Source organism: Trifolium pratense, linkage group LG5 (assembly GCF_020283565.1).
Source record: "Trifolium pratense cultivar HEN17-A07 linkage group LG5, ARS_RC_1.1, whole genome shotgun sequence".
Classification (NCBI taxonomy): domain Eukaryota; kingdom Viridiplantae; phylum Streptophyta; class Magnoliopsida; order Fabales; family Fabaceae; genus Trifolium; species Trifolium pratense.
In genome coordinates, this window is record NC_060063.1 from 50934087 (window position 1) to 51006175 (window position 72089).

Sequence of the window (72089 nt, forward strand, 5' to 3'; positions counted from 1 at the left end):
CTTCCCGAGATTTTCAAAAGAGCTTATGCACAATGCATAAAAGTTTAATCATTCTCAATGATGAGTACACTCACGCCTCCACTAAATAATCTTAAAGATACTCATTGAACAAGCAACAATATGTGCAAAACTTCAAAGAGGAATTGTGGGAAGTTTGCAACAACAAAAGAATTCAAAGTTGATTGACCAAAGAAGATATTATCTTCTCATAAAGAAAAGAAATATTATCAACTCTTATGAAACATTGTTCTCATCATGAACATGTTTATTTACCTCAAGAGCATTCATATCAGTTCAGCACAATTACAAGAATCAACTTTGAAGAAGAAATCATTTCAAAGGTTGAATTATAAGTCAGTAGAACGTTCTCAGAACGGTCTCCCAAGTTTGCGTGTTCAAGGATAATCACTTTTCATAAGTCAACTTGGTACAAGATAAGAATGAACTTTTATATGAGAGTTATTCCAAGGATCATAGCAGTGGAATAAATCATATAAGGCAACGAATGAATTATGACTAGAGAACATTCTCTTGTTGTCATATTCAAGGAGTTACATGAACATATCTCTTGCCAAGGTTTATGATTCCTGTTGGAACAAAATTGATTTAAAAATGTTTGCCCCTAAATCTATTAAGGTTTTGATGATAACAAAGTATTAATAAACAATTGGAAGGACTAAAAATTTAATTCAAGTGTGCAGATATTAGCTTAAGATAAGCTCTGAATGAAGCTCAGAAGATATACATTCAGAAGTTCATAAGGCGCTCAGAAGATGTTGAACTTCAGAGGTTACAACCTTCAGATGATGAAGTCAGAACTTGTTAAGGTCTAAGCTTCATCAAACCCTGAAGATATTCTTGAAGTCTGTGAAGATTCTCTCTTGTAAGTCAACTCTTCTACCAATGAAGAAAAGGACCTTTCAAGCTTGATCAGAACAGCTACTCTCTTTTTGTCTGTCCACTCTTGAGAACGTGGGTCATCAGACTTGTTAGCTGAATAAGGAAAGTCTTCTCTGCACATGGTCAAAGTGTATGAAACTCTTACTCAGTTTTAGAAACAACCAACTGCATCAAGACAAGCTGCTTGAAGACAAAAGGTTATCTACTTCAACGGTCATCTTTATGCAACGACTCTTTTTCTGGTTATATATATACTAGAAGAATCAAGTTGCACATAACAAGAATAACAATCTCACACGCGCTTGAACAAACTTTGAATTCTGTATACAAGCTCTGAACCTCTGAACTAGTGTTTTTGCATTTGTAGTTCAAATACTTTGTATTCATCGTATTTGCTCTTTTATGTTCTATTAAGAGCAGTTGTATACTTTCATCTACTTTATTATCTCTGATACTTGAGATAACTTAAGCTTCTGTGCTTAAGTGTGAAGTCTTAAGCTTGTGTGCTTGAGCATTGTTGTGAAGTCGCTTGCTTGTGTGCTTGAGCATTGTTGTGAAGTCTTAAGCTTGTGTGCTTGAGCATTGTTGTGAAGTCTCTTGCTTGTGTGCTTGAGCATTTGTAATCTTGTGTGATTATAGTGAAATCCCTTGGAAGTGCAAGAGGACTGGACTACTCTCGTTTTGTGAGAGGAACCAGTATAAATTGTTTGTGTGCTATCTCTCTCTCTTATCTTATTATTTTGTGTTACTTATCCGCTGCTAATTTAGTTGAGTTAAGAACTTGGGAAAAGTTTTAACTTGGCTAAAACACAATTCAACCCCCCCCCTTCTTGTGTTTTCACACCTTCAATTAGTATCTAGAGCACTGGTCTGTTACTTTCACCTAACAGTGAGACAGTAAAGATCTTGTGAGAACACTATGTCTGGAGGAGACGATAGTAGCACTAGAACAACCGGTGAAGCCGGTGATGCCAGTGGTGCTGGTGGTGGTCCTAGAAATGCTTTTTGTTTTGACTACTTGAGTAATGAATCACATGAACATAGTGGCAATAGAAAAGCCCCTATATTCAATGGTGATGCATCATTATTTGAGTGGTGGAAGGAAAGACTGTATAGCAATATTACTGCTATTGATCATGAGTTGTGGGATTTGGTTGAGCTGGGAGTAACTTTTGAAAACTTAAATGAACACGGAAGATTGTCCATTGAGCACAGAAAGTTACTCTCACCAGCTAACTTAAAAATCTACACTAAGCATCATAGAGTAAAGGACATTGTTGTTGGTGCTATAAGACATGAAGATTATGTCAGAATAGAAAACAAGTCCACTGCTAAATCTATCTTTGATTCTATGTGTGCTAGCTATGATGGTAATGAAAAGGTTCAAGAGGCTAAGGCTAGTCTCTTGATAAGGCAATATGAACTATTCACTATGCAACAAGATGAAAGCATTGAGACTATGTTTACAAGGTTTCAAATCCTTGTATCTGGTCTTAAAGCTCTTAAGAGGAGTTATTCCACCTATGACCATGTTCAGAAGATTCTGAGGAGTCTTCCTATTGCTTGGAGACCTAAGGTCACTGCAATAGAAGAAGCTCAAAATCTCAAGACTCTGAGTCTTGAGGCTCTGATAAGCAATCTCAGAAGCCATGAGATGGTTCTGAATGCTGATTCAGAAGCTAAGAAGAAGTCCAAGTCTGTGGCTTTACAGTCAACTAGGACTCCTTCTAAAGTTCTTAAGACTCAGCTTCTTGACATTGAAGAGGAATCTTCTGCAGATGGTCAAGAGGAGGAAATGGGTGAAGATGAGTTTGCTTTATTTACCAAGTTTCAGCAATGGAACAGGTTTAACAAAAGAAATTTCAGAGGAAACAGCTCCAGAAATTTTGTCAGCAAAAAGGATGATCAGAAGAACTGCTTCAACTGTAAGAAGCCAGGACACTTTATTGCTGACTGTCCAGAAATGTCTGCCAAAGACAAAAGCAAAAGATACAGCTCAAAGAAGCAACAATTTAAGAGCAAATTGAAAAAGAGTCTGATGGCTACTTTTGAAGAGCTATCATCTGAGGAAGAAGTTGAGGAAGAGGAAGAGGCAAATCTAGCCCTAATGGCTTCAACTGACTCAGATGCAGACTCAGAGGATGAATCAGAATCAGATTCAGAAGTTACAGATGAGGTATTTTCTGACTGTTCTAAATCTCAACTTATAACTGCACTTAACAAGGTCATTGAGAAACATCTCAGAGTGTTAAGTAAACAAAAAGTTTTACAAGAAAAGCTTAACACTCTGACTGAACAGACAGACCATTTTCAAGGTTTATATCAAGAAACTCTGAATAGAGTGAATGATTTTGAAAAAGGTTGTGCTGTATGTCACAAACCTATTGATGAGCAGGAAATAGCTCTTCAACAGTTTGTGCATCTCAAACTTGGGAAGAGCAAAGCTGCTAATAGAATTTATAATGTTTTGAGACATAGAGGAGAAGGACTTGGCTATGAATATGGTAGAACATATTCAAAGCTGAAGACCGTTGCCAAAAAGGTTGGAAAATCTTGGGTTTATTATGTTGTTCCACCAAGTGAAGAGGGAAAGAATCCTGGTACTTTGGAAAATGAGGATGATGATCTGAGAAAGTTAGAAGCTGACAGCTCAGAGGAACCAAGTTCTTCAGGATCTGGAAAGAAAAGTTCAGAAGATAGAAGTTATTCAGAACCTGAGAATATTATTTCAGATGTTCTGAAAACCTCAAAATCTGAGACTTCAAATTCTGGAACCAAAGAAACTTCAGTACCTGAGGCAAGTCAATCTAAAGACTCAGAAGTTTTTAAAAGAAAAATTTCAAACTCCAAACCTCAGATGCAATATAGGACTCAGATTATTTATGATTCTAGAGTCAGTAGATATAACCAATCAGAACAAAGGATTGGTGATAAATACAAACCCTGGAATCATAAACAATCCAAATCCTGGAATAATAACAGATCTCAAACAAAGAAAAAGTTTCAAAAAGGTTATTATTCCAAACCAAGATCTTTCTCTAACACTCAACAACATAGTAAGCATTTGTGGACTAACAAGCGTGGACCCAGAAGATGGGTACCAAAAGCTGAAATAATGTACCATTCAGATTTACCAACTAGGAAAGGATATGTCCTACCTAGAGCATGGAAACAAGTCATATGCAAAGGAAGAAGGGCTTATGTCCTAGACAAATGGCTGACAGTTTCTCAAGTTAACAATCAGAACTTGGGAAGTGAAGAGGAAGAATACTGGGATGACTTTATCATTAACTGTGATGAAGAATTCTACCGCAATGATTAAAGTTGTTTCTCATACAGCCTACAACTCAAGGAAGTATCATGAATCATTCATGGTACCTGGATAGTGGATGTTCAAGGCATATGACTGGTGACAAACAACTATTTTCTAAGCTGACTCTGAAAGAGGGAGGCTCTGTTGGCTTTGGAGGCAATCAAAAAGGAAAGATAATAGGTACAGGTACAGTAGGTAATTCTTCCCTATCTATTAATGATGTTTGGTTAGTAGATGGACTCAAACATAACCTATTGAGCATAAGTCAATTTTGCGACAATGGTTATGTAGTTGTCTTTAATAAGGAATCATGTACTGTAACTAAACAATCTGATAACTCCATTGTATTCAAAGGTCTGAGAAAGAACAATGTTTATAAAATAAATCTGTCTGATTTGAATGAACAAAAAGTTGTGTGTCTTCTGACCTTGAGTGAAGAAAAATGGATCTGGCATAAGAGGTTAGGTGTAACACCCCGTTTTTCAAAGCATAAAAAGGGGTATTATTTTTTTTTTTAAAAAAAAAACAACACGCTTAAATAAAATGGCGCGCGTGAACGCCCGCAGCTATCTCGGCAATTCATCCTTCAATAGAAAATAAATATAACATCAACACATTATATTACAGGGCTTCCTCGAAGCAAAGTGTGTACCTGAATAATTTACATACAGCGGATACATTAAGTTCATCAACCAAAAGACATGAGTTATGAACCGAATATATCACAAGGCCAAAAGGCACTAAACATGTCTGAGTATAAATGTATAAGACATACAGTCATCCAAAATACAACTAGGCCCTAAGCCTAACCAAAAATGTAGCCTAACAAGCGCTACTCTCTACTCTCCGGGATAGTCCACGAAGTCCTCGCCATCCACACGACCCACAGTCTCGCTTGGCTCTCCGTCATCTAAGGTGGGAGATAACCCGTTCATTTATCCCATACAAAGCAAGGGTCACCAACTGGAAACAAGTATAAAAATACCAAATACACATACCAAATGCCAAGTACCAAAACGGAAAGCGAGTAAACGTCAAACATATTCTCAACACCAAGAATAATAAATAAAGTGCACACATAGCCTAATGCAAAACCTCTAATGAATGAACGTGATAACCGTCACTGGTTACCACTGTGAAATAACCGTCACTGGTTAAGTCACATGCATGAATTCCGGAATTTAACCTCACCGCAGCGAGTCGTAGGGTCACTCCTACTAAAAGGGTGCAGTCGTCACTGACAAACACCGACTCAATAAATCCCGTAGGATTAGGTGGTCCCATCTGACACACCCCGTGCAGTCGTCACTGACTTACACGACTATGAATGCATGAGCATATTATTTTCTTTTCACATACATAGGGCAGTCTTCACTGACTTACCCCGTGCAGTCGTCACTGACATACACGTTCACATATGCTCCTGCAAACAGTTACATATTCACATAACATGTAATATTCCACAACAACACGCCAACATACATATTCACATAATATGTAAAACAACAAAACAAGTATTCATCACGATCTCATATCGAGAATACATCACACGAATCATACCAAGCACTCACCAATTAGTGCACAAACAACAAACATACACTCATGTTATCGACGGAAGTAAGGCATAAATAGAAAGGTGCCCTTACCTCGGCAAGCTTCCAAACAAATACGTTCTCGCACTATTCTACGCTTTCTCGCTTCCTTAAGTGAAGTGATTCCTTGCAAGTTCTTATGATCCAACAAGCCTTGAATGGAAGGATTTGGTGAAGAAATGAGAATTTGGTGATGAATAGAAAATGGGGGAGTGGTTCACGGTTTGGAGAGGAAGAGAAAGGATGAAAAATCTGATTTTTCTAAGTCTCCAAAGTGCCTAAACCTCCTTACTAACAAATGGTCTTGGTAACTCTTGGCCATTGGATCAAAAGCACTTTCTCTAGATCAAATCCTAGCCATCCATTTTACTTTAACAAATATCTAGATATTTTCTCTCACGCCCCACAGCTCTCGCGCGCCGCGACGAACAAAACTCGTAAAAACAGAAAACTTACGGAACGGAAGTCCGTCTCAAAATAATTCCAAAACTTATCGCCGAATCTTTTTCCGCGACTGTAATTTTCTTCCACACTCTCGAAAATTATTCTCAGGACATATCCTAACTCGCGCAGATGTATAAAACTTCCACCCAAAATTCTACTGAATTCAGAAACCGTAAAATTTTACGTCAGCGGGTAAAATTTCTACTCGTTTTTCCAAAAGCGAGAATAATCCAAAACTCGTCATTCTGAATTTGCATAAACCTTCTCATACATAAAAGAGGATTACAGCCCAAAAGTCTGTGCCTTTTCAGCGCACGAGTACAAAACAGACTTAAACTCAGCAAAAATGCCGCTATTACAACGATACTTACAAAACGACTTAAACAAAAACCCTAAAACTTTTATCCAATATTTATTTTCCTTACACAAAATAAACTATGAAATTACGGGTCTTACATTACTACCCTCCAAAAAGAAGTTTCGTCCTCGAAACTTAAACGTCGTTGAATAACTCTGGATATTGCTCTTTTATTTTGCTTTCAAGTTCCCATGTCGCATCTCCGGTAGCTTCGTTCCAAATTACCTTAACCAAAGGTATTTCTTTTGTCCTCAAAAGCTTCATCTTCCTATCCGCAATCTTGATCGGCGGAACCTCAAATGACAAGTTCTCTTTCAAGTGGATATCGTCCGGTTTGATCACATGTGAGGGGTCGGGAGTATATTTTCTCAACTGAGAAACATGGAACACATCATGAATCCGAGATAGTACCGGTGGTAACGCGATACGATAAGCTACTTTTCCTATCCTTTCCGTAATTTGATACGGTCCAATAAACTTCGGAGTTAATTTCTTAGCTTTCAAAACTCTTCCAATTCCACAGAATTTTCCACATCCAACATATAAGGATTAAGGTAGCTACGGTATGGTTGGTTGAAGACACACATTAACGAAACGAGTTAATACACTACTAACTAGCAAACAAGACTCACTACTACCCACTAACGATTCGCTAAACCGACGCGACTCTAATCTTAACTGACTGACCTCAGACTGTTAACTCACGTACACACTTTCCCTTTGAAGATCTACTGCCGAGCTCTGATACCAAAATGTAACACCCCGTTTTTCAAAGCATAAAAAGGGGTATTATTTTTTTTTTAAAAAAAAAAAACAACACGCTTTAATAAAATGGCGCGCGTGAACGCCCGCAGCTATCTCGGCAATTCATCCTTCAATAGAAAATAAATATAACATCAACACATTATATTACAGGGCTTCCTCGAAGCAAAGTGTGTACCTGAATAATTTACATACAGCGGATACATTAAGTTCATCAACCAAAAGACATGAGTTATGAACCGAATATATCACAAGGCCAAAAGGCACTAAACATGTCTGAGTATAAATGTATAAGACATACAGTCATCCAAAATACAACTAGGCCCTAAGCCTAACCAAAAATGTAGCCTAACAAGCGCTACTCTCTACTCTCCGGGATAGTCCACGAAGTCCTCGCCATCCACACGACCCACAGTCTCGCTTGGCTCTCCGTCATCTAAGGTGGGAGATAACCCGTTCATTTATCACATACAAAGCAAGGGTCACCAACTGGAAACAAGTATAAAAATACCAAATACACATACCAAATGCCAAGTACCAAAACGGAAAGCGAGTAAACGTCAAACATATTCTCAACACCAAGAATAATAAATAAAGTGCACACATAGCCTAATGCAAAACCTCTAATGAATGAACGTGATAACCGTCACTGGTTACCACTGTGAAATAACCGTCACTGGTTAAGTCACATGCATGAATTCCGGAATTTAACCTCACCGCAGCGAGTCGTAGGGTCACTCCTACTAAAAGGGTGCAGTCGTCACTGACAAACACCGACTCAATAAATCCCGTAGGATTAGGTGGTCCCATCTGACACACCCCGTGCAGTCGTCACTGACTTACACGACTATGAATGCATGAGCATATTATTTTCTTTTCACATACATAGGGCAGTCTTCACTGACTTACCCCGTGCAGTCGTCACTGACATACACGTTCACATATGCTCCTGCAAACAGTTACATATTCACATAACATGTAATATTCCACAACAACACGCCAACATACATATTCACATAATATGTAAAACAACAAAACAAGTATTCATCACGATCTCATATCGAGAATACATCACACGAATCATACCAAGCACTCACCAATTAGTGCACAAACAACAAACATACACTCATGTTATCGACGGAAGTAAGGCATAAATAGAAAGGTGCCCTTACCTCGGCAAGCTTCCAAACAAATACGTTCTCGCACTATTCTACGCTTTCTCGCTTCCTTAAGTGAAGTGATTCCTTGCAAGTTCTTATGATCCAACAAGCCTTGAATGGAAGGATTTGGTGAAGAAATGAGAATTTGGTGATGAATAGAAAATGGGGGAGTGGTTCACGGTTTGGAGAGGAAGAGAAAGGATGAAAAATCTGATTTTTCTAAGTCTCCAAAGTGCCTAAACCTCCTTACTAACAAATGGTCTTGGTAACTCTTGGCCATTGGATCAAAAGCACTTTCTCTAGATCAAATCCTAGCCATCCATTTTACTTTAACAAATATCTAGATATTTTCTCTCACGCCCCACAGCTCTCGCGCGCCGCGACGAACAAAACTCGTAAAAACAGAAAACTTACGGAACGGAAGTCCGTCTCAAAATAATTCCAAAACTTATCGCCGAATCTTTTTCCGCGACTGTAATTTTCTTCCACACTCTCGAAAATTATTCTCAGGACATATCCTAACTCGCGCAGATGTATAAAACTTCCACCCAAAATTCTACTGAATTCAGAAACCGTAAAATTTTACGTCAGCGGGTAAAATTTCTACTCGTTTTTCCAAAAGCGAGAATAATCCAAAACTCGTCATTCTGAATTTGCATAAACCTTCTCATACATAAAAGAGGATTACAGCCCAAAAGTCTGTGCCTTTTCAGCGCACGAGTACAAAACAGACTTAAACTCAGCAAAAATGCCGCTATTACAACGATACTTACAAAACGACTTAAACAAAAACCCTAAAACTTTTATCCAATATTTATTTTCCTTACACAAAATAAACTATGAAATTACGGGTCTTACATTAGGCCATGCTAACTGGAGGTTAATCTCTAAGCTTAGCAAGCTTGACCTTGTCAGAGGTTTACCTAAAATTAAATATCACTCAAACACTGTTTCTTGTCAAAAAGGAAAGATTACAAAATCATCTTTTATACCTAAAAACATTGTTTCTACCTCAAGACCATTGGAACTTCTTCACATTGATCTGTTTGGGCCAGTTAACACTGCCTCTATCAATGGAAAGAAGTATGGATTAGTTATTGTTGATGATTACAATAGATGGACTTGGGTAAAATTCCTAAGAACAAAAGATGAAGCTTATGATGAGTTTAGCATCTTCTGCAAACAAATTCAAAATGAAAAAGGCTACACTATTTTAAAAGTTAGAAGTGATCATGGTGGAGAATTTGAAAATGAACCTTTTGAAAATTTCTGTGAAAAATATGGCATTCTGCATGAATTCTCTTCTCCTAGAACTCCTCAACAAAATGGGGTTGTAGAAAGGAAGAATAGAACTCTGCAAGAAATGGCCAGAACCATGATGCATGAAACTAATGTAGCAAAGTTTTTATGGGCAGAAGCTGTAAACACAGCATGTTATGTTCAAAATAGAATCTATATCAGATCTAAGTTGAACAAAACTGCTTATGAATTGTTCAAAGGAAGAAAACCTGACATTTCTTATTTTCTTCAGTTTGGATGTACTTGTTACATTTTAAACAACAAAGTCCATCTAAAGAAATTTGATGCTAGAGGCTATAAGGGTATCTTTATAGGATACTCTGAACGCTCAAAAGCATACAGACTGTATATTTCTGAAACACACACTGTGGAAGAAACTATGCATGTCAAGTTTGATGACAAAGAGCCTGACCAAGTGTAAGAGCTTGTGGAAGGTTTGTCTAGATTTCAGGTATCAGAGGATCAGTATTCAGATATTCCAAACTACTCAGAACATCCATTCTCTGAAGAACCTCTGAACATGACAGTTCCTACAGACTCTGAGCAACAAAGAACTGAAGCAGCTACTGAACCTGCTGTTGATGAGTCTGAAGATGATGAACCCCCTAGAAACGCTTTCAAATACAAATCATCACATCCAGAGGAACTGATCTTAGGCAATAAGGATAGTCCAAGGAAGACAAGATCTCAACTGAGAAATGAGGAATCTTTAGTTGGTCTTATCTCAATGATGGAACCTTCAAAGGTTGATGAAGCTCTGAAAGATGATGCTTGGATAGTAGCAATGCAAGAAGAGCTGAATCAATTTCAAAGGAATGATGTATGGACTCTAGTGCCTAAACCTTCACACAAGAACATTATTGGAACAAAATGGGTATTCAGAAACAAGCTGAATGAACAAGGTGAAGTGGTAAGAAACAAGGCTAGATTGGTTGCACAAGGCTATAGTCAGCAAGAGGGGATTGACTATACTGAAACCTTTGCACCAGTTGCTAGACTTGAAGCTATCAGGTTACTTCTATCTTATGCTGTTAATCATGGAATAACCTTGTATCAGATGGATGTTAAAAGTGCCTTCTTAAATGGTTTTATTTCTGAAGAAGTGTATGTTAAGCAACCTCCTGGTTTTGAAGATATCTCAAACCCAGAACATGTTTTCAGATTGAAGAAATCACTATATGGTCTGAAACAAGCTCCAAGAGCTTGGTATGATAGACTCAGTAATTTCCTTCTTGAAAAGGGTTTTGAGAAAGGGAAGGTTGACTGCACACTCTTTAGAAAAACAACCAAAGAAGATATTTTGATCATTCAAATTTATGTTGATGATATTATTTTTGGTTCAACTAATGCTTCCTTGTGCAAGAATTTCTCTAAGATAATGCAGGATGAATTTGAAATGAGCATGATGGGAGAATTGAAGTTCTTTCTTGGAATACAAATCAATCAGAAGAAGGAAGGAACTTATGTTCATCAATCAAAATATACCAAAGAACTTCTGAAGAAGTTCAACCTAGATGATTGCAAGATAATGAACACTCCTATGCATTCAACTACCAACATGAGCAAGACAGAAGATGAAGGAAAAGTAGACCAAAAGGTCTACAGAGGTATGATTGGTTCCTTACTCTATTTGACAGCCTCTAGGCCAGATATTTTATTCAGTGTTTGCTTATGTGCAAGATTCCAGTCAGACCCTAGGGAATCTCATCTTACTGCTGTAAAGAGAATCTTTAGGTATCTGAAAGGAACAACTAATCTTGGACTTCTCTATAAGAAATCCAATGATTATGTGCTAAATGGATTTTGTGATGCTGACTATGCCGGAGATAAAATTGAAAGAAAATCCACAAGTGGCAATTGTCAATTTGTTGGTGAAAACCTTATCTCCTGGGCTAGTAAAAGACAAACTACTATAGCTTTGTCTACAGCAGAAGCAGAATACATTTCAGCAGCTAAGTGTTGCACACAACTACTCTGGTTAAAATATCAGCTAGACGATTATCAGGTAAGCAGTCACAATATTCCTTTATATTGTGATAACACTGCAGCCATTCATTTATCTAAAAATCCTATCCTACACTCTAGAGCCAAACATATTGAAATTAAACACCATTTTATCAGAGATTATGTTCAGAGAGGCATTATAGATATTAAGTTTGTTGATACTGAAAATCAATGGGCTGACATATTTACTAAAGCCTTACCTGTTGAAAGATTTGATTTTATAAAGAAACATTTGAACATGTTTTCAATCTCTGAATAAAAAATTTTTTTTGGCAATTAAAGTGTAAGAGGTTATGTATGTCAGAACTTATGATTCAGAACATCTGAAACACAAGCTCTGAAATACTTAACTCTGATAGATTATTTTAAAACTCAGAGGCTCTGAACTATTTAAGTGGAAAACGTTTAGTATTCGCTGCTGAACAGTTGTCCATTAAAATAGCAGTTACCAAGTAAACTTCTGCGCGTGGTCTACGTGTGTCAGGTAGTGGGTGGTTAATGATGACTTTTAGTATTCAAACTTTTGTCAATAAGCGTAACTTCCCAAATTTGCCATTTTTGTGTTAACTGTATGCATTTAAATAAACTTACACAATACACTTGCACACTTTTCACTTTCACAACCTACACTTTCTTTTCTCTCTAAACCTCCAACAAAAATCTTCTTTCTCTCTCATTAGTTCCTACCCTTACCTAAACTCCATCATGGCTGGTTCTTCTTCTTCTTCAACAAAGATCCCTCCGTTCATGTTCAAACATCTTCAGATTGTTGGGAACGAGATGGAATTCCCAGAATCTCAACTTACGTTACTTCCTGAGAAGATGGTCGACTTTGATAGCTTGAAGGAAAATGGGTTTGATGTGAAGCCGTATTTCTCTGCTCAAGGATGGAATAAGTACTTCGACATGTTGAATGGTCCTATCTACCCAGATCTTTTGAAGAAATTCTGGATGAAAGCAAGAGTCTTCACTAAGCATGAAGCTAAGCAAGAAGAACTTGCAGCTATTGAAAGAGATCCTAGTCTAAAAGGAAAAACTAGGAAGGAGATGGGTTTATTGGAGTTCACCGGTACACAGATTAGGTCTAACATCTGTGGTATCAATCTCACTTTCTCTCCAATTCACTTTAATGCTTTGCTGGGTTTGAATAACTCTGGGTTAGTGCTGGATGATTTTGAAAAGGATACAAGATTCAGAGAAGAACTTCTGCACAGGATGTGCACTGATATGAAGCTGAAGGGAAAGGTTAAAGGTCTGACAGAAGAATGTAGGGTTTTATTCAAGATTATTCTATCATCTATCAGTCCAAGAGTTGGTGGTACTGATACTATCTCATGGCCTCATCGTCATCTGATATACTTCCTTCTGACTGAGAGGAAAGTCAATTTGGGTAAATATTTCTTTGAGAGGATTTGTGAAGCCATCTTCTTAAGCAAGTCTCAGAGGAAAACAACAATTGTTTATCCTAGACTGCTTTCAGATCTTCTCTTCCAAGGTCACATCATTCAGAATCTGAAGAAATTCTATCCAGAACTTGTGACTCAGAAGTTCTCTCCAGAAGTTCTGAATGCAAGCTTTCTGACTAAGATGCATCTCATAAACACCAAGCTGGTTCAACCCAAACAAGAGTTTAAAGTAAGTCTTGAAGATCGTCTGTATGTGAATGGTTATCCCATTATTTCTGAGCTAGATGCTGAAGAGGTTATTCAAGATTATCTAAAGGTTCTTCAAGGTGAAGGTTATAATGTTGATAGGAGTATGGTTCCAAAGGCTCCAGTAAACATGTATAAGCCTAAGAGGAAACTCAAGAGGAAAGCTGATTCTCAAGAAGATCAAGTTAAGCCAGATCTTCTTGCTCAGAAGAAGATCAAGGTTGAGCAATCTATGGCTGAGCAAAGAACCAAGAAGAAACATGAGGATGTTGCTAACAAGGCTGTTGAAGCATCATCTAAGAAGCCAATTATTATTGAGGAGGATAGCTCATCAGATGAGACTCAATCTGATGATGAAACTGAGTCTGATGAAGAAACTCTGAATGCCAGGCTGCAAAAGAAACAAGTTCCTGATCCCAAAGGTAAGACTCCTAAATACATCTTTAATGAAGCTGAAATTGGAGTAGGTTTTACCAAACCTCTTCGAACTATCCATCCCAATCCCTTTGATATTTCATCTTCTGATAACCCCTTATCTGAACTTGAAAAACATCTTAGCCCAGACCCTCTAAATAATCAACCTTTTTCTCATGAAACCAGCAAATCTTCATCACATCCTAAACACAAATCACCTGAACCCCAACCACAAACAGAATCACCTGACATTCCATCATCTGAACCTCAACCAGATATTCCTACTAATGAAAAAAACTCTCCCACCAAACAACCCTCTCCTAACAAATCTCCTGAACCAACTTCTGAACACAAATCTCCTGAACCTACCTCTGACCATCAATCTCCTGAATCAACTGCTGAACCTAATCCTAACCCAAGTGCTGAACATGGTTCTCCTGAACGCATTCACACTTGTGCTCCTAAACCTTCAGAGGCAGATGTTGTTATCATTGACAACCCTGCTAATGAATTAACAAAACACTCTCCCATTCCTAATATCTCACCCTCACCCTCTGACCTATTTGGTAAACTCTCCAATCAGCTTTATGATGATCTACTTAGGTTGTCACATATTAAGGACAGGTTCTTGGTTTGTCCCTCTGATGTGGATATGGAAGTATCACTTCTCAAGGCCAAGATTTGCAATGCTGTGGATGCAGTTGGGGAGGAGATCAAGTCTGTTATTGGAAAAAGGGATATGGAAGTAGTTCATCTGATGAAGGAAAGTTTAGCACAAGCTGGTTTGAAAAGGTTAACTATGTACAGTCATGAAGAGAATGAGCGTGCTAAGTTTGCTGCTGTGTCTGCTGCTGTTATGCGTCTGACTGCTTTTAAGGATTGCTGGGTTGATTCCAAACTTTTCAAGAGTCTTGAAGATCAGAGGATTGAAGATGAACGTTTGGCTGAAGCTGCTGCAAGGATTGCCCAACTAGCTGATGAACTGAACCAAGAGGATGCTCCGGATGCTGATGTTCTTATGATTGATTATCAAGAGGATGGTGAACCCTCCTCTGATAAAGAAAAAGCTCCTATGGATTCAGATCAACTAAGGGTTCTTCAGGATGCATTGAGACAACAACAAGAAGCTCTTGAGAGACACCGATCAAATCATCAGAACTTAGAGTCCAAGGTGGATAAGCTTGACTCCAAAGTGGACTCCTTGAACGACAAATTTGACATCCTCTTAGCTTTTCTTCAAAAACCCTAGGATTCTATGCACCGTTATGTTATTAATGTTTTATTTAACCTTGGCATCTTCTGAACAATTCTCGTTGGATTTTAACTTCGTTATTTGGTTTATTATTGTTTTTTGTGTGAATGTTTTAACTTTATTTTTTTCAAAGATAAACAAGCAAATAAGAACACAAGCAAAATTTTAAAAGAAATTTTTTATTAATGATCTGAAAATGCTGAAGTACATTGGTAAAAAGAAAAAGACGACCTAATCCTAGTCAGAAGGATAATACTCAGAAGATATCTCAGATTTCTCCTCAGCATCCTCTGATGAAATTTCTATAGGATCTGGGTTCTGCTCTTCTTCTTCTTCGTCTTGTTCTTCTTCTGGAACATAGCCAGCCAAGAATTCAGCATAGTCAGCGTCAACTTCATCTTTCTCAGCTTCAGAGTCTGATGAGATGATTATAATTTCAGCATCTTGTGGCTTCTTATTGTCTTCTATATTATTTTCTTCTTCTTCTCGTTCTTCCTCCTTTCTTTTGCGAATCTCAGCGATACGAGCACTAACTCTTTTCATTCTTCTTGATTCTTCTTGATATAGTTGTTTATATTTTGTTGTGAAGACTGTTTGTTAACAAAGTTCACCTTTTATAGCCTTATGGCGCGTTGGTTTTCGTTTTTTGAAATAAATTCAAAAAAGGGGGAGTAAAGTTCACCTTTTATAGACTGTCTTGGTTATCTAAATTTTTTTATTTTTTGATAATGACAAAAGGGGGAGTAGTTACGCATTAATTGATAAGTTGATTTTTGATAATAACAACCACTTTTGTTTGTTAAGTTATTAAAAGTTATCTTTTAATTGTTTTACGTATTTCAAGGCGGAGATTAAGTATTTTAAAACTGAAAACAAAATTCATAAGTAAGGATAAGTTAAAAGTGCAATTTTAACTTAGCCTTATGAGACTCAGGGGGGGAGCTTGAAAACCTCTAACTCTGAAGAAAGATATGAAATTTGTTTACTCTAAACTACTTAAATCTTATACTAAATTAAAATATCATGGATAAAACTTAAAGCTTAGGCTTTATGGAGTATCAATCTTAGGGGGAGCTTGCAAACCTCATAAACCTAAGAGAAACATGATAAGTTAATTTAATAACAATTGTCAATTAATACTTATGTTTGTCATCATCAAAAAGGGGGAGATTGTTGGAACAAAATTGATTTAAAAATGTTTGCCCCTAAATCTATTAAGGTTTTGATGATAACAAAGTATTAATAAACAATTGGAAGGACTAAAAATTTAATTCAAGTGTGCAGATATTAGCTTAAGATAAGCTCTGAATGAAGCTCAGAAGATATACATTCAGAAGTTCATAAGGCGCTCAGAAGATGTTGAACTTCAGAGGTTACAACCTTCAGATGATGAAGTCAGAACTTCTTAAGGTCTAAGCTTCATCAAACCCTGAAGATATTCTTGAAGTCTGTGAAGATTCTCTCTTGCAAGTCAACTCTTCTACCAATGAAGAAAAGGACCTTTCAAGCTTGATCAGAACAGCTACTCTCTTTTTGTCTGTCCACTCTTGAGAACGTGGGTCATCAGACTTGTTAGCTGAATAAGGAAAGTCTTCTCTGCACATGGTCAAAGTGTCTGAAACTCTTACTCAGTTTTAGAAACAACCAACTACATCAAGACAAGCTGCTTGAAGACAAAAGGTTATCTACTTCAACGGTCATCTTTATGCAACGACTCTTTTTCTGGTTATATATATACTAGAAGAATCAAGTTGCACATAACAAGAATAACAATCTCACACGCGCTTGAACAAACTCTGAATTCTGTATACAAGCTCTGAACCTCTGAACTAGTGTTTTTGCACTTGTAGTTCAAATACTTTGTATTCATCGTATTTGCTCTTTTATGTTCTATTAAGAGCAGTTGTATACTTTCATCTACTTTATTATCTCTGATACTTGAGAAAACTTAAGCTTGTGTGCTTAAGTGTGAAGTCTTAAGCTTGTGTGCTTAAGCATTGTTGTGAAGTCTCTTGTTTGTGTGCTTGAGCATTGTTGTGAAGTCTTAAGCTTGTGTGCTTGAGCATTGTTGTGAAGTCTCTTGCTTGTGTGCTTGAGCATTTGTAATCTTGTGTGATTATAGTGAAATCCCTTGGAAGTGCAAGGGGATTGGACTACTCTCGTTTTGTGAGAGGAACCAGTATAAATTGTTTGTGTGCTATCTCTCTCTCTTATCTTATTATTTTGTGTTACTTATCCGCTGCTAATTTAGTTGAGTTAAGAACTTGGGAAAAGTTTTAACTTGGCTAAAACACAATTCAACCCCCCCTTCTTGTGTTTTCACACCTTCAATTCCCTCATGGACAACTGGTGTTGTTATTTAGACCAATGAAAATGCAGCAACAAAGAGTACATACAGCTTGCAAGGAAGCTTCACATCTGATCCAAGTACAAGAGTATGACAAGGGTGGCTACATTCTTCCATAAAAGAATAATTCCTTTACTATTCATGTGTCCTTTAAAGGACAAGTGAACAGTTGTTACTCTATGCCTTTGTTGAGTTTTTACAGCTGTTTGACAACTTGCAACAGCTCATTAATTCGTTGGACCTTATCCACACCACTTCAGAGAATGGTCTCCAACATCCTGGAGAATGATCTCCCAGGTTTTTGCACTTATGTGGCAATCTTATCCAAAGGCATTTCAATTTGATTTCCACACATGGAGAATATGTTTGCAACGGATATATACTCAGAAACAACTCATTGACAGTTGGCTAAAGAATATTTCTGCCATCAAGTACAATGTGACAGTCAGAGACCATCGGAAGAATGATCTCCTGAAGCATCTAAAGGACAGATTCACATGGACTGTTTTGTTTCTCTCACAACAGCTATTTCTATACTCTCAACGGTTATAATTGATGTTCAAACTACAGAGGGACATCTCCATCTATAAATAGCATGGTTGGTTGCACAAGAAGAGAAAGAGTTCAAGCTACAAATCATCAATACTTGTTTTTGTCAACAAGTCATAAAACTCTTCTTTTATCACTCACACTCAAAGATATTCATTCTCATCTATACTTCTGGTATATTGAGTGTTTTTATTTGCTTCTCAAACTAACCTTTGAGTTTCAACAAAGCAAATATCTCAAGAGACCACTTTGCTACACAACTCACTTTTAAGTGGTTGTATCTTTGTCTCTTCTTTTTCACTCATACTCCAAGCTCTCTAGAAAAATAGGATCTATATTTCATGAGTATTTTGAGTGTAATTCATTTGTAAGCTTCACAACCGGTTAGGTGTGATTAAAAGCTTAGATCCAAGAAACCATTGATAAATCATTAGGATTTTCTCAAGTCAATTGGGTATAATTGATTGAGGTTACCTTGTAAAGGCAGATCAACTGGATATAGCTGGATACTTTGTGATCTTGGTTTTAGATCATAAAGGGTCTTTGATCTGGGCTTAGATCAAAGGGAAGTTTCTGTAATCTGGATCTAGATTATAGTGGAAAACTCACAGGCGTGGGGACTGGACTGGCCCAGGATTCGGGTGAACCAGTATAAATTTTGTGTGTGAATCTCTCTTACCTTTAACTATTTATTTTCTGTAAACACACATCACACAAACCACTTAATTTACATTCACTTTGAATTCTCACACAACAGAGAACATTCTCCAAACATAGCAGAGAACGTTCTCCGAACACAGCAGAGAACATTCTCTGAACAAGCTGTTTTATGTTTAACTAACATTTATCCAAGTATACACTTGAGATCAATTCTGTAGTGCAGGATTAAATTTTTAAAAGGGTCACAATTCAACCCCCCCCCCCCCCCCTTTCTTGTGACTATTTCTTCCACTTCATACACTACCCTACACTATACTACACCATAGGGATGAACTCAAATAGAAATTGGATAGTGTCTTCTCAAATTGACAAGTGACTTGTTCTTACCCATATGAACATAGCCTTGCGAATTTTTACAATCTATGTTGGGTTACCATCACTTTCAATTTTTGTATTGAACATAAATTCATCCCTCTCGATGTATATATCATCCGCTAGTTTCTTGCTCAGTGGGATTATCTCAGGATCCTTTATATATATCACTCAACAGCTGTTTCACAAAATTATACATTGACTTAGACGTCTCTTAGTTAGTATCTCATTTATTTCCGAATATACATCCATGATATATTATCATAGGTTTACTTAGATAAATTCTAAGCAACAATATTCTCACAAAAGGAGAAATTCAATCTATATTTAGATTTATTGGTACCAGTCTACTTGAGAATTTCCAAGTGACAACACCCCCACATTTGGTAGAATTAATTTTCCAAGCCAATTATTTATCCAAGTCTACTTGAAAGAATTCCAAGCAACAAACCCCCACATTGGAGAAATTAATTCACACAAATATTTTTCATATCAACAAATTTCACTAAACATCATTGTATTATTTTAATACAATGGATAATCCACAATATACCATATTATAGTTTATGGTATTTCTCAAATATTTCATGAGTCACAATCATATTCAAGTCTACTTAGAATATTTTTAAACGACATCTTTTCTATCACATATTCAAGTCATGAAATTTCTCAGTAAAATATCTCCTCAATTTGCTTTCAAGTTCCAACACCTATACAAATTTACATCTCCGATGGCAACAAATACTAGTGCATCACTTGAATAACAATTAGCGAACAATATAAACAGTGAACTACCAAGTGCCATAAAGATATATAAACTTTTACATCAATTTATATTGACTCGAACATACACTAGAAAAACTTATCCATAGGCTTCTCAATTATAAGTACAAATTAAATTTTTAGAATATGGGATAAGCCCCCACATCAAAAACCATTTTACACAAATTAAAGTGCATATATCAATAAATTTTATACCCACAAATTATTATTTTTCCAGCTATACAAGTCATAGATCAATTTTACATAATTAATAATTAACTCAATTAATCAAGTTATATTGAGACTAGACAATATTACAAATTCCTACACATGCACTTCTGCTGAGATTCTAAGTCATGGACACCAAAACTCTTCCATTATCATGATCGAATAACAAATAAATTTGTACACTATATATTAACATGATATATAAATGTGGTGAATTCTAGCATAGGAGACCTTGGCATGTCTCCTACCAGTGGGAGACCAAAATACCTGCTATAGAAGGTGGAACCGGTAATAGCAATATATTTTTTATTATTTTACTATTTAGTTTTAGACATAATAAATAATGTTTCTAAATATTTGGCAAATTGATTTATTTATTCATTAAAAACAATACTTTATTAATAGAAATTAGAAGTGAAATTATTCACTTTTTACCGAGACTTATCATCGATAGAACACGATTGTTCTTTGAACTTTGAAGAGAAACCATTGACACCGACGAATTCAATTTGAAGAGCAGATCGAACTCTAATCAACGAAGAAGAGCAAGCCCACCTGCAGATTTAATCGTAAGTATATTGTTAGTTGCTTGCAGAAGTATGATTTTAACTTTAGGGAACAAAATTATGCAATAGACGATTATGTGTATCTGTATGTGTATGTAAAACAATTGGAAGATGTTTATGTCATCTGGTTGGGTTAAATCTTCATCTTTATGTTTTGAAACGTTTAGGATTGGAGACAATGGAAGGAGAATTAAGCTGTGAAAATCCAGAGGTTACCAACTTGGATCTCGAAACGGTAAGTTGTAGTTCTAGGGTTATTTTCTAGTTTGAATGTCAATTAAATCATTGTGGTTTTTCGCTAAAATTATACTATAACACAGGACGATGTAAGTGACGGTAGTAACATGTCAAGTCCTGAACATGATAGCAATTCAAATGAATATGGAAGTGAACATGATGCTGGAAGTTATACTGCTGAAGAAGACACTATTGTTATAAGAGACATGGCAGATATAAAGAAAATATCTGTAGAAAATTTTCATTTAACTGATATATCAAAATACGAATTTGTGAGCTTGGATGTGGCCTACAAGTTTTATTGTTGGTTTGCTAAAATGTTTGGGTTCTCTGTTAGCAAAGGCCATGTGATTAGAAATCGGGAGAGCCATGTTTTATAGCAAACATTTTTATGTTCCCGTGAAGGATTTAGACATTCGCAGGGTTTAAATCGCTGAGGCAGAATATATAGCAGCTGGTAGTAGTTGTTCACAATTATTATGGATGAGACAAATGTTAAAGGAGTACAGTGTTGAGCAAGATGTCATGACACTTTACTGTGATAATCTGAGTGCTATAAATATCTCTAAAAATCCTATTCAGCATAGTAGGACTAAGCACATTGATATACGACATCATTTTATAAGAGAACTTGTGGAAGAAAAAATTGTCACACTTGAACACATTGCATCTGAAGAATAGTTAGCAGACATTTTTACAAAGGCTTTGGACGCAAATCAATTTGAAAAATTAAGGGGCAAGTTAGGAATTTGCCTATTTGAAAATCAATAGCGGTTACTGCAAGGAGAGTGTACAGCAGTTAATTTCTCTTCCCTCCTACACTCTCTGCACGCTTACATAGGGAAATCATTACAAAATTTATTCTATTTCCATAACCACTTCATCTACACGCCTTCAACCGCTCAACTTCCTTCATTCTCTCCAAACACCAACGAAACTTCATCTCTCACATTCTTCCCTCATCGTCCTAATTTCACCATTATCAATTCAAACTGTACTATGTCGAACTCTGCAAAATCTACTCCAATCAAGATCGACGCTACTCAGCCTACAATGGGAGGAGATTCTATCGTCGTGAACGCCATTCTTATTTCAAGTATACCACCTATAAGTCCTGCGAAAAAGGTGAAGAGAACTTCGAAGAAGGAGAAGACATCGCAAGTAAGCCTCAACTCTTCATCTCCCTCTGCTTCGATTAAGAAAACGAAGAAGAAGAGCAAGAAATCGAAATCTGAATCGAGGAGAAGTTTTACAATGTCTGAACTGCATGTTGATCCACTTCCATCGAGTGGTGTTGCTACTCCTGTCATTAATCCTGCAGAAGACAATGTTGACGCATCTGGTAAGAATCCTCTTAATCTAGGCCTTGATGTTCCCAATTCTGTTGAAACCCTAGATGTAGAGAACCCTGATGTGTCTGAAAATTTGGGGAAAAGTGTTCCTAAATCCCCTATTACTGTTGATGTTACTATTGGTGCATCCACTAAGACCAATGATGGTGTTGGTGATGAGCCTCTCAAGAAAATAGGTCCTGAGACTCATGCTGCGTCAAGTGTTGTGACACCTGACGCTGAGCCAAATGTTGTGCCAGATGTTACCACATCTTTGGCACCAGAAAATCTTGTGGACTACTCTGAGTCTGATGAGAGTCCTAAACCTAAGTCTGCTGATGAATAGATTGCTACTGATAAGGATGTTAATGAAGATCCTGATGTTATGATTATGAATGAGACAACTGTAAGTGATAAGTCTCTTCCAACAAATTTTGAGGCTAGTGTGGCTAGGAGAACTAGAAGCAGGGCTGGAAAAGGTGTAGAAACTGCTAACACACCTGTCCAAACACCCAAACCAACTAGGGCTACAAAAAGTACTGGTAAAAAGCCCCTGTATGGTCCTCCAAAACCTGTGAGTAAGGTGGTTCCTAGAACTGAGGAGAAACAAAAAGTTAAGAAAAGGAAAGCTCCACCAACTAGTGACTATGAGTTTGAGCCAGAGACAGATGTTGCTGCATCTGGCAGCACATCCAGGAAGAATATAGGAAGAAAGAAAGTCCCTCAATCTGTTCCCTATGCCCCTTTGGATAATGTGTCATTCCATCTGGAGAATGGGTCTGCTAGATAGAAGTTTGTGTATCACAGGAGGTTGGCTCTAGAAAGGAATCTGAAAGAAGATATCCTTCAATGCCAAAGTGTTGTTGAAGGTATTGACTATGCAGGTTTGATGAAGACTGTCTGTGGTTTGGACAAGTGCTATGACAGGCTTGTCAAAGAATTTTTGATCAATGTGGCTGAAAACTATGATGATCCAGCAAGTCCTGAGTATAGGCAAGTTTTTGTTCGTGGGAAGTGTGTCAAATTCTCACCAACTGTGATTAATCAATATCTGCAAAGGAATACTGAAGAGGTGGCTGATCTGAAGGTTACAGACAATGAGTTCTGCAAGGTTATCACAGGTGGCAAGATAAAGATTTGGCCTAGCAAAGCTAAGTTGGCTGCAACTTCTCTCTCTCCATTATATGCTATTCTAAATAGGGTTGCTGCACACAATTGGGTGAAAACAACCCACTCAGGTGATGTGGCCAGAGGTTTAGGCAAATTCATTTATGTTGTGGGTACTAAAGCAAAATTTGATTATGGGTCCTATTTCTTTCATGAAACATTAAGCCATGCTATGACCTATATTGTTGAAAAGCTGGTAGCCTTTCCCACTTTACTGTGTAATGTCATCCTTGAGCAGCATCCAGATATTCTGAGGAGCACTGATGTTCCTTGTACAAGAAAAGGAAAGCTGACCATTGAACAAAGGCTGCTTGAAGGGACAAATGTTGCAGTAGGTGTTGGCTCATCTGTCCAGGCTGGGGTACTCTCTAGGAAGCAGATGATTGCTGACTTAACTGAGGCTAGCAGAGCACTTGAGGCCATAAAATTGAAGATAGATCGTGTGATTGAGGCCCTCAAGGCTGAGGAAGCTGCTGAGATTGCTGAGGGTGAGCTTGATGGACAAGAAGGAATTGAAACTAATGGCTCTGTGGATGGTACTGAGGATATGATGGAGGACTCTGATGAAAGTTCTTCTATCTGATTTCTGATGTTTTTCTTATGTTTTTCTGATGTACTTTTGGTATTTCTCTTTTGTTGCTTCTGGATTTCTAGCACATGTGTGTGCATTATGGTCTGTAATATGTGCACTCTGATATTTCTCTTGTCTGCTACTCTATGTTTTTCTATGCCTGGTGTTTGCCAAAATTATGGCTAAAAAGGGGGAGTAGTGTGCGTGTGTGACAAGTGTGTGGACAGATGTTCTTACATCTGGTGACTGTTTCTGCGCTATTGATCTATGCTCGTATTGAGGGGGAGTGTGAGTAATATGCATGTGTTGAGGGGGAGTAGTATATTCTTTCTCTATCGGATGTTCGTATGCATGAATTCAGGGGGAGTGTGAGTGATAATATCTCTTGATCGCCTCAATGTGTTTGATGACAAGTGTTGTGCCAAATGTGATAATGAGTCCACTATCCACTATGACTGAGAATTTATTTTTCTCAGATGTTTATGGGAATTTATTTTTCCCTGATGTTCTTATGATGGATGGATGCACTTTAACTATTAGGAGTTTATTTCTCGTATTTCTTTGCATCTACTATGGGAGTTTATTTCTCCCTTGTGTTGTTCCATGAGGCTAGTTGTTTTTATTCCGCTGTTGCATTGCCTCTGATGCTACTTAATTCTCTTGGAAGTAGTTTTATTATGTGTTACTTTCTTTCCTAGTTGTGTGATCATGTTGACTCGAAGGAAAGGTAATACTGTATCTCTCTATATACTGGTCTAATATTGTTTTAGCCAAAATTTGCCAAAGGGGGAGATTGTTGGGTTTTTGTATGTTTGCTACATTTTGCAAAAACATCCTTTAGTCAAGTGTTGAGACATATGTGCCTATACCAAGTGTTGTGACAAATGTGGGTACACTTTGGAACAACACCTGTCTGTCTGTCTGTGCGCGCCAGCTAGCAGTTTTTATTTTCTACTCAATCTTTTGAAGATTTGATTGAAGAATTGTTTCAAGGTTTCTTACAGAGGAAGGCGCACGTGTTTAATGTGTTTCAGGAGGTAGCCAAACCCTAGTTATATTTTCTAAAGGAATTATATTTTTGGAAAATATATTTTTGTGTTTCAAAAATATATCAGCTGCTGCCGGAATTCTAGAAGCCCTAATTTTATCTTGAAGCCCAAGTCGTTCTACTACTATAAATACGAAGGCAAGCATATGGTTTCAAGCATCTAAAATCGTGTTCTTACAAAGCGTGTGTTTTAGGGATTTTAGAGTGTTAATTGTGAGCCTTTCTTGTATCTCATTGATGCAAGCTTAGGACCTGTGTTTATTGAGTTGTAAGTGTGAACTTCTCCTAAGTTTTGAATTACGAAGATTGTTCTAGTGTGTTGTGTGATTTGCTCGCAAGCTTTTAAGCAAGAGTGAATCCTAGTTTCTTAGGAGTGTGTCTCCACCGTTTGTAATCGTTGAAGTTAATAACAACGCTGAGTGTGTTGTTAAGGTGGGAATTGGGACGGGGTCTCATATCTAGGAGTTCCTAGGTAGAAGTGTCATTGGGTAGTGATTAAGTGAGAAGTTGTAAATGGGTGAGTTTAGCTTCGAAGTAATACTGCTGATAGTGGACTTCATTCCTGGATTGGTATCCCCCAGAGTAGGCTGTTAGGCTGAACTGGGTTAACAACTCTTGTGTGTCATTTACTTTATTGTCTTTATTGTTTTATGTTTTGTGCTCTGTTTATAGACAAGTGTTGGTGCACTTTTAGCAACACCTGTCTAATACAGACAAGTGTTGATACACCTTGATCAACACCTGTCCACTGTGTGCCAGGAATTTCAGGAGATAACAAAAATCATTGAGAAAGGAAACACTAGAGAAAGGAATTAGGCAGTTCAAATGCAGAGTAAGTATCATAAAATTAGATCCAGATCCACAAAACATGATAACAGGGAATCAAATCCACCAATTTGAAATCGAAAACTATAAAACAGCAGTAACCAACAGTAGCCAGCAGTAACAGTAAATGCACAATTGCAGAAGATGTGGAAATTAAACTGAGTATTGAGTATAATAGTGATACATAAATGCACTTACACCACCCATATACGTAGAATAGAGACGCGTAAATCTTGTGTTTTCAGACACAACTCTATAATATCTCTGGTTGCGAGAGAAAAAAATGCATCCCCTTCCAACTTGAACTTCACATCTTCCTTCCGCGACATTATCTTTAACAACAATTTTTCAGCACATGTGTTATCGGGTTCTGACCTTTTAGATGGAAGGACATCTTTCTTTTTTCCTTCATCATCCTTAACAATTAAAATAAAATATTAGACAACATAAGATAACAATTATATAGCAGTAACTATAGCAGTAACCAGCAGTAGCAGTAACCAGAAAATGGATAAAATAACTAATACCTTATTAGCAACAAGGCGCAAAAGTCTTTTTGGCCATTGAATGAAATTGTTGAGGGCTTCACCAACTTTTGTCACCTCATCCGTGGGCCTGGGGACAGGAACATTTGGATCTAGCACCTGTGTTATAGCCACCCTTGCCATATCATTATCTAACAGCTAATTATGTATGGTAGGTCCCAAGTTGTACACATTTGCATATGCCACTATGTGATGTTTATTATCAACATATAGTTCACACTCATCAGGGATATCGTCCTCATCCTCATCCACTGGTATATGCCGCACCGCGGAACAACTACCATTTGTGCTTACAAGTATATCAGGAGAGCAGGTTGGGAAGTTTGGGTATTGTTGAGAAAAAACAGGCATAGATGATATATCCCGCATCAATTGCTCTCTAATCTCCTTTGTAAGCTCGATTTTAATGGCCTCCACTTGTGGCCTTTCACTTAATTTCATAAATCATAACAACTTGATAATCAGGGTCCTATATGCTCCTACAGTGCTATTGTATATGTATAATTGATCCTAAAATTAAACCATCATTCTCTTTCTAATTCTAGTTCTAGTTAGAATAATTCTGATTCCTAATTAGAATAACTAGTAAAAAGTGTAAAACCCTAAATTTCAACCAAGCAGTCCAGAATCAAGTTCCAAGTTCCAATTAAACAACATAACCTTAAATTATTACAGATTGACCAATCAATCCCAAATTGAAAACAATATGAAAAACACGATCATCTCAATCTGAACAACATAAATATAACTTATTCATAATACCACCAAAGAACTATGTATAAATATAAAACACAACTATATATAAGTACAAAACAAAAACAAAACTACACAAATTACCTAAATCGAACTAATATACAACATCTAAAACACCACCACACAAGAAACAACTACACACCACCGGCCACTGAATGCGAACATGGCGGTGGTAGCGGCGAAGAGAATTTCAAGCTCACGAGAAATTAATGAAGAATGAAGACAAGACCTAAATCGAAATTGAACTAAACGAAAGGGGAAATTGGAATGAGAATCATTGAAGAATGAAGAGAAGACCAAAATCGAAATTGAACTTCAACTAACCTTGTAATTTGAAGACCAAAAGTGGTGGGTGAATCGTCGTTTGCGATGGAATCTGCTCTGTTCGTGTGAGAAGAAAGAAAGTGTGATGGAAGCTGCGATGGAAGCTGCTTTGGTCGATTTGAAGCTGCGATGGAAGGCGATGGATTTGAAGCCGCGATGTTAGGGTTCGTGAAGAGAGAATGTGAAAAAGTCTATCTGTGTTCGTGATAGAGAGAAAGTGAAGAAAGTTGATGTTAGGGTTTTCTGGTGAATGAAAAAAAACAAGAGGGAAATCAATTTTGCTAAATGAAAATAAAGGGGGGAAAGGAATTTTCTTTCGCAGAGAAGAGAGGGAAGCAATTTTTATTTTTTTTTTATAATAAATAATTCTTTTAAATCAGTCTACCTGATTTAGTATTTATTCACTTAAGAAGAAAACTGTCGGGTCCTAAATTCTGAAGGATTTAAATCAGGTGGATAGCACCTGATTTAAAATGTGTGATTTAAAATGTGTTTTTTCCACTAGTGTCACGTCCATACGACCCCTACTGGTGGAGATACGCAATCTCCGGCATCTGAATCAAGACACTACTATGACGATTCCTATGAGTTCCTTGGTCAATCTGTAAGTGAAATGTTATATTAAGTCAAATAATTTATGTTCTTTATTGTATACATGTTGAGTGTATATTGAAATCTTTTTTAAACATTGTTCCTACGAGTTACCGTTTTATTTTATTTTTTGTCGAACTGCGTAAACTTGTAATAATATAATGCATCTTCGTTTGATCCAGGACTTGTCAATGGTCCGGCGACTCTGCAGTGTTGTTCTTTATGTTCGTTGTCTTATACAGTTATTATGTTGCAAAATGAACATTTTAGTATGTTTTCGTATTTAATTAGTTATGTGTTCTGATGTAATATTTTAAGTATCTGTTCGTATTTGGTGTGTTGTTGTAGTAGTTTTAATTTTGGTTGAATGGACAAGTGATTTTGTGCTGTGAAATTTTAAGGGCCTCGATGGTCCGTTGTTAATGTGAACTTTGATGGGTTGGTTATTACGTGGAATCTGTTTGTGGAAATTTTGCATAAAACCACACATTCAACATTTGATAGTGTTCGATGGATATATAAATTTGGTAAAACTCTTATATGGGCACATCTATTACTTTGGGTCATGAGGCAGCCCACGAGGATCCAGTTGAAGAAAGACCCAAAAGAAAAGTCAAACTTCCTAAGAGATTGGAAGTTTGTGACTTCACTTGAGACTTGAGACATGTACCCCTAAATAAAGGAGTGTTTAAGGAATAACTTGTTAGTGTTGTTTGTTTGTTAGCTATGTCAGTGCTGGCCTATATATGTAATGATGCTCACCATGATTGAGAGATCAATGAAATAAAATCCTTTTTCGTATGTTATTTGCCTTTTCCGTTTGATTGAAATTAGTTTTAGCTGTTATCTCTTACAAGAAGTGCATTTCAGTTGCAAAAAACTTTGCGTGCCTAAAATTGAATTTCTTTCGAGGTGTCAATGTTGGTTCGGATTTGATGGTGTTTGGCCTAATTCTATTAGGGCTCTGTATACGCTGAGAGACTTTCATAGGTCTTTGTAGATGTAGATGTTTTTGGACGAGAAAAATAGTATAGAGTGGGGAAGCATTCAGATGGAATAGGATAGGAGAGAAACGGGAAAGTCAAAAATGAATTTGGTGTGACGAGTGCATGATAAGACGGCGTTGGAGTAAGTAATCTAGTCTTCAAAACATGAAATTTACTGATATTGTGACATTCGAAACGTTACAATAACAACTACTTCAAATACTTGTTCATCTAATAATACAACAAAGAAGCTACAAACTGTCCATTACACGTAAACAACCATGTTATAGAAAAAAAGGCAGCAAAAAACTGAGTAAACAAGGTAATTATAACAGGAAACACAGACAACGAAATAAAGAGCAAAACACCCCCCAACAAAGTTCATTACAGATCCAACCCATTAAACACTACTTAATACACCCACTTCAAAAATAAACAACATAACCATCAAAACACTACAAAAGGCATTAACCTCTTGTGAATGGGCAAGCAAATTTCCATTTAAAATTGATTATGGTGTGTCATCTGTATGCATATTCCAATAGTCAGCTGCTTTCATCTCCAACACCCGACGGAGACCATTGTGGGGACCCGTTAACAACCTCAACGCGATTTTCATCCTCACAGTCCGATCGTCAAGCTATAATGTTTACAAACAAAATATTATTACAATAAAGAGAAGTTTCATATTTAGATTTAATTAAAAAAAATAAAGAATAAATATTACCACTCCTGTCATTTGCTCGTTGAACGATTGTTCCATGTTCAACCATTCCGCCACCCACAACCCAGAATTTTCGCTTCAAAAGTTATAATATAGTGTAAGTTTAGTAAATTATACAAATTATATCATGTACGAGGTATTAAGCAGTTTACAAAATCAAAACCATATACCTATTGCCAACATTTGGTATCCCCCTAGGCTCAACAATCTCCCATTTTTCAAAGTCCGACCACAAACAAAATGACGTGTCCGCTTTGCATATGAGCAAAAGCAGACTTGAAAGAACAATCGCCTACGAATTTTGTAAAGACATAATTTTAACAAACAATTTAGTATACAAACACCGGCAAAAGTTGCTTAATAATTTACGGTCATTTCATCAACTTACAATTTTCCTAATTTGTTGGCGCCTGCCCTCAATTTTGTCATCAACCAAGAATGAATCAAGATAGAATATCTTACTTTTTTCAAGATGAATTACCATCATAAACCAATGGCCACATGAATCCTCCATAGGAATATATATCTATAGCAAGGTTTATCGATGTTAGAACTACAAATATTTACTTATGTAATATTTACTTATGTAGTATTACTTCTAGAACTCAATAATTATCTGGTTTATACAAAAATGTAGTTAGTTACCAGCTTGAGGGTTTGTATACAAGGCAAGTATATTTCTCGATACTTTGCTTGTAATTCTTCAGGACCACAACCCATCAAAGCGTGTCTCTATCGATAGAAAAAATATGGCAGTATTATTAACATAAATTTCGAATGTTTGACACTGAACAAATAATGGATGAAATCAGTTTTACTATACCGCAAATGTTGGAGGTAAACACCAGAAATTTGGAGACACCGCATTAGCTTGATTCCATGTAAGCTTCCTGACCATCATGTTTATGATCTACAAATACATTATATCGAAAATTTAGTTAGACTATGTCCTATTGTTATTGATCAAAATCGCAAATATAACATGACGATAAAATAACTATATTATTTACCGGCATTCCCACATATCCTCCGGGAGCAAAATGTTGGAAATCAGATCTCTTTCCAATAAAATCATGGCCAATTGAAACCACATCTTCATCCCTATAATTTTTTATAAAAACATGAATAACTTAATATATATAGGGTTCATGTTAAATTTTTAAAGATTCAAAGTGAAATGTATTCAAGTTTTCTTGTTGACGAAGCACATACGTTTTGTCATCATCATCTTTAAATATGTAAGCAATCAACTTCGCCTGGTGCTCTTTAAGTCTCATTTCACCGGTGGGTCGAAACTTGCATTTCAAAAGCTATAAGTGAAAGCAAAATTTATTAGTAACATATAACATACATAAAAAAATAGTTTATGCAGTAAAAATAACATTTTTCATATGCAAATAGTAATGTGCAAAAGAATAAGTTTGACATATTGGACATACTTTTGGCAATGTAGCCTTATTTGGGTTGAACTTGTAATTTCTTGGAGGTTTTTTGGCAGATTCAATGTTCGGCTTTGGCGGGGGCGCGTTACGTTTTGCATTAAACCCTGGCCTAGGTGTGTCACACCGTCTTCATTTTCCATAATTTGGCGACGGAGAAGGGAAATTTAGTTTCTTGTTACACATTGTTGGATCATTCCTATCATCCTGCACAATAATAACAAGTTTAGACACAGTTTGGTCCATAAAATTCATAAAATGAAATATGTACGATTTTAACCTTAGATTTTCTGTAGCTACAGCTACCAGTTACGAATCTAGAACCAGTGAATTCATCAACACCTCTTGCACCAGCATCAGAATCAAATACCAAAGTTGTTGGACCCTTATATCTGTTTTTTGGTTTGTTACAATGCATATCATGTTCATATGGTCTCACAACATTGCTGAGATTATCAGTCTCGAGCCTTTCATCATTGTAGGATATAAAAATTGTTGAAATATCATTCATGAATGCACTACAAAAAAAATTGTTATTTGCAACACATAGATAGCAACAGTTTTGTAGAACTATTGCTAATATAAAAACAAAAAAATAACAGCAACAGTTTTGGTAAACTGTCGGTGTGGTTTTAGTGAACCGGCAGTTTATTTTGGTTTACCAACGGTTTTGGTTGTAAAGAGAAAAAAACAGTAAACCGTTCTATTTTTTTTTTATTATTTGGCTTTTTCCTTCATTCATTCAGAAAGAAAGCTTCAGACTCGCGAACCCTTTCATCTTCTTCGTGCGTCTCTCTCTGCTCAAGCGACCAGACCAGTCCACCACCACCACTCACCAAAAAGCTCGACCGAACCACTCACTCGTCACCCACCGGTCGTCGTTCTCCCCCTTTTCTCTGTCTCTTCTTGACGTCGAATCTCTTACCCTTCTCTGCTCAACACGACTCGACTTGTATTTTAATCTCAGGTGATGAAAGTTTGATATGAATTGTTGATACTGAGAATTCTATAATTTTTCTAGGTTTTAGGTTTTTGGAAAATTTTGATTTGTTTCTTTAATTGATTGATTGAGTTTGGGAAATATTAATTTATTTGTTGAGTTAGTTTAGTCTTATCCTGGAATGCTTGGTATGAATTTCTTTGATATGAATTTGGGAAACTCCGCCAGCATTGTCTTTGGGAAAGTTTGATTGAATTTGAGATATGAATTTCCTTGTGTCAAACAGAGTTTGTTTATTGTCCTTGTGTTTGCTCTGTCTTGTTTGTGTGGTTCTGTAACCATAGGAAGTGAGAGTTCTAGTCCAAATCAAGTTTTTCTGGAACTATTTAGCATAGTGAAATGTCACAGACTTTTGTGTGATTTTGATAAAGCTTGAGTGACTAATGAATTTTGTTGGTATTAAGTTGAACACAAAAGTAATGTGATTTGAATTCTTGATTGATCAAAACTTAGAACTCATTGTTTTCTTTCAGCGCAAAAATCAGGGACTGTTTTCTTTGAACTTGAAGGTTAAATGTATTTTTTTTATCATGTTGCTGCCATGCTATTTTAAGAGTTTACATTGTTAATATGTTCAACTTTGGATTGCTTATGAGTTCTCTTGATGATGTTTCTATAAGATTCTTAGTTTTGATCATTTATTGAAACTCATCTTACTTATGTGCATGTTAGAACTGATTGGCAATACTCTCACCTATCACATGAATTATGTAACTCTTAATTTGCTAACTTTGATTAGTGGGGGGGGGGGGGGGGGGGGTACTGAACATAGGTATGGAACTCAACCTGCTATTGAACCATGGTTAATTTTTAGTCGCAATTCCTCTTCCATTGGTTCTTAACCTTGTTTCCATGATTGCATTATTTTCAATAATCACATAAATGTTAAGTAGGAATTGGCCTAGAAGCTAAGTGGTTTAGTTTATGACTGTTATGAACTTAATGTTGCTTCTTTAGGAACAAGATCAGTGCTATTTTTCTCAGGATAATATCATGAAATCTGAATTGTTGTCCCATGATTGTGTAAATGTGGCTGTTTTGAAAATTAAGAAATGTCAAATCCTTGTGCATTCATATGTCAATCTCTTCTGAAGTCCATTAAGAATATAGACACAAAGTTCTTAATCTTGCTCATTCATGAGAATTCATTTTCTTCTTGTGTTTGTAATCTCTAAATCTCAACATGGTAAACTCTTGTGGACCTTTTTCTCTTAATATAGGACTGGTCTTGTTTGTTTAGATTCAAGATTCTTGGTTTGGAATTACTCACTAATTCATGTGACTGTTCTGTTCCTTTGTTGTTTATTTTGGACATAACTTGTTAAAGCTAAAACTAGTACATATTCATCACTTTATGTCTTTCTATTTCTCTATGTTCGTCACTGATATGATTAAGTTAGTCACATATTTATAATTCTTGAATCTGTTAAAATTGAGTAGTATAGGTCATAATGTTATGACTTATTTTAGGGAATGCTAGTCTCAAAACCTGTTACTTTGTGCTTCAATAACATGTTAGTTTTGAAAGTATATCATCATGAAACCTATGCATAATGTTTTAATCATGTGAATCTCATTTGCTCTAGTGAAAAATTGTTTCAGATATGGTAATCAAGGAGGCATTTGTTGCACCTACATATTATCATATCACCACTTGATGTTGTTACTTGTTAATATCAGTGGTCATTGAGGTGTGTGTGTAAGGCTTCTATCTGTAGATAACTGTCTTCACATATTCATTTGTAAAAATTAAATTTCATAATACAACTCTATGGCACAAATGCTATTTAAATGAATAAGAAATTATGATAATTTATTGGTATTGAAATGTAGCTCATATGCTCGGTTACCCCTTCATCAAGTAGCAGTGAAAAGCACATTGGAATACAAGCTCAGCTCAAAACAAGGTAAGTTAAAATTAAAACTACTTTTGATTAAATTAGAATTTTGATCCCACAAAATAACAAAGTGCAAAGTGCACAATTCAACTTTTGATGCAAATGCATAATCCAATCTTCTTCTACACAATGCTTATACATTTTGTATTTTAAATTAAATATTTTTATGGATTTACATGGCTATGTTAAGTACTTGCAGATTCAAGTAAATGCCCTTTTTAGGTCCTAATGTTGTGATTACTTCCAAATAGATGCCATGTAAATGGACCTTTTAAGTCCTAATGTTGTGATTAATTGCAAGCTGAATCAAATGCTATAACACTATTTTTTCTTTTTCTTAAATAAGTACTTTGGTCTTTTGAATCAAATGCTGCACCTTGTTTGCTACATAGGGCGTTGTCTTTGTCAGCTGTGGATTTTGGTGTCTAGCAGTGTTTTTTAATTCTAGTTTCGTATTGGTTCTTATATAATTATGCAGATGTTATTTGATAGCACAAACTTATAATTATGTCAGTAACTTCACCGACGATGGTCGCTCTCATCATTGTCAAGTCAAAATGTGATACTACATGTGAGTAGCCTTCTTTCTTTGTTTACTACTTTTCCTTCTTGCTTTTTATCTTCAAGTATTCATTTCAACTTCAAATTTTAATCCTTATATATGTATGTTATGCTTTGATGATAAGGTTGATAAGGAAACATATGAAGTTTATACTCAAATGACACCACCACTTAGTTTGAAAGGCTAAAACTAAAGTTTAGATGCAATGTTCTTGCTTGAGGTTTTGTTGCTATTGCTGCTTGGTAGCTTCAGAATTTTCTAATTGTTTTGTGATTATTGTAATAGTAATAATTTTAGGAATTGTTTACCTCTAGTTTATCTAGTGTTGCTTATGTTGCAGAACTTGTAGCAAATTTGTGATCTCTATAGAGGAAATGTTGCAGAAACACTTTACAAGTAAGTTTAATACATTAATAACATTTATGTTATGCTCTGTAAAGACATTAACTCTTGTTTATAAAATGAATTCAAAATGGCTCTGAGATTATAAAAATGGTTCTGGACTTTTGATAATGTAAACAAGTAACCTTGTAATCAGCTATGTTTATTTGATATATGAGGCTGCAATGTTGATTTTGTACTTCACTTTTGTTGTGTCTATCACTATGTGCAGGTGTGTGTGGTTTCAGGGATCTCTGTTGAGGGGCTGGTGCTATTTGGTTTTTGGCTTCTGTTTGCAGGTCTCGGTTTGCTTAGCTTTGGTTAGACTGTGTTTTTGGGTAGTCATATTTTTAGTTTTGCAGGCCTCAGTTTGTTTAGCTTTGGTTAGACATAGTGTTTTTCGGTAGTCGCATTTTTAGTTTTGCAGGCCTCAGTTTGTTTAGCTTTGGTTAGGCTAGTGTTTTGGCAGTAACATTCTTTAGTTTTACTAAGACATGTTTAATTCCACGATACTTTTGGTAACCTTGTTTCGTTAATATTTTGTAATTGAATTTATTTATAATTTGCTATGAAATTTTGTATTAATGGTTGTGTATTTTTTTTTTGTTACAATTAATGGTTGTGTATGAAATGTAAATAAAATAATTTTTTTTTTAATTTTTTTTCATAATTAGCGGCAGTTTCAAACCGTTGCAAAACTAGAAAAAATAAAACAAAATAATATAGCGGCGGTTTCAAACCGTTGCAAAACTGGCTCAAAATTTGTTTTTCATTTCATCAATAGCAACGGTTTCAAACCGTTGCTAAACTTATTGTGGCCGTTTGTGTAACGGTTTTTCAAACTGCCGCTAATTGAGCTACCAACGCTCAAATCTGCAACGGTTTGGCAACCGTTGGTAAAACTGTTGCAACAATTAAAAACCGTTGCTAAACTGTCCCAAAACCGTTGCTAATCACCTTTTTTTTTGTAGTGATGGTTGTTTTCCTAAATTAGGGGTCCTTAATTTAGTTGTAACATTAACATCCTTTTCCTTGGTGTTGAGGGTTGTAAACTTCGCAGCCAAGTTTGCATTTTCATGGTCAATCCTTGTGGTTTGTGTTTCAAACATGCTATTATCAGTTGCAGTTGGTGTTTTTATTTCTAATTTCAATAGTCCTATCATGAGTTCAAGCATTTTATTGTTTGTAGAGTCCATTTTAGCAACTTTCAATGACAGCTCCTATATAAACATAGCAAAGATATGTTTAAATAAAAATCAAAACAAGATCAGGTATCAGTTTTCATTTTATGGTTAAGAGTATAGATGACAACCTTGAGTTCATTCACTACTTTGTTTAGAAGGACGTCATGACTACATGACTCAGAATAGGAACGAACCTCACTATTTTCTTTGGTGTCTGACAAAATCTAGGAACAAATCATAACAAACCATAATTTACTAACCTTGTTGGTAGCATTAAAGGAACTAGTCTTTTTTAAAAATATAAAAAGGTTATAGACAAAACATGAATAACGTAAATACCACATAAGGGGTGTTTGCAAATACTCCTTCCATTGCGTTTGATAGGTCCCTTTCAAGGTGATTAAAGTTTGTCCTGTAAATTTTAACAAATAGAGAACACTAGTTAATAGAGGTGAACGTTAATAGGTCGAAGTATATTACTCACAATTCCGAATAAGTATTTGAGAAATTATAACAAACAACAAATGTGACATACCCAATTTCTTGGCTAAAAGCATCATCGAAATCCATGGTGATAGCTTTGGTTCATTCAACAGATGAAGCGTGAATCTGTGTTTTATTTTTGGTTTTTGGGTTGTAGTTGGATCAGAGAAGATGACCACTAAGGTGTGATGCAAGTAGATATATAGGTAGAAAGTGAAGGTGTGAAAACACAAGAAGGGGGGGGGGTTGAATTGTGTTTTAGCTAAGTTAAAACTTTTTCAAGTTCTTAACTCAACTAAGTTAGCAGCGGATAAATAACACAAATAATAACAAGAGAGAGAGAGAGATCACACAAGCAATTTATACTGGTTCCTCTCACAAAACGAGAGTAGTCCAGTCCCCTTGCACTTCCAAGGAATTTCACTATAATCACACAAGATTACACCTGCTCAAGCACACAAGCAAGAGACTTCTCAACAATGCTCAAGCACACATGCTTAAGACTTCACACTTAAGCACACAAGCTTAAGTTTCCTCAAGTAATAGTAAAGTATATGAAGATATACAAATGCTCTTAGATGAACCTAAAGAGAGCAAATACAAATAGTACAGAGTATTTGACTAAAGTGCAAAAACACTTGATAAGAGGTTCAGAGCTTGTATACACAGAATTCAGAGTTTGTTCAGCGCACGTTCAATCCTTAATAATGTATATATGTTGTAGCTGATTCTTCTAGTATATATACCACCAGAAAAGAGTCGTTGCAAAAAGAACCGTTGGAGTTGATAATCTTTTGTCTTCAAGCAGTCTGTCTTGATGCAGTTTGGTTGTATCCAAAACTAAGAAAGAGTTTCAGGTACTTTGACTACTGCAGAGTGGACTTTCCTTATTCAGCTAACAAAACTGAAGACCCACGTTCTCAAGTTAGGACAGACAAAACGAGAGTAGCTGAACTGATCAGGCTTGAAAGGTCCTTTTCTTCATTGGTAGAAGAGTTGACTAACAAAGGGAATCTTCACAGATTTCAAGAAGCTCTTCAGAGTTTGATGAAGCTTGTAGTCACTTAAGAAGTTCTGAAGTCTTCATCCTCTGAATGTTGTAACTTCTGAAGTCCAACATCTTCTGAGCGCTTATGAACTTCTGAATTCACATCCTCTGAGCTTCACTCAGAGTTTGTCTGATGCTAATATCTGCGCACTTAAAATAAATTTTTAGTCCTTCCAATTGTTTATTAATACTTTGTTATCATCAAAACCTTTATAGATTTAGGGGCTAATATTTTTAAATCAATTTTGTTCCAACAATCTCCCCCTTTTTGATGATGACAAACATAAGTATTAATTGACAATTGTTGTTAAATTAACTTATCATGTTTCTCTTAGGTTTATGAGGTTTGCAAGCTCCCCCTAAGATTGATACTCCTTAAAGCCAAAACTTTAAGTTTTATATCCATGATATTTTAATTTAGTATAAGATTAAGATAATTTGAAATAAAACAAGTTTCATATCTTTCTTCAGAGTGAGAGGTTTGCAAGCTCTCCCCCTAAGTCTCATAAGGCTAAGTTAAAATTGCACTCTTAACTTATCCTTACTTATGAAATTTATTTCAGTTTCAACTAACTTAGTCTCCACCTTGAAATACGTAAAACAACTTTAAAAGTAACAACTTTTAACTTAACGGATAAATGCGAGATAAAAGCATAAAAGCGTGGTTTCAGTTTTTGAACTTATCACTTATCAATTAATGCGTAACTACTCCCCCTTTTGTCATTATCAAAAAGTTAAAACAAAGTTATATAACCAAGATAGTCAAAGAAGAAGAGTGGTTGTTACAAAGGTGAATTTATTTCAAAACAAAAAACAACGCGCTAAAGAGTTTATAAAAAGGTAATCGAGTTAACATGCCTTCTTCAAGTAAAAATAAGAATAAACGAGTTAATCAAGAAAGATTAGGAAGAATGAGAAGGTTCGGTACACGCATTGCAGAGTTTCGGAGAAAGAAAGAAGACGAAAAACGCGAAGAAGATGAGAAAAATAAAGAAGACAACAAGAAACCACAAGAAGCTGAGATAATAATCATCTCATCAGATTCTGAAGCTGAGGAGAATGAAGATGATGCTGACTATGTTGAGTTCTTGGCTAGCTATGTTCCAGAAGAGGAACAAGAAGAAGAAGAAGAAGAACAAAACCCAGATCCCATAGAAATTTCATCAGAGGATGCTGAGGAGAAATCTGAGATTTCTTCTGAGTATTATCCATCTGATTAGGATTAGGTTGTCTTTTTCCTTTTCTTTTTACCAATGTACTCAACATGGTTAGAGCATTAATAAAAATTTTCGTTTTAAAAGCATCTTGTGTTCTTATGGTCTTATTTAACAGAGAAAGTTTGCACAAAAAAAATAATAACAAATCACATAACTGACAAAAGAAATTGTTTAGACAAAAATAACAAGTTCAGAAAACAAAAGAAAACAATCAAGCAAAACATAAGCAAAAACATAAAGAAAATGTGCATAGAATCCTAGGGTTTCTTAAGGAAAGCTAAGAGTTGGTCAAATTTGTCATTCAAGGATCCCACATTGGAAACTAAACCATCCACCTTGGTTTCCAATGTCTGGTGAGCAGCTCTTTGCCTTTCCAAACCTTCCTGCTGTTCCCTCAGGGCTTCTTGAAAGATCTGCAACTGATTAACCACCACAGGAGCTTGATCTTCAACCATAGGCACTTGTTCTTCAACCAAAGGTGCCTTGCCTTTATCAGAGGGTTCACCTTCCTCTGGATAGTCAATCATCAGCACATCCTCTTGGTTCTGAGAAGCCAGCACATCATCTTCTGAAATGTCCTCTGGTTGCAACTCATTTGCCAACTTGGCAGCTCTTGCAGCAGCTTCTTCTAACCTTTCAGACTCAGACCTCTGAGCTTCAAGACTCTGAAATAGCTTGGAGTCTATCCAGATGACTTTGAAAGCGTTCAGACGTTGTTCAGCAGCAGCAAGTGCATCTAGCTTAGCACGTTCAGATTCTTCATGATTGAAGCACGTCAACCTTTTCAACTCAGCCCTAGCCAAACTGTCCTTCATGAAGCTTATCACATCCAGATCCCTCTTACCAACAACAGCCTTAATCTCTTCAGCAGCATCATCCAAGGCATTGCAAATCCTTGCCTTAATTCTTGACACCTCTATATCCACATCAGAGGGACACACTAAGAACCTGTCCTTTATCTGAGATAATCTAAGCAAGTCATCATGAAACTGAGTGGATAGATTGCTAAAGGGGTTAGATGATGAGGGTGAAGGATAGGGAATGGTAGAGAGGTTGGGTGTTTCAGTAACAGGGTTGTCAATAATAACAACTTCTGCCTCTGAAGGCTTGGGGGCACAAGTATGAATACGCTCAGGAGAAGCGTGTTCAGCATTTGGGTTAGGATTTGGTGCATGGGTTGATTCAGATGATGAGATGTCAGAGGTTGATTCAGGATAAATATGTTCAATTGTTGGTTCAGGAGATTTATGTGGAGAGGGTTGTTTTGTGGGAGAGGTTTGTTCAGTGATTGGAATATGTGATTGTGGTTCAGATGATGGAAAGGTAGGAGTTTCTTTTTGTGATAGGGGTTGAGGTGATTGTGGTTTAGGGGATGATGAAGATTTCTGGGTGAAGGTTTGATTATTCAGAGGGTCTGGACTAAGATGTTTTTCTAGTTCAGACAGAGGGTTATCAGAGGTTGGAATGATAGTGGGTTCAGGAAGTATAGTTTTAAGAGGTTTGGTATAACCTATTCCAATCTTAGTTTCATTAAAGACAAACTTAGAAGACTTACCTTTGCCTTTAGGAACAGGAACAGGACTTCTACGAAGTTTGGCAGCAATAGTCTCTTCATCTGATTCAGTTTCATCTTCAGACGTAGATTCTTCAGATGAACTGTCTACCTCAACAACAATAGGCTTTTTGGAAGCACCTTCAGCAGCCTTGTTTGCAGTTTCTTCATGCTTCTTCTTTGTTCTCTGTTCAGCATCAGCTTGCTCCACCTTAATCTTCTTCTGAGCCAAAAGATCTGGCTTAGGTTGATCAGCTTGAGAAACAACCTTTCTCTTAGGTCTCCTTGTAGGATTATACATGTTTACAGGAGCTGGAGGGACCATACTCCTATCAACAACGAATCCCTCTTGTCTGAGCACTTCCAAATAATCCTGAATGATGTGCTCAGCATCAGCTTCTGAAATAACTGGATATCCATCCACATATAGACGATCTTCAAGTTTAGCAGAAAGCTCTTGTGGAGGTGCAATAGGCTTAGATGCAATAAGACGCATCTTAGTAAGAAAACTAGCATGTAGAATTTCAGGAGTGAACTTCTTCTCTACAAGTTCTGGGTGAAATTTCTTTAAGTTCTGAACAACATGACCCTGATGCAGAAGGTCTGACAACAACCTAGGATAAACTATAGTAGTTTTCCTCTGAGATTTACTTGCAAAAACAGCTTCACATATCCTTTCAAAGAAATAATCTCCAAGATTTACCTTCTTTTCTGTTAAAAGGAAATACAGCAGATGACGATGAGTCCAGGAGATTGTATCAGTCCCACCAACCCTTGGACTGATAGTTGCTAAGATTATTTTGAAGAGAACTCTACATTCATCAGTCAATCCCTTTACTTTCCCTTTTAAGGAGAAGTCTGTGCAGATGAGATGCAGAAGATCATCTCTGTATCTTGTATCCTTTTCGAAAACATCTAACTCTATCCCAGAGTTAGGCAGACCTAGAAGAGCATTGAAATGAATGGGCGAGAGACTCATATTCATTCCACAGATGTTAGACCTAATCTGTACACCTGTATATTCCAGAAGACCCATTTCCTTCCTAGTTTTACCCTTCAGACTAGGATCCCTTTCTATTGCAGCAAGCTCTTCCTTCTTAGCTTCATGCTTGTCAAACACCTTTGCCTTCATCCAGAATTTCTTCAACAAATCTGGGTAGATAGGACCGTTAAGCATGTCGAAGTACTTATCCCAACCTTGAGTGATAAAGTACGGCTTAACGTCGAAACCATTCGCTTTCAAACTGTCGAAATCAACTATCTTCTCTGACAGAAACGTGAGTTCAGATTCTGGGAATTCCATCTCGTTCCCAACAATCTGAAGGTTCTTGAACATAAAAGGTGGAATCTTTGTTGAAGAAGATGACGAAGGTCCAGCCATTGTTGAAGATTAGGGTAGGGTTTGGAAACTAACGAGAGAGAAAGAAAGTGTGTTGGAGGTTTAGAGAGAATATGAAAGTGTAGGTTGTGAAAGTGAATAGTGTGCAAGTGTATTGTGTAAGTTTATTTAAATGAATACAGTTAACACAAAAATGGCAAATTTGGGAAGTTACGCTAATTGACAGAAAGTTGAATACCAAAAATCATCATTAACCACCCACTACCTGACACACGTAGACCACGTGCAGAAATTTACTCGGTAACTGCTATTTTAATGGACAACTGTTCAGCAGTGAATACTAATCGTTTCCCACTTAAATAGTTCAGAGACTCTGAGATATTTAAAATTCTCTATCAGAGGTAAGTACTTCAGAGCTTGTGTTTCAGATGTTCTGAGTCATAAGTTCTGATATACTTAACCTCTTACACTTTAATTGCCAAAAAAAAAAAAATTTCATTCAGAGATTGAAAACATGTTCAGATGTTTCTTAATAAAATCAAATCTTTCAACAGGTAAGGCTTTAGTAAATATGTCAGCCCATTGATTTTCAGTATCAACAAACTTAATATCTATAATGCCTCTCTGAACATAATCTCTGATAAAATGGTGTTTAATTTCAATATGTTTGGCTCTAGAGTGTAGGATAGGATTTTTAGATAAATGAATGGCTGCAGTATTGTCACAATATAAAGGAATATTGTTACTGCTTACCTGATAATCTTCTAACTGATATTTTAACCAGAGTAGTTGTGTACAACACTTAGCTGCTGAAATGTATTCTGCTTCTGCTGTAGACAAAGCTATAGTAGTTTGTCTCTTACTAGCCCAGGAGATAAGGTTTTCACCAACAAATTGACAATTGCCACTTGTGGATTTTCTTTCAATTTTATCTCCAGCATAGTCAGCATCACAGAATCCATTTAGCACATAATCATTGGATTTCTTATAGAGAAGTCCAAGATTAGTTGTTCCTTTCAGATACCTAAAGATTCTCTTTACAGCAGTAAGATGAGATTCTCTGGGATCTGACTGGAATCTTGCACATAAGCATACACTGAATAAAATATCTGGTCTAGAGGCTGTCAGATAGAGTAAGGAACCAATCATACCTCTGTAGACCTTTTGATCTACTTTTCCTTCATCATCTGACTTGCTCATGTTGGTAGTTGAATGCATAGGAGTGTTCATTATCTTGCAGTCATCTAGATTGAATTTCTTCAGAAGTTCCTTGGTGTATTTTGATTGATGAACATAAGTTCCTTCCTTCTTCTGATTAATTTGAATTCCAAGAAAGAACTTCAACTCTCCCATCATGCTCATTTCAAATTCATCCTGCATTATCTTAGAAAAATTCTTGCACAAAGCAGCATTAGTTGAACCAAAAATAATATCATCAACATAAATTTGAATGATTAAAATGTCTTCTTTGGTTGTTTTTCTAAAGAGTGTGCAGTCAACCTTTCCTTTCTCAAAACCTTTTTCAAGAAGGAAATTACTGAGTCTATCATACCAAGCTCTTGGAGCTTGTTTCAGACCATACAGTGATTTCTTCAGTTTAAAAACATGTTCTGGGTTTGAGACATCTTCAAAACCAGGAGGTTGCTTAACATACACTTCTTCAGAAATGAAACCATTTAAAAAGGCACTCTTAACATCCATCTGATACAAGGTTATTCCATGATTAACAGCATAAGATAGAAGTAACCTGATTGCTTCAAGTCTAGCAACTGGTGCAAAGGTTTCAGTATAGTCAATCCCCTCTTGTTGACTATAACCTTGTGCAACCAATCTAGCCTTGTTTCTCACCACTTCACCTTGTTCATTCAGCTTGTTTCTGAATACCCATTTTGTTCCAATAATGTTCTTGTGTGAAGGTTTAGGCACTAGAGTCCACACATCATTCCTTTGAAATTGATTCAGCTCTTCTTGCATTGCTATAATCCAAGCATCATCTTTCAGAGCTTCATCAATCTTTGAGGGTTCCATCATTGAGATAAGACCAACTAAGGATTCCTCATTTCTTAGTTGAGATCTTGTCTTCCTTGGACTATCCTTGTTGCCTAAGATCAGTTCCTCTGGATGTGATGATTTATATTTGAAGGTATTTCTTGGGGGCTCATCATCTTCAGACTCATCAACAGGTTCAGCAGTTGCTTCAGTTCTTTGTTGTTCAGAGTCAGTAGGAACTGTTATATTCAGAGGTTCTTCAGAGAATGGATGTTCTGAGTAGTTTGGAATATCTGAATATTGATCCTCTGATACCTGAAATCTAGACAAACCTTCCACAAGCTCTGACACTTGGTCAGGCTCTTTGTCATCAAATTTGACATGCATACTTTCTTCCACAGTGTGTGTTTCAGAAATATACAGTCTGTATGCTTTTGAGCGTTCAGAGTATCCTATAAAGATACCCTTGTAACCTCTAGCATCAAATTTCTTTAGATGGACTTTGTTGTTCAAGATATAACATGTACATCCAAACTGATGAAAATAAGAAATGTCAGGTTTTCTTCCTTTGAACAATTCATAAGCAGTTTTGTTCAACTTAGATCTGATATAGATTCTATTTTGAACATAACATGCTGTGTTTACAGCTTCTGCCCATAAAAACTTTGCTACATTTGTTTCATGCATCATGGTTCTGGCCATTTCTTGCAGAGTTCTATTCTTCCTTTCTACAACCCCATTTTGTTGAGGCGTTCTAGGAGAAGAGAATTCATGCAGAATGCCATATTTTTCACAAAAGTTTTCAAAAGGTTCATTTTCAAATTCTCCACCATGATCACTTCTAACTTTTAAAATAGTGTAGCCTTTTTCATTTTGAATTTGTTTGCAGAAGATGCTAAACTCATCATAAGCTTCATCTTTTGTTCTTAGGAATTTTACCCAAGTCCATCTACTGTAATCATCAACAATTACTAATCCATACTTCTTTCCATTGATAGAGGCAGTTTGAACTGGCCCAAAAAGATCAATGTGAAGAAGTTCCAATGGTCTTGAGGTAGAGACAATGTTCTTAGGTTTAAAAGAAGATTTTGTAATCTTTCCTTTTTGACATGAACCACAAAGTGTGTTTGAGTGATATTTGATTTTAGGTAAACCTCTGACAAGGTCAAGCTTGCTAAGCTTAGAGATTAACCTCCAGTTAGCATGGCCTAACCTCTTATGCCAGATCCATTTTTCCTCACTCAAGGTCAAAAGACACATCACTTTTTGTTCATTCAAATCAGAAAGATTAATTTTATAAACATTGTTCTTTCTCAGACCTTTGAATATCATGGAGTTATCAGATTGGTTAGATACAGTACATGATTCCTTATTAAAGACAACTACATAACCATTGTCGCAAAATTGACTTATGCTCAATAAGTTATGTTTGAGTCCATCTACTAACCAAACATCATTAATAGATAGGGAAGAATTACCTACTGTACCTGTACCTATTATCTTTCCTTTTTGATTGCCTCCAAAGCCAACAGATCCTCCTTCTTTCATAATCAGTTTAGAAAATAGTTGTTTGTCACCAGTCATATGCCTTGAACATCCACTATCCAGATACCATGAGTGTTTCATGATATTTCTTTGAGTGGCAGGCTGTATGAGAAACAACTTTAATCATTGCGATAGAACTCTTCATCAAGGTTAATGATAAAGTCATCCCAATATTCTTCCTCTTCATTTATCAAGTTCTGATTGTTAACTTGAGAACTTGTCAGCCATTGGTCTAGGACATAAGCCCTTCTTCCTTTGCATAAGACTTGTTTCCACATTCTAGGTAGGACATATCCTTTCCTAGTTGGTAAATCTGAATGATACATTATTTCAGCTTTTGGTACCCATCTTCTGGGTCCACGCTTGTTAGTCCATACATGCTTACTATGTTGTCTAGTGTTAGAGAAAGATCTTGGTTTGGAATAATAACCTTTTTGAAATCTTTTCTTTGTTTGAAATCTGTTATTGTTCCAAGGTTTATGATTCCAGGGTTTGTATTTATCATCAATCCCATGTTCTGATTGATTATATCTACTTACTCTAGAATCATAAATAATCTGAGTCTTGTACTTCATCTGAGATTTGGAGTTTGAATTTTTTCTTTTAAAAACTTCTGATCTTTTAGATTGACTAGCTTCAGGTACTGAAGTTCCTTTGGATCCAGAATTTGAAGTTTCAGATGTTGAGGCTTTCAGAACTTCTGAACTTATGTTCTCAGGTTCTGAACAACTTCTATCTTCTGAACTTTTCTTTCCAGATCCTGAGAAACTAGGTTCCTCTGAGCTGTCAGCTTCTAAATCACTCAGATCATCTTTGTTATTTTCAACATTACCAAGATTCTTTCCCTCTTCACTTTGTGGAACAACATAATAAACCCAAGATTTTCCAACCTTTTTGGCAGAGGTCTTCAGCTTTGAATATGTTCTACCATATTCATAGCCAAGTCCCTCTCCTCTATGTCTCATGACATTATAAACAAGATTAGCAGCTTTGCTCTTACCAAGGTTGAGATGCACAAACTGTTGAAGAGCTATTTCCTGCTCATCAATAGGTTTGTGACAAACAGCACAACCCTTTTCAAAGTCATTTAGTCTATTCAGAGTTTCTTGATACAGACCTTGAAAGTGTTCTGCTTGTTCTGTCAGAGTGTTAAGCTTTTCTTGTAAAACTTTTTGTTTACTTAACACTCTGAGATGTTTCTCAATGACCTTGTTAAGTGCAGTTATAAGTTGAGATTTAGAGCAGTCAGAAAATACCTCATCAGTTACTTCAGAATCTGATTCTGATTCTGATTCATCGTCTGAGTCTGCATCTGAGTCAGTTGAAGCCATCAGGGCTAGATTTGCCTCTTCTTCTTCCTCAACTTCTTCCTCAGATGATAGCTTTTCAAAGGTAGCCATCAGAATCTTTTTCAGTTTACTCTTGAATTGTTGCTTCTTTGAGCTGTATCTTTTGCTTTTGTCTTTAGCAGACATTTCTGGACAATCAGCAATAAAGTGTCCTGGCTTCTTACAGTTGAAGCAGTTCTTCTGATCATCCTTTTTGCTGACAAAATTTCTGGAGCTGTTACCTCTGAAATTTCTTTTGTTAAATCTGTTCCATTGCTGAAACTTGGTGAATAAAGCAAACTCATCCTCATTCATCTCATCCTCTTGACCATCAGCAGAAGATTCTTCTTCAATATCAAGAAGTTGAGTCTTAAGAGCCTTAGAAGTAGTCCTTGTTGACTGTAAAGCCACTGACTTGGACTTCTTCTTAGTTTCTGAGTCAGCATCCAGAACCATCTCATGGCTTCTGAGATTGCTTATCAGAGCTTCAAGACTCAGAGTCTTGAGATTTTGAGCTTCCTCTATTGTAGTGACCTTGGGTCTCCAAGCAATAGGAAGACTTCTCAGAATCTTCTGAACATGGTCATAGGTGGAATAACTTCTCTTAAGAGCTTTAAGACCAGATACAAGGATTTGAAACCTTGTAAACATAGTCTCAATGTTTTCATCTTGTTGCATAGTGAATAGTTCATATTGCCTTATCAAAAGACTAGCTTTAGCCTCTTGAACCTTTTCATTACCATCATAGGTAGCACACATAGAGTCAAAGATAGATTTAGCAGTAGACTTGTTCTCTATTCTGACATAATCCTCATGTCTAATAGCACCAACAACAATGTCCTTTACTCTGTGATGCTTAGTGTAGGTTTTTAAGTTAGCTGGTGTGAGTAACTTTCTATGCTCAATGGACAATCTTCCATGTTCATTTAAGTTTTCAAAAGTTACTCCCAGCTCAACCAAATCCCACAACTCATGATCAATAGCAGTAATATTGCTATACAGTCTTTCCTTCCACCACTCAAATAATGATGCATCACCATTGAATATAGGGGCTTTTCTATTGCCACTATGTTCATGTGATTCATTACTCAAGTAGTCATAGCCAAAAGCATTTCTAGGACCACCACCAGCTCCACTGGCCTCTTCACCGGTTGTTTTAGTGCTACTATCGTCTCCTCCAGACATAGTGTTCTCACAAGATCTTTACTGTCTCACTGTTAAGTGAAAGTAACAGACCAGAGCTCTAGATACCAATTGAAGGTGTGAAAACACAAGAAGGGGGGGGGTTGAATTGTGTTTTAGCTAAGTTAAAACTTTTTCAAGTTCTTAACTCAACTAAGTTAGCAGCGGATAAATAACACAAATAATAACAAGAGAGAGAGAGAGATCACACAAGCAATTTATACTGGTTCCTCTCACAAAACGAGAGTAGTCCAGTCCCCTTGCACTTCCAAGGGATTTCACTATAATCACACAAGATTACACCTGCTCAAGCACACAAGCAAGAGACTTCTCAACAATGCTCAAGCACACAAGCTTAAGACTTCACACTTAAGCACACAAGCTTAAGTTTCCTCAAGTAATAGTAAAGTATATGAAGATATACAAATGCTCTTAGATGAACCTAAAGAGAGCAAATACAAATAGTACAGAGTATTTGACTAAAGTGCAAAAACACTTGATAAGAGGTTCAGAGCTTGTATACACAGAATTCAGAATTTGTTCAGCGCACGTTCAATCCTTAATAATGTATATATGTTGTAGCTGATTCTTCTAGTATATATACCACCAGAAAAGAGTCGTTGCAAAAAGAACCGTTGGAGTTGATAATCTTTTGTCTTCAAGCAGTCTGTCTTGATGCAGTTTGGTTGTATCCAAAACTAAGAAAGAGTTTCAGGTACTTTGACTACTGCAGAGTGGACTTTCCTTATTCAGCTAACAAAACTGAAGACCCACGTTCTCAAGTTAGGACAGACAAAACGAGAGTAGCTGAACTGATCAGGCTTGAAAGGTCATTTTCTTCATTGGTAGAAGAGTTGACTAACAAAGGGAATCTTCACAGATTTCAAGAAGCTCTTCAGAGTTTGATGAAGCTTGTAGTCACTTAAGAAGTTCTGAAGTCTTCATCCTCTGAATGTTGTAACTTCTGAAGTCCAACATCTTCTGAGCGCTTATGAACTTCTGAATTCACATCCTCTGAGCTTCACTCAGAGTTTGTCTGATGCTAATATCTGCGCACTTAAAATAAATTTTTAGTCCTTCCAATTGTTTATTAATACTTTGTTATCATCAAAACCTTTATAGATTTAGGGGCTAATATTTTTAAATCAATTTTGTTCCAACAGAAAGTCACACACACTTATAGGATTAGACGGCATCATCACAATGAGGTGAGTTAAAACCTCACACATAACTTTAAAAAAAATAACCGAGATTGCTAACACCTCTACTCTATTGTGTTTAATTATTACTCCCACCGGACACAAATATAAGCAAAAGTGTAATTTTAAGATGTATTTGTTAAAATATGTATGTGGACTATAATTTATATTACATACATGTAATATTGAATACATAAAAAAAAAAACTATTTTGCTTGTATTTGTGGCCGGAAAAATTATTTACTATTTCCGTCGAAGCAACAAACATAAAGATCATTGAGAAGTGGAGCACAATATAGACTATATACATCCACAACATGTTTATTTTGACTACGGATATAAAAAGTAAAAATTTCCTTTAAAAAAGTAACAGTTCTCTTATAATTATTTCTTGCCTAATCATGATGAGATATATATGAAATCTCGCATTTACGGATCGTAAATGTTATCTGATAAAATAAGAAAAAAAATATGATTGTATTGTTTGTAGTAGATATCTATTTGCATTTTAAAAAATATAATAATTATAGTTAACGAAAATAAGTACTCCATCTTCGTCCAGAAATACAATCAAAATGTGGTCAACAAAAGTAAATGTATTCGGTCCAAATATTTGACGAAATCCATTAAATTTTTTTGACTCATTTTTGCTTATATTTTGGGACGAAGTGAGTATTAATCCTGGTAAAAAAAAAATACATGTATTAATCTTGTGATGGGATGACCTTGATTTGGCACTGCTAATCACAATAAATGCATGACTATAGGGGGTCGATTAACAGTAGACTTGGTGCAGAAGCAATGATATGACAAGAAGCCATCAACATAAAATATTTCGATTAATTAAACCTTCTTTCATACATACGAGGGTATATGCCCAAACCAGTAAACACCTCGTTGTCATTCTTTTTTAGTTTTGTTTTTTTTTTTTTTAACTGTGTTTATGTTTTATTGGGTAATTTTAGTTTTTTTACGAATCAATTCTCCCTCTCCGGCATTATTTAGAAGCAAAAATTGCTATTTACATACATTGCAAAACCAATGTATCTAGCATGTTGTTGCTTATAAATAAGGTCGAACTCTGGACTACTAGGTTCCCTTTCCCTATGAACCAGAAGGTTATAAAAAAATTTAAAAATTTAGTGTTTGCTATTAAAGTATTGGTTAGTAATTTACATTAACATTTAAAATAAAAAATTGATGCTCGTAACATATTTAGTCATTTTATTTATTTCATGTTTCGATTTGATCCAGCATGTTTGAATATTCTCGTTAAGTCACTTGTGTTCTTGATTTAAACATAAGTTGGTACTATTCGTTAAATTGTTAGTTATTTGTTTCTAACTTTTTGTTAAGTTTTGAGTTAATTTATTGTCCAATTTTGACATCGTACTATCATATGTAGTATCGACACGCAAATATATTAAACACGTCGAAGATTTAAACAACAATTTAACGAAAATGACAAACTTTTACGGTGTACAAAAATTTTACGCCATTAAAGCGTAAAAGTTTTTCATTTTTTTTTGCTAATAATAATGACCAAATGGGGTATTACTATTTTTTAGAAGCAAAACAAATCTGCACAGGTGTGGTGGTTTTGTGGTGTTGTGGTGGTTTTGTGTATGTACAACCCACAAGTGGAAACAAGTACTACTGATTTGACATGCAGGATATATAAGGTAAAATTACTATAAAAAAATTGTTACCAGATCCTTTGTGACCGGTTTTGAACAAGACAGTTGCATTAAACAACAATTTATTCCCTCACTCACCTTCCCTTAATCCTTTCCATGAACCTGCAAAAAAAAATATAGTATCCTCTAATGCTTTGCAGCTTTGGTAAAAGAAATCTCACTTCCTTCCAGGGACGGAGGCAGGCAGGGGGTTATGTGGGCACTTGCCTGCACAAACTTTTTGAGAAAATTTTTTATATGCTACTCCTCCACATTCACCCATCATCAATTAGTAATTTTTTGTGTTGATATTTTAACTAGTCCCCCACATTCACCCATCATCAATTGAAAAGTAACTAGGCTGAATTCAAGTCATTGTCAAGGCAATATCAATATTTGTTTGGTAATACAAATAAGCTATCTTATAATTTCGAGTTCATTTGAAATAGTTATTTTTGAGCTTATGTAAAACAATTTATACAAATAATTTTTTATGTTAATTTATAAATTCTCACTAACGCGAAAACTGTATTTTTATAAGCTATTTTTCATAAACTAACAACCTTATAATAATATTCACTTGGGTTGGTCTAGTGGTGTTATAGCTTAGGATCTTGGAGTTTGCTCCTCTCAAGGTCTCAAGTTCGTGCCAATTTCGGTGGGTTGGTCCATATATACAGAGTTAAAAAAAAACTCTAGCTTTAAACAGACCCCCCGCAATGGGCGGTGAGATTGGTTCTCTCGAATTAGTCGGTTCTTGAGCTGGATACCAAGTTTTCAACAAAAAAAACTTATAATAACATATAAAAACTTATTTATTTGAATAAGTCGTTTTGCATAAGCTTAAAAAAAAAGTTATCCCAAATAGACCTATAAGCTTGTTTGATAAAATAAAATTGTGTTTGGAAAAAAAACTTTTCTTTCATACTTATAATTTTTTCTATGTTATTTCAAGTATCGTTTGAGCTTATAGTTTATAACTTTTTATCTTTTATTCCAATTTTAACTTTAAGCACTTCATGAATGTGAAAGTATAAAATTGGATATATCTATAAAAGAAAGATTTTTTAGATTATATATTTAATGTTACAAATTTATATATTTGGTGCCCCCACTATTGAAAAATTCTGGCTCCGTCACTGCTTCCTTCCAATATAAAATGAATTGTACCTTCTACCTAGGGCAGTAGTGTGGCGCCTATGCTATCATTACTCGATAGCTTGTATGAAACATCTCTACCAAAACCATTTTTAATTATTATATGACAACACCAAGACAACATGTAAACATTAAAAAATTGCAAACATCACCACACCACTTTGTGTTGCCGCGGGAGACAGTGATTTTGAATTTCAAACGAGTGGGTAAGTCACCAAATAAATATTGAGTCTCCTCTTTGTGGTTGTGGTGTCTTGTACTCTGTTTTTATTTGTTCATTCAACTATTGTACTGCGCATTTGCCATGGCTTCTTCAAGCTTTAGCTGCACAAATTTCGGCTGAGCATGCGTTTTACAGTACATGAAAATGGTGTGTAAGTGTAACAAATTTGCAGATCTTAGGATAGCAACTATAGATCAAAACCCTCACAAACTTTTTTATGCATGCAAAGACCATGTTCGTGGGTTCGTCGATTGGGCACACCTAATTAATTGTCCTTGCCATGATAAAGAATCAGCTCATAATGTTGCGGATATTGAAGATGTATCACATGTTGCAGACGTAGTGAAGGCTCTAGAGGACATAATCACAGCCGTAGAGAATGATGTCAAGAAAACAAGCATAGTCATGGATGAAATCAAAAACATTGCAACTAGTTCAAAGATGATGTTCACTTCAATGTTACTAATGGTGTTTTTAACCTTTTTTATAGTGTTGGTTAAGTAAAAGGTTTATGTAATTTTAAAAATTTGTCTGATGCTTTAGTTGTAAAATGCTATGAATTAAGTCTACCATCAAGTGCAGATAGCACAACATCTGCCATTTTAATTTTAAATGAATTTGGTTTTATGTTATGTGTTTAGACAATTTAGAATGCAATGGCAACTGATAAACTAAAGACATAACTAGTCAATAAAAAAGAAAGTTACATTACAAAATATAAAAACTGAATATGCTATTTAAAAAAAAAAACACATACACAAGCTATTATATCCTACTAGGGACAAACTAATAAAATTAATTAAGACCACACCACATGTGACACCCCCACAACACATAGAAGTCTATATAATAAATTTAAAACATGATTATAATTAAACGCAAATAAGTACTAAAACATCCGTAAAATATAACTAATAATACTACTAGTGTTGCCTTTGTTTTACTTAGATTCTGGAATAATGATATCAATTTCTTCATTTAAAGTTCGAATGACATTTCTCATTTAGATCTTCTCAGCCTCCAGGACTTGAATTTTTTGCTCCAATATCTTGACGTTGTAGTAGTTGAAATCGCGTATCTGATGACCAGTGGTTTCAAGCAAGCGTCGCATGGAAACTACGGCCGCATCCTCTTTTGCATCGTTTGATTGTCTTGCAAATCGGTCGTAGCACAAAAAAGTTTCCCCACTTGGACTTATTCCCTCTAACGAAACCTTATAACGAACGTAAGGGACACCTTGTCGAACACGAACTTCCTCCTTCGTGTAAACTAGTGATTTGATCCCGATGGTGATGCACATGTACTTCAACTCCTCTTGCATACTATGTTGTATGATCCATTTATTATTTTTGCTACGTTCTGCAAAAAAGGTAACCTCCATATCTATATACAAAAAAAGTCAACAAAAATTATTAAAACATATTTTCATAAAAATATGCAAATATAAAGTATTAAGACATTCACGTATTTTTTCCCAAGCTAATTTTTCTTCATCTAAGTTGGCATTTTGAGCATATGTAACACCTTGTTCATATTTGTTGACTCCACTGCAAGATCCCTTGTTCTTTGTATCTGTGTTGGAGATTTTGTGTGTATGCAATAACCCATTTTTAAAATCCAGCTTGCTCAAACCGTTTGAACAGCAAAACATTTCCCATGCAACGATGGCCTCATCATGAGAATAATATGACTGGTAATTGTTGTCCTCGCAAGCACTCACCGTTTTCAAACATTTGGTGCATGAATCGTAAACTCCCATAATATTTTCTTTGAAAACAACATAGAAACTCATGTTGTAGTGATTTGTAACTTTCCCTTTCTTCTGGGTTTTCCTTCGTGAATGGTGAATGAAATATTTGATGCAATGTAGTAATATATAAGAGATATATATTGACAGAGGTAATTTAATATATAGAATCCAACATGTTTGGTTGTTGGTAGTTGCAGAAATTAACACTGGCATGAATGCATGTGAAGTGGTGGTTGATCAATCTAAACCGAAATAAATAACCAAAGGAGAGAAGTTTAGTTTAAACTCACTGACACGTAGTTGAATTAATACATGTTGCTACAGTGTGTTTGCGAAATCTGGAAGACTGAGACTCGTTTTATTCACCTAGGATAGGCCATAAAAGGTTGTGTGAGACCCACATGAAAATTGTAACCAAAGGAAAGCATACAACATCCAACTGTCAAAATAGACAATCCACAATGGGGCCGAACGCAAAGTCCGAGTTTTTTTTCTCGGATTTGGGCCTTCAAAATCATATCTCGAATTGTTTACGGTATTTTTAGTCGTGCACAATAAAATCATATCCCTAATAGTATGAAATCCCCATGTACATGATTGTGATCGTGAGAAAAAATTAAATAAAAACTTTGAATGAAATTAGAAAACAAATTAGGAACACCCATTAAAGCAAACATTGAAATCAATATAGTTAGAAAAAACACTTGAGCAATCCAAAGAGAGAATCACAATGATGGAAGTTAATTTGTAACAAAGGTGAAATTCTGGTACACAGTAGACAAGTGTTGTCCACGATGTGCAGACACTTGCCGTAACACTTGTCTTAGCAGTAAGAACAATAAAACAAAGCATTTAAAACATATATTGAAAAGCATAAACGACACACATAATTGTTAACCCAGTTCAGCCTAACAGCCTAATCTGGGGGATACCAATCCAGGAGGAAATTCACTATCAGCAGTATTAATTCAGAGCTAAACTCCCCCGTTTACAACTCCTCACTTAATCCCTACCCAATGACACTTCTACCTAGGAACTCCTAGATATGAGACCCTGTCTCACTCCCCTCAACCTTACAACCAGTAAGGATTTCAATAACAACATAATAGAGACACTCTCCTTGACAAAGATGAAGACACAGTTCAATGACATTAACACCTAGCCAACGACTAAGTTCACAATTTGGAGTTGCGTAAAAGCTTCCTCCAAGTACAATACTCAACTCATTACCTATAGGTTTCTGAGTGAGGACATAGTGACCATCTCACAACCCGAGTGGTTCACTTTACACCAACTCTCCTAGAGAGTGGCTTAAAGACACCAAACCCTTAAAAGACTACATCTTTGATATTCTATTTTTGCTTCAAGTTTCGGTGCATAAAACAGGGTTAGCAGCACCCTTTAAATAGCAGAGCCTCGTGGGCTTTTCATAATGCTTCAGCTCCAAGAAATCTTCTAGATGCAAAATATATATTTTTACCAAATCTTTATTTGCATCAAATATTCCTCCCATAAATATATTTGTTGTAAATATATTTTAAAATTAAATCTTCTAATCTTCATGAAGCACAAAGATTTATTTGAAATAAATCTTTTATATTTTCTGCAGCAATCTTCACAAGATATATTTTTGAAACAAATATTATATTTTTTAAAAGTTATTTTATTCCTTTAGAAAATAGAACTAGGGTTCGGCTGCCTTCAGAAACAATAGACCACGTGTGCCTTGTTGTGTAAGAAACCACGAAATAATTCTTCAATCAAATCTTCGAAAGATTGAATAGAAAATAAAAACGCTAGCTGGCGCGCAGTTCAGACAGACAGGTGTTGTTCCAATGTGTACGCACATCTGTCTCAACACTTGGTGTACGCACATATGTCTCAACACTTGGCTAAAAGATTTTTTTGCAAAATGTAGCCAACATACAAAAACCCAACAATCTCCCCCTTTGGCAAATTTTGGCTAAAACAATATTAGACCAGTAAATTGAGAGATACAGTATCACCTTTCCTTCGAGTCAACATGATCACACAACTAGGAAAGAAAGTAACACATAGTAAGACTACTTCCAAGAGAGGTAAGTAGCATCAGAGGCAATGCAACAGCGGAATAAAACATAACTAGCCTCACAGAGCAGATAGAGAGAAATAAACTCTCACAGTGGATTCAAAGATAGGAGAAATAAACTCCTACAATCAGAGTACATCCATTCAACAAAAGATCACCAGGGAAAAATAAATTCCCACAAACATAGAACTAGGAAAAATAAATTCCCAGCCACCAGAGAATAAAGCCAAGATGTCTCAGCATCTGGCATTACACTTGTCACTTGTTCTTATTCATACTACCACTCCCCTTGAATTTATGCATGATAGAGCACAAGCATACAATGTAGTCAACCATATGAACTATAACATCCTTGTAATATCAGAAGCATTCAATCAGAGTGATCAACGCTTAATGGTTGTTGTAGACACACATGTGTGCATTCATAAATAAGCATGTACAAGTTACCCATATTTCTATGACTGTAACTAACTAAGTCACCCATATTGCTATGACTGTGACCCAAATCACCCATATTTCTATGATTGTGATCCTAAGCATAAAAGTCATCCATATTTCTATGATTATGACTAAGCACGATGAATCATCCATATTTCTATGACTATGATTATGATCATGCCCTATGCTACAAGTTTAAATGCTTTTTGGAATTATTGCATGCACATCACACAGAGCTGAAGGTAACATTTACTCCGCTCATACATAGGCCTAGAAGATTAACACATCGCAGGAAGAACCGCAACAACATACACACACACATCAGATGTCAGCACATCTGTCTACACATCACGCAAATAGATCTTACATATCATAGATCACTACTCCCCCTTTTTAGCCACAAATTTTGACAAATAAAGTCAATGTGCATAAACAAAAGAACAGAGGCATAGAGGTACCATAGCAGTATCAGAAGTGCAAGTTATATAACAGAGAGAACTAAACTCTCACAAAAGAACCACATAGGGAGAAATAAACTCCCACAAACTGAGAAAAATACATTCTCACTCATCAGATCAGGATGTCTGGACATCAGGCATGACATCAAACATCAGGAAGATAGCACTCCCACAACCATCAAGCACACTATCAGAGCATAAGCTATCAAACACATTATCAGGCTAGCTACACACTACTACTCCTCCTGAATAGCATTACTCCCCCTCAACACATGCATATATATATATAACTCACACTCCCCCTCAATACGAGCATAGAAGCATAAGAACAGCAATACGAGCATAGAAGCATAAGACCAGTAACTTCACCAAATGTAAGAACATCGGTCCACACATTTGTCCACACACACACTACTCCCTCTTTTTAGTCATCATACATATCAGAACATAGAGTAGCAAAAACAGAAATTTTAGAGTGCACATATTACAGAGCAACACAGAGGTGCTAGAAATCCAGGGCAAGACCCACAAAATATACGGAGAAACAGATGTAGTGGAAAGAGAACATGCGAACTTTCATCCAGAATACCATAACCAAACTCCAACAGTATTAGCATGAAGATCATAAGTCATAAGGCATAAACTTATACTATCTTCATCACATCAACCACATAGTGCACAGAGCTACTACTACTAAAGATAACACCATGGGATACATACCTTATCATTTATAAATCAGTAGTGGAGGAACCATATCATATCCACCACATCAAACTCCATACACTACTAGAAAAGCTGTTTTTAGCGTCGGACGAAACTCCACTCTAAAGGGCTAAAAACCGACGCTAACACTCAATTAGAGTCGGATTAGCGTCGGTGTCGGGTTGAGGCTAAAACGCTTGAAGCTAAATTTTAGCGTCGGTCAACTGCCATCCGACTCTATATTAGAGTCGGCCTAGCCGATTCAAAGCTCAACTCTATTAGCATCCGACGCTTATTTTATCCATTTCTGAAAAGTCAACAAAATCATGTAGCCTCGGTTTGGCCTACTCTAAAGTCAACATATGAAAAGTCAACAAATTTCGTAGAGTCGGATCAAGCCGACGCTATACTGCATAATTATTATTATAAATTTATAAAAAAAATACACCTAATAACCATTATTGCATCTAATACGACAATATAGGAATAACACATCAAATCCAGCACAAAAAGTCATAATGCACGGTTAGCAAATTGATGTCAATTGAACTAATGTTCAAACTTGTTCAATCTCAAAAGTAAGTTGCAGCCATACTTTAATATAACATACACATAGCCATCATGAATAAAAAGCTTAATAAAATTATAGTATATGGTAAGCAAGGTGTAACTGATGTACACCAACTAGCTCTCTATAAGGAGAACAAATACCTTGTAACATATAATCTCCTGTCAGTTCTTATATATACATTATAAAGTCTTGACTTTTTCATTGTGATATGCTTGAATATGCACAATTACTACTACAACTCTAATCATATAATCATATAATAAAAAAGCCATTGTTATTATTAGTAAATTTGAGCTTCAAGTACTGTGATAAGAAAATAAGATCAAAATTGGCTATGAAGTTTTATTAGTATAGCACTATAGCTTCAAAATAAAAAAGCACCTACAAGATTTTTAGCGTGTAGAGACAACCAAATAAATTACAATATACTGAATCCTACATAACAAATAATGATCATATTTAAATTAGGATTTGTGATCTTACAATAAGCATTGTATCAAGCTATCTCAAGGCAGAGGGATATTCATGTGCAGATCTGACTATGAAGTGAACATAACAGAAGATAAAAGGTTTTTTTTTTTAACTCTATGCTTGAACCATCCTTGGTTTTTTGTTCTCGCCGAATTGCACCTATTACCCTGTTTTATACTTATCACTAAACAATATATCATCATCCCTTAAACCCCACGTTGTATAATAAAATACAGCATTCATAATAGTGTGTATCCATATATACAACAGAAAGACACATTGTCAAGGAAATTTGAAGGCAACAGAACAAATCATATCCCATTAATTACTGCTTTTTACTCTATGAATGTAAATCGAGAGCTAAAAAATCCTATCCCATTACTTCCTCCACCTAAAAACTATATCATCAGTATAGATTTTCTAGTCACTCTTTACACAATATATCACATTTGTGGTATATGGATTAGTAGGGTTTACACATTACAAGCATAATTAGATTATGTAGGGACATATTTCAATACCTTGCATCTTCATGAATCTAGGAACCATTGGCTTTGAAACTCCATGCACAATTTTGTTGAGGATCATATTCCAACATGCTTTATATTCTCAAAAGCTGCATCAAGTTGTTAACTTGAAAAGCCATAGCTTGGAACCAGAAACTTATAAAAGTTTACATTGCTAGTTTAGGTACTAGCTAGCTAACCTGTTCATACAAACAACATTAACATGTAAGAAAAGCATAAACTTTTGCATGTTTATCGTACATTCTATAGCCTTTTTATGCAGGGTGTTACAAAAGTAAAGAATGATCCCTACATATAAGTGGCTAACAGGAGAATCATGCAAACAAAGAGGTGAATAGATACTTAAAGCTAATTTGTGCTTTTGTTAGTTTATCTTCTTTTCACTTCTTTCTAAATTAAATTAAAACAATATACACAAATGTCATGGTAGTTAACTACACAAATGCCCACTTTACTTATCAACCACTTAGACACATGAGGCCAAAATTTGATGCTAATATGCTATGCTAGCAAATGCAAAAATAGAACCAGATAGCAATAAGCAGTGGTGCATCACTCTGCATTTCTCAGCTACTTATCTGATTCTAGGCTAAGGGAATGTGTCAATGTAATACAAGCATCTTGGAGTAAATTAAACCAAATAACAATCTAAACATAAGGTTATGCATTTAGTTACTTACCTGGGATCGCAGAAAACATCCAATATGAATAAATACTCAGTATATATGCTTGAATATGAATAATAAAAATTTCCGAAAGAAAGGTAACAAGAATCGGGTATAGAACTAACTCAACACTACAGAAAAGGAACCGAGTATCGAACTAAGTACAATGTTATAGTTAGTTATAAAGTGGGCATAAAAAATGAATAATTTAGTTGACAAAACCATCTAATCTAATCAGTAACCAAATAATACATGTAAATAATAATGATAGAATTTTTTCAGGCCTAATTCAAAAGATATAAACCATTATATACCATATCCATAAATGAGTAAGGTTCAATTTCACTCTGCTAATACCAGCCATAAGCAAAAAAGGGTCATTCAATTTCAAAGTAAATTTAACTAATAATATAATGACGGATCGGTAACAGCTCACACAGTGATCAAATGCAAAAACGTTCAAATGTGGATCTACTTTCACAACAGGCAATGCTAAGGTTAAATCTGTCATGACACATAATCATTATATCATTAGTTACTTTCACTAATATTAAAGCTTACTTTGATGCCAAAAAGACCTTTAAAAGTCCAAGTGCAAATTGAGTAATTCCCGCAAAGAAAGTAGCACTAAGTGCAAGATGCATCTGCCAAGCAAGAGAGAAACTAAGAATTGTGTCTCATTTTAGAAAATGTTCATCCTACGAGAGCTAATGTGGGAAACAACGAAAACCATTTATAAATATATAAAGAGGCGGCAACCACGACCACCTAACCAAATAACTAGATACCAATTAACTATTAACTAATATACAAAGAGGCAAGGGGCAAATGAATCAACTTAAATATAAACATTACCGTTCTTATGAAAACAATAGTGTTCCATACCTATATAAACTCGCTAAAGGCGCAACGGACTAACTTATACTTAAATAGAATGAACTCAAGGAGTAGTTTCTTAGTTAATAACAAAGAGTGATTATTGAGCACAACCATAACAACATAGAGACTGCACAAAACGGGGAAAAGAATTATTAATACTTAAATTATTGAGAAGAAAATTGTAAAGAAAAAAACCATAAAACTTCAAAAGAACTGAAAAATGACAAAATGAACAAAAAACATGCCTAGACAAATGTAATTAATGTTAAATAATAGTTATATTATTATTGTAGGGGTAGTTTAGTCTTTTATAATCCCTAGTTTATATACTCTATTGTAACTCTTGTTCCTCATGTTTTTTGGTTTATTGTAATGGAAAACCCTAGCCTCCTTTTCTCTTTGAATAATCTCAATAGTTAACATGGTATCAAAGCCGGGTTAAGGACTGCAATGTGGGCATTTGACCCAAGACCACGCTAGGCGTGAGGGTGGGTGTTGAATATGTAGTTTGTGTTGTTGGAATTTGTTTGAAGTCCCACATTGCTTAGGTTCCCGGAATGTGAAGTGTATAAATATGTAAGGGCAACCTCACCCTTTGAGCTAGCTTTTGTTAGTCAGTTGTGTGATTCTGGATACTCTGTTATGTTTTCTTCTACTCATTGTCATGTGCAGGATCCACATTCAGGGAGGTTGATTGGGAAAGGTCGTAGACATGGGGGACTTTATGTTCTGGATGAGCTGAGAATTCCAAATATTGCAGCCTCAAGTTCTACTTCCACTGATTTATCATCTTTTCAATTGAATTTATCATCCTCTAACTTTTATTTATGGCATTCTCGTCTTGGTCATGTTTCTGCATCTAGATTAAAATACTTGGCCTCTACTGGAGCTTTAGGAAAATTGCAAATTAGTGATATCTCTGATTGTTGCGGTTGCAAACTTGCTAAATTTTCTGCTTTGCCGTTTAATAAAAGTGCTTCTGTGTCCAAACAACCTTTTGACTTAGTTCATTCTGATGTATGGGGTCCATCACCGGCTCTTACCAAAGGTGGATCTCGATATTATGTCTCATTTATTGATGATTATACTCGTTATTGTTGGGTTTATCTAATGAAAAATCGTTCTGAGTTTTTTGACATTTATCATATGTTTCGTGCTATGGTTAAGACTCAACATAATGCTGTTATAAAGTGTTTTCGTTGTGATCAAGGTGGTGAATATACTTCTAATAAATTCTCTGAGAGTCTTGCTTATGATGGTACAATTCACCAGACCTCTTGTACTGATACTCCTCAACAAAATGGAGTTGCTGAAAGAAAACATCGTCATATTGTTGAAACTGCTCGTTCTCTTTTGTTGTCTGCTTCTATTCCAACTGAGTTTTGGGGTGAAGCAATTCGCACTGCTGTCCATGCTATTAATAGGATTCCGTCGTCGGTCACCTCAGGTTTGTCTCCCTTTGAAAAATTGTATGGTTATAGTCCTGATTATTCTTCTTTGAAGGTATTTGGTTCTACTTGTTTTGTTCTTCTCCCACAAGTAGAACGAAATAAATTGTCTCCTCGTTCTACCATATGTGTTTTTCTTGGTTATGGGGATGGTCAAAAGGGTTATCGTTGTTATGACCCTACAAATAAAAAATTGTATGTTTCTCGTCATGTTGTGTTCCTTGAGCACATACCATTTTTCTCTCTTTCGTCTGATACACATACTCCTAGCAAGTCCGAACTAACTAATATTGATCCTTTCGGTGTCGATAATGATATGTCTAGTGACTGTAATTTTGAGAACTGCAGAGATGGTACTAGTGCTACTTCAGATACATATGCCCCTTTGGTTCCATCGACTACTCAATAACCTCCTACGACTGTTGTTCCTACTGCACTTCCTCTACCACCTCCACCACCAACACCACCACCTCGTCGTTATCCTTCTCGTGATCGTAAGTCTACTCAATTGCCTGATTTTGTTTATTCAATTTATTCTGATTCTTTTGCTTATTTTCTTACATTTGTTCATAGTTTGTCTGAGCCCTCATCCTATAAAGAAGCTATTCTTGATCCTCTTTGGCAAAAGGCTATGGATGAGGAACTTGCAGCTTTGCACAAGACAAATACTTGGGACATAGTACCTCTTCCGCCAGGAAAACGTGCTATTGGGTCTCGTTGGGTATATAAGATTAAAACCAAGTCTGATGGGTCAGTTGAGCGTTACAAAGCCCGTCTTGTGGCTAAGGGATTCTCTCAACAATATGGTATGGATTATGAAGAAACATTTGCTCCTGTGGCCAAAATGACCACTATTCGCACTCTTATTGCTGTTGCATCCGTTCGTCAATGGGATATTTCATAAAGGATGTTAAAAATGCTTTTTTAAATGGTGATCTTCAGGAGAAAGTTTATATGGTACCTCCATCATGTGTTTCTCATAATCAGGGTGAAGTATGTAAGTTGAAGAAAGCTTTATATGGTTTGAAACAAGCTCCAAGAGCTTGGTATGAGAAGTTCTCTAATGTGATTAGATCTCTTGGATTCCGCTCTAGTGATCATGACTCTGCTTTATTTGTTAGGACAACTGCTCATGGTCGTATTATACTCTCTTTATATGTTGATGATATGATTATTACTGTAACGACCCAAAATTTAGTATTCGTTATTTAATTATTTTATTACGCGAGGGCGTGATTTATAATTAAATTATTAAGTGGCGAATAATCATTTAGCGAGAACGTAAGTTAATGAGCGAGAAGTTACGTTGTTTGGGCCTTTGGGCGTGGAATAGGCATTGGGCCTAAGCCAAGTGGGCTTTGATCCATGAGAATAGAGAGAGCTATAAGTAGCAAGTCAAACCAATGAATAGTCTCATAAGTTGCAATTCTTGAGAAAGAGCAAGAGGAGGAGCTCATGAGGGAGAGGGAGAGCTCGTGGGAGAGAAAGAGAAGAGCAAGCTTATGGATTCGTCGAGCTAAGGTACGAGAGTTAGATTACATATTCGTGAGTGATTCGAAAGAGGGGAGGATGTCGATTCCTCCATTCCCAAACTCTTTCCACTCTATTTTCCTTGTGGGTTTTGTGGGTGATTTTCTTAATGGAAAATGGATTCTTTTGATCCTAATATGTGTAGTGAACTCATGGTAGATGAGGTAAACAACTTTGGGGAGTTGAAAGTGGGTATATGTAGATGTTTGATCAATGATTTGCATGTTTTGTTAAACTTGCTTAAAACCCAAGAAATTGGCATGATTTTGATTATTTGAGGTATTTGGATGTTTGGAAGAGATGATTAATGTTCCTTGATACCATATATGTTTGGAATGACTGTTTATATGAATTTATAACATGTTTGGATGAATTTTTGAGTTGATTCAATGTTAGACCGCCTTAGAAAACTCAAGAACAGATATTTTCTGGTGTGGTTCGCTACCTGTTCGCTACAGCGAACATGTTCGCTACGGATTCGCTATCTGTTCGCCATGTACCTGTAACCCTCTGATGTAGTTCGCTACCTGTTCGCTACAGCGAACATGTTCGCTACGGGTTCGCTACGGGTTCGCTACGGATTCGCTTAGCGAACAGCACTGTGACAGCAACTTTTTGATAATTGTTTTAAGTGCAATTAGGCACTTGTAACATGGTTTAAGGGTATCCTTACATGTTTGTTGATACATGTTGATGTCGTTAATGCTTATTGTTAATCGTTATATGATTCGCACGCGTATGCAATGACTTGTAGTTCAAGTGACTATGTTTATGTTTTAGCATTAATTTGCAATGATAAGAGAATGAGGTATGTTTTATGACATAAGTGTAAATGAAACCTTGTGTGTATAAAATGAGTATGCAGATAATTATCATGTGAATAATTATGATTGGAGTGATAGGATATTGTGTTATCCTAATGTGTTAGATGTTGGAATTGTGTTTCCGCATTCATAATGAGTAGCTTCGAGCTAGAAATATCATATTGATGATATGTGCAAACATACATGCATTCATGTATATATATATGTTGAATTGGAAACTTGGGTTCCAATAGATTTAAATGGATTTTTGAGTCCATAAGGAAGCCGAGGATCGGATTAGATGAATCCATAAGATCTAGAGCTGCTATCCAGCAGGATATAAAACTGTTTAACTTATCCATGAGGGATATGAAGGTTTGGTAAGTTCCGAACAATCCGGCAAGATGTAAAACTGTTTAACTTATCCATAAGGGATATGAAGGTTTGGTAAGTTCCGAACAATCCGGCAAGATGTAAAACTGTTTAACTTATCCATAAGGGGTAAAAGGCAATTGGTACCACATGCATTAGTCGTGTCTAGGGATGACATGACATTGGATAATTGGCATTAGATGCATTAGGGTAAATGCACATGTATTTGATAATTGTTATGTGACATTATCTGATTGGATTGTAATGTGTTTTCCGTATGTGTTAAGCTTTGGTATTTACTAATTGTTTAATACTATGATTGTTGCCATGTCTTGGTATGTGAGTAGAGTCCGTCATGACTATAAAATGAACAAGTGTAGAGTCCGTCATGACTATAAAATGAACAAGTGTAGAGTCCGTCATGACTATAAAATGAACACTTTGGTAGTGTCCGAGAAGACGTGAAACTATATGATTGGTGTGTTTGTAAATGAATGATTAATTGGTAGTCGTATTTGACGATGTATGTGCGTGAGTTAGAAATGTATGATAGCGTGTGAAGTGTGTAGTATACTACTCACACTTATATTTATGTTTATGTTTTCTAACTCTCTGCTTTGTGTTAATTGCTGGACCTTTGGGGGTCCAGGTTGACAGGTAATGTGTTAGCCTCGTCCGAGTGCAATGGTGAAGCTCTGCTCTGATTGAGACACGGGAAAAAGGGGTTTTTATATGTATATGCATGTAGTCCTCTTAGTATACTCTGTTGGTCTTAAGCTTTCATTTGAAAAGTATCCGTTTTGTATAACTAATAACGCATCGTTCGATGCGAGGTTTTGTTTTTAGTTCATTCGAATATTTTACTAGATAAATGTATTAGTATTATCTTTGAATGAAGTTTGTGATATTCAAACCAGCGTTTTATAAATCAGATTTTCAATTTTTCCGCTGCGTATTTTCGAAAAAGATTTTATAAAGGCAGAGTTAATTAAATAACGGGTTTGGGTGTTACAAAGTGGTATCAGAGCAGGTCGTCTTCGGACTGTGAGGTTACGTGTCAATCAGAGCCGTTCTGTGCAGTCAGATCGAGTGAGCGTGTGTGCCAGTTGTGTCTGTCTTTTCTTGTTGTGTGTACTTGATGCGATTGATACTTATCATTGTTATAAGTTATCAAGTCAAGTAGTGGTTGTGTATTTCTATGCTTAAAGTTTTAGAAATTTGTGTGGTTTGAACTTTTGGTTTGTAGATGCTTATTGCTAATTGTTGATGATCCAGCATGATGTAAAACTGCATGTGATGAAGATTTTGTTGAAAACATAAGATTATTTTCTTTTGAGTAAGTGAAAATGAATTTTTCACTAGAGTGAGAAAGGAGTAGGATGTAAGTAGATCCTAATGTCTGTTGTTATATGTTTGTTTATAACATGTGGTAGATTGATTTCTAGTACTTAGTGTGGTTCTTTAATTGAACTATGTGAATGTATTCTCATGATGAGAACTTGTTTTAGAACATGCTATGTTTTATACATGTTTGAGTAGATGTTGTAAGTATGCGGGCAAATGAAATGTAATGCATGTACTTGACTCGATGTCTTGTGTACATGGATGTTTTGTTGTCTTACATATATTTTAGTTATAAATATATGTATTGACATGTTGTTGTGTTTATGTATGCTAGTTGTTACGTAGGTTGTTACATTAGCATAGATGGGAATAGTGTGTTTATGTATTTTGTAGTGGTGTGTATGTCAAAAGGATTGCACCGGGGTTTTGAGTAGATGCTTAGATATCTTACCTTATGTTTACCCTTTGCATACGACATGCATGTGAATGCTGTCGGTATTAGATTTCTCTTGGGAGGAATAAATTTGGAATCGATAGGATGGTTAGGTGCTTACACCGGATGTTCTAGTGGAAGTGTAAAGGTGGGTTTGAGATAAGTGGGGGAGATGATTTTGTCTCTCCAAGATGTTTCGAACGCGAGGAGTAAGGACGAATAGAGATGTTCTTGAAGTGGATTGTTTAAGATTGAGTAGCATTGTTCGAAGTGGAGTTCTTATTTGGAGAATATTTTGGAGGAAGTATCAGATGATCATTTCGGAGTGAGTCGGAATGAAGTTGTTTAGCCGTAGGGAGAATGTGGCCATTGGGGGACGATGGAGCAGATTGAATGTTAAGTGAAAACCGTTGCTGGGAAACGGAGAAGACGTGTACGTCGAGGGTAAGAAAACCTAGAGATGATCATACGACGAGTATGCGAATGGTGGGTACCTTGAGGGTTAAGTTAAGTGGGAGATTGATGTCAAGGATTGAAGGTGTGGTTAGGGAACTGAAAACCCGACTACAATAAGTGGGACTGGTGGTGTTTCTAGCGGAACTCGTAGGAAGAATGTTCCATTGTTTGGTTGTCTTTCACTTGATGATTCATCCTCAAAGAGGAGGAAGAGTGATAAAGATGGAAGCTTTGTTGATGAAAAGTTTTCAGAGGAATTTGATGAGAGTTGTGTTGGAATCAACAAGACGGAGATCATGGTTGTTTGGAAATCAACTCTTGATAGTAGCTGAGATTTGAATACAGAATTACTAGGTGATCAAGAAGAGCCTAGGAAGGATTTATAAAGGTTGAGTATGTTTGAACCGAGTAGTCATTTCTTGGAAGGATTTGAGAAGCTTAGAAATAGAGGTGGAGCCTTGTAAACCGTTAGTGTTAGTTAACCACGGAATGAGAATGAAGTTATGAAGATATCATAATAAGATTAGCAAACTTTTTAAGTTATCAAGTGGCATATGATTGTACAAGTAGTAGAGTTATTCCAAGATGGAAGTGGGATAACAAATCGAAGGATTTCATAAGAAGTTTATAGAGGAAGGAAATGAATCCATTTGGACGATAATCAGACAACTAGTGTCTAAGATTGGATGAAACCTTAGAGGTTGATGAGAAGCTAAGTGCGAAGTGTTACCTTTGGATGTTTGGGGATAAGAAAGTTAGCCTTTGGAAACGTGTCGAGCACGAGTATTAGAGAGACGTAAGAAAGTGACTTATGTCAAGTAAGAAGTTGCGGAAAGGACTATCTCACACATAAGTGATTGTTGTGTTTGGGAAATGTGTGTTGAGAATTTGGAAGTGATGCTTGAAGTAAGTATCAGAGATGTTTTGTAGCAATTGGAAAATTATTTATGGAATGGAAAAAGTCGGTGGAGACTAAGTGATGTTGGGAACATCGTATATGTTGGAGTAGTATAGTAATACTATGTGGTAAGGAAATAAAATATTTTGGATATTTTCATCATGGACGATGAAATGATAGTTAGTCGACGAGTGACTTAAGATAATATATTTTTGGAATGTGTTAAGAACTTTGAGAAGTTGGACAACAAATGAGTGTAGCAGTTGTGCTACCGAATGAATGGTTGGAGTGAGATTCGATGCAGTTAAGAACTTATGGAATTTGAAAAGTTGTGAAGTATGCAACGGAAGGGTCTTTCGGAGTATTTTGGGTTAAGTGGTTTTGTTTTGGAGTGGTGCTGCGAGTACCGTAAGATGTTAAGTTGAAGTTTTAAGTAGTTTGATGAGAATGGTTTATGCCATCATCACGATTGTTGACTATCTATCGACAAATCAAGGGATTAGCTGTCCTTGATCTATTGTTGATGAGTAGACGAGATTGTGTCGATTGGGATTGACTGATTTTGTCAAACTTGGTTTGGTTTGGAGTTTGTATGTTTTGTTGGTACGAATCCGGAAGAAGTGTTATTTTGACCGGAGATAGTATAAAGGAATACCGAGGGAAGTAAAATGATTCGGAAAAGTGACGTATAGGATTGCTTTGCCGCCATCATGGGCGAATTTGCATGAAGTGTTTTGTATGTTTTGGTTAAGGTAGTATGAGGAAACCCATTGGTTAGAATGTAAGTTGGAATTAGAAAGTCGGATAAGAGAGTTCATCCAGAGTTGTGTTTTAGTCGGGTAATTTTCGAGGGCGAAAATCTTTTAAGGGGGGTAGAGTTGTAACGACCCAAAATTTAGTATTCGTTATTTAATTATTTTATTACGCGAGGGCGTGATTTATAATTAAATTATTAAGTGGCGAATAATCATTTAGCGAGAACGTAAGTTAATGAGCGAGAAGTTACGTTGTTTGGGCCTTTGGGCGTGGAATAGGCATTGGGCCTAAGCCAAGTGGGCTTTGATCCATGAGAATAGAGAGAGCTATAAGTAGCAAGTCAAACCAATGAATAGTCTCATAAGTTGCAATTCTTGAGAAAGAGCAAGAGGAGGAGCTCATGAGGGAGAGGGAGAGCTCGTGGGAGAGAAAGAGAAGAGCAAGCTTATGGATTCGTCGAGCTAAGGTACGAGAGTTAGATTACATATTCGTGAGTGATTCGAAAGAGGGGAGGATGTCGATTCCTCCATTCCCAAACTCTTTCCACTCTATTTTCCTTGTGGGTTTTGTGGGTGATTTTCTTAATGGAAAATGGATTCTTTTGATCCTAATATGTGTAGTGAACTCATGGTAGATGAGGTAAACAACTTTGGGGAGTTGAAAGTGGGTATATGTAGATGTTTGATCAATGATTTGCATGTTTTGTTAAACTTGCTTAAAACCCAAGAAATTGGCATGATTTTGATTATTTGAGGTATTTGGATGTTTGGAAGAGATGATTAATGTTCCTTGATACCATATATGTTTGGAATGACTGTTTATATGAATTTATAACATGTTTGGATGAATTTTTGAGTTGATTCAATGTTAGACCGCCTTAGAAAACTCAAGAACAGATATTTTCTGGTGTGGTTCGCTACCTGTTCGCTACAGCGAACATGTTCGCTACGGATTCGCTATCTGTTCGCCATGTACCTGTAACCCTCTGATGTAGTTCGCTACCTGTTCGCTACAGCGAACATGTTCGCTACGGGTTCGCTACGGGTTCGCTACGGATTCGCTTAGCGAACAGCACTGTGACAGCAACTTTTTGATAATTGTTTTAAGTGCAATTAGGCACTTGTAACATGGTTTAAGGGTATCCTTACATGTTTGTGATACATGTTGATGTCGTTAATGCTTATTGTTAATCGTTATATGATTCGCACGCGTATGCAATGACTTGTAGTTCAAGTGACTATGTTTATGTTTTAGCATTAATTTGCAATGATAAGAGAATGAGGTATGTTTTATGACATAAGTGTAAATGAAACCTTGTGTGTATAAAATGAGTATGCAGATAATTATCATGTGAATAATTATGATTGGAGTGATAGGATATTGTGTTATCCTAATGTGTTAGATGTTGGAATTGTGTTTCCGCATTCATAATGAGTAGCTTCGAGCTAGAAATATCATATTGATGATATGTGCAAACATACATGCATTCATGTATATATATATGTTGAATTGGAAACTTGGGTTCCAATAGATTTAAATGGATTTTTGAGTCCATAAGGAAGCCGAGGATCGGATTAGATGAATCCATAAGATCTAGAGCTGCTATCCAGCAGGATATAAAACTGTTTAACTTATCCATGAGGGATATGAAGGTTTGGTAAGTTCCGAACAATCCGGCAAGATGTAAAACTGTTTAACTTATCCATAAGGGATATGAAGGTTTGGTAAGTTCCGAACAATCCGGCAAGATGTAAAACTGTTTAACTTATCCATAAGGGGTAAAAGGCAATTGGTACCACATGCATTAGTCGTGTCTAGGGATGACATGACATTGGATAATTGGCATTAGATGCATTAGGGTAAATGCACATGTATTTGATAATTGTTATGTGACATTATCTGATTGGATTGTAATGTGTTTTCCGTATGTGTTAAGCTTTGGTATTTACTAATTGTTTAATACTATGATTGTTGCCATGTCTTGGTATGTGAGTAGAGTCCGTCATGACTATAAAATGAACAAGTGTAGAGTCCGTCATGACTATAAAATGAACAAGTGTAGAGTCCGTCATGACTATAAAATGAACACTTTGGTAGTGTCCGAGAAGACGTGAAACTATATGATTGGTGTGTTTGTAAATGAATGATTAATTGGTAGTCGTATTTGACGATGTATGTGTGTGAGTTAGAAATGTATGATAGCGTGTGAAGTGTGTAGTATACTACTCACACTTATATTTATGTTTATGTTTTCTAACTCTCTGCTTTGTGTTAATTGCTGGACCTTTGGGGGTCCAGGTTGACAGGTAATGTGTTAGCCTCGTCCGAGTGCAATGGTGAAGCTCTGCTCTGATTGAGACACGGGAAAAAGGGGTTTTTATATGTATATGCATGTAGTCCTCTTAGTATACTCTGTTGGTCTTAAGCTTTCATTTGAAAAGTATCCGTTTTGTATAACTAATAACGCATCGTTCGATGCGAGGTTTTGTTTTTAGTTCATTCGAATATTTTACTAGATAAATGTATTAGTATTATCTTTGAATGAAGTTTGTGATATTCAAACCAGCGTTTTATAAATCAGATTTTCAATTTTTCCGCTGCGTATTTTCGAAAAAGATTTTATAAAGGCAGAGTTAATTAAATAACGGGTTTGGGTGTTACAATTACAGGTGATGATATTGATGGGATTTGTGAGTTGAAATTACAGTTAGCTAAAAGATTTGAAATGAAGGATTTAGGTCCTCTTCGCTACTTCTTAGGGATTGAAGTTGCCTATTCTCATAAGGGTTATCTTTTATCGCAATCCAAGTACATTGCAAACATTCTTGAGCAAGCTGGTCTCTCTGATACTCGAGCAGTAGACAGTCCTTTAGAGATGAATGTGAAATATGTTCCCTCTGATGGGGTTCCTCTATCCGATCCTACTTTGTATCGTACTTTGGTTGGAAGCTTGGTCTACCTTACTATTACTAGACCCGATATTGCTTATGCAGTGCATGTTGTTAGTCAGTTTGTTGTTTCTCCCACTACATTACATTGGGCAGCCGTGCTTCGTATTCTCCGTTATCTTCAGGGAACTCAATTTCAGAGCCTTTTGTTTCCGTCATCCTCTTCCTTAGAGTTACGAGCTTACTCTGATGCTGATTGGGCTGATAATCCTACTGACTGTAAGTCTACCACAGGTTTTTGTATTTTTCTTGGAGATTCTCTTATCTCTTGGAAGAGTAAGAAACAAGATATTGTTTCCCGCTCTTCTACAGAAGCTGAGTATCGTACTATGGCATCTACCACTACTGAAATAGTTTGGTTGGGTTGGTTACTTTTTGATATGGGTGTGACTCTTTCTGAACCAACTCCTATGTATTGTGATAACAAGAGTGC

General features: G+C 36.0%; 1 protein-coding gene and 2 long non-coding RNA genes across 7 annotated transcripts; 2 read left to right on the forward strand and 1 right to left on the reverse strand.

Moving 5' to 3' along the window:
- Positions 1-22593: 22593 nt before the first annotated feature.
- Positions 22594-25722, forward strand: LOC123886855. The gene is made up of 3 exons (XM_045936131.1): positions 22594-22958; positions 23010-23938; positions 25661-25722. The coding sequence occupies exons 1-3, from the start codon at positions 22594-22596 to the stop codon at positions 25720-25722; spliced, it is 1356 nt and encodes a 451-aa protein (XP_045792087.1).
- A 3864-nt stretch (positions 25723-29586) lies between these two features.
- LOC123883362 lies at positions 29587-29964 on the reverse strand. Its single transcript, XR_006800161.1, has 3 exons — positions 29907-29964; positions 29740-29812; positions 29587-29652 (listed from the first exon to the last, which is right to left on the reverse strand). It is a non-coding gene; the product is annotated as an uncharacterized LOC123883362 (long non-coding RNA).
- A 1745-nt stretch (positions 29965-31709) lies between these two features.
- On the forward strand, positions 31710-35605 carry LOC123885067. Of its 5 annotated transcripts, none has more exons than XR_006801067.1 (6): positions 31710-32142; positions 33778-33866; positions 34009-34082; positions 34552-34644; positions 34760-35031; positions 35249-35605. It is a non-coding gene; the product is annotated as an uncharacterized LOC123885067 (long non-coding RNA). The 5 variants fall into 5 exon arrangements; XR_006801066.1 differs by having other exon boundaries at positions 34976-35031; XR_006801068.1 differs by having other exon boundaries at positions 33778-33874; positions 34552-35031.
- Positions 35606-72089: the final 36484 nt, after the last annotated feature.

Bases quoted from the DNA above. Each gene is read 5' to 3' on its own strand.
- LOC123886855 (XM_045936131.1), top strand. From the start codon at position 22,594: ATGAATGAGACAACTGTAAGTGATAAGTCTCTTCCAACAAATTTTGAG. The intron at 22,959-23,009 runs GTCATTCCATCT...TGTGTATCACAG, and splicing joins TATGCCCCTTTGGATAATGT to GAGGTTGGCTCTAGAAAGGA. The intron at 23,939-25,660 runs GTTCTTCTATCT...CTCTGTTTATAG, and splicing joins GATGGAGGACTCTGATGAAA to ACAAGTGTTGGTGCACTTTT.